Source organism: Peromyscus eremicus, chromosome 1, assembly GCF_949786415.1.
Source record: "Peromyscus eremicus chromosome 1, PerEre_H2_v1, whole genome shotgun sequence".
Classification (NCBI taxonomy): Eukaryota; Metazoa; Chordata; class Mammalia; order Rodentia; family Cricetidae; genus Peromyscus; species Peromyscus eremicus.
In genome coordinates this window covers 118210187-118282275 of record NC_081416.1, presented here as the reverse complement: position 1 = coordinate 118282275, position 72089 = coordinate 118210187, and the positions used below count along the sequence as shown (strand labels likewise).

Sequence of the window (72089 nt, the reverse complement as noted above, 5' to 3'; positions counted from 1 at the left end):
ACTGCCAAGTAAATAAGAATGATTGAGATATCAGACAAAACTAGTAACTTTATGATTAATTTATTGTATTTCTAAAGGATTTGATTCTACTTTAGATTGCACATGGCTACACTTACTTTTTCCAAGTAGGAAATAATTAAGTTATCAAAATAGTCAAAAAAGTTACTTTTTCATCAGTTTCTAGAAGTTAAGAAGAATATCCAACCTTCTAGTGCATTAGCCTTTGGATCTGGTTTAAACTCTTCTGCTTCACTAAGATAAAATAAAAAAGAATAATTTTTAATGTGTATATTTAACAAATGAAGAAGCTACTGGTTAACAATGATCTGCCATTCTCTACATGGAAGCAGACCTGGGACAGGGTGCTGCTAAAATTCAAAATGGAATGAGAATGATTTATGCATTACTTTTCCCCACTTTTAAATTTATTATTAAATATACATAAAATTGACAAGCTTAGAAAGTTGCAATGTATGGTTTTCTGTTGTTAAGCACATATTCATTGCTATGCAAACATCACCATCTTCCACTTTTAGACATGTTTTGTTCTTAAACACTAACACCCATTTGGTGCCCAATGTGAGGCATGACCACAAGGACAGAGAAATCATGCCAGCTATGAACAAACTGAGAAGACATATTTGGTAAGACACCTTGGAAGTCCTCAACGAGAGAGTTAAGTAATAAAAAAAGGAAAATGATTTCCCACGTTAAGGATGGGAAATATAATATGAGGACATTAGGACCCTGTATAATGCTACTCTGGGTGACTTGAAAACAGAAGTGGAAAATGAAAAGATATATTACTTAATTGAGATTGACATAATATCGATTATAATTACTAGCAGTCTGGTAATTCATAATTTATCCTTAATAGTCATACTGGTTTCTTGTGCCAAATATGAGAAGTGGATTGATAGCATACAAGCCTTAGAAAAACTTATAAATGAAAATAAGAAAAATACTCAGACACAGAGGAATTTATACAAGAACCTACTACATCACCACATGATGAAACTGAAGAGCAGCAGCACAAGGATGTTAGAAAATCAAACTTAGCTTATCCAGTTACTATACAAGAACTACCAGTAGATGATAGTCATCCCCAAGGTTATTAAGAAGTTAAAAAGGAGTCCTATAAAAATATTAGATTTGAGGAGATTTAAGGAAGTGATTGTTTCATATAGTAAGCATTCACTCTATGTGAAGCAGAGATTAAATTCATGGTCAACTCAGAAAAGAACTGGAAAGGTTTGGCAATAGCAATATTGGGAGCCAGTTCTCAGCTACAATGGTGAACATGGTAAAAAGAGGAAGCTAGGGCTATAGAACAACAAAATAGAGCTGGGAGTATTAATATTTCCCAAGATCAGTTTTGAGGTGAAGGTCAATATGCTGAGTTACAAAGGCAGCTTTAATTTGATGCTAATGCCTTGGCCTTGGTGTTATGTTATTTAGCAACTTTAAATGCTTGGGACAAGGTTGAAGAATCAGGAAAGAGGCCTGAATCATTTACTAAAATTATAGAAGGCCCCAAAGAAGAATTCATTGATCTTTTGTGAAAATTGGCTTCAGCTGTAAATAGAATAGTATCAGATCCAGAAATCAGACAAACATTAATTGAATCTTTGTTCAGAATGCAAAAGGGTGATTAGACCTTTAAAGGCAAGATCAGCACCAACATTGGATCTGATATTGGATCTCATGTTTATAATGTTACTCTTATAAGAGAAATAATTTCTAAAAGTTTTAAGAAAAGTCCAAATGTCAGATGTTTTAATTGTGGTAAGCAAGGTCATTTGAAAAGGGATTGTAGGCAAGGCAGTCCTAGAAACAATGATTATTCTGTAGATAATCCAAATAGCAGGCCCCAGCCTTCTGGTATATGCAGAAGGTAGACAAAGGCTGATATTATACTAATGAATTCAGATCAACAAAGGAAAGGCAAGGTAACCCTTTGCCATCAAAATGCCCTAAGGGGCCTCCCACAGGCCTTGATATCAAATTTGGTTTAATAATTACCTGTTATCATTGGAGAAACTCATAAACAGAACAATTAAGACTTAATACCTGTTATTAAAAACAACACTGATCTGGATGTAATCAAGGATAGAACAGCTTCAGTAGATAAAACAAAAAATTCAGAAGAAACAAGAAAACAAGTATTTTTGGCACACTGCTACAAATGATAAGAGACCAAACTTAAAAATACAAGTAAATGAGGGCTGGGGATTTAGCTCAGTGGTGAAGTGCTTGCCTAGCAAGCACAAAGCCCTGGGTTCTGTCCTCAGCTCCAAAAAACTAAAAATAAAAAACAAATAAATGATATTGAAATTAAAAGTTTACTAGACACAGGAGTTAGATGTAAATAGTTTCACCAAAATGTTGGCATCCAAATTGGCCTTTTCAGGAGGTAAATATTCAGCTTTAGGGATTGGAACTTTACCTCAAGTGAAACAAAGTGCAAGATGGAGGGAGTGTATAGGGCCAGAAGGACAAATAGGAAAATTAAAGTCATATGTGGCTAACATATGAATTTATAGGGAAGTGATTTGTTGTAGCAGTGGAAAACACAGGTTAACATTCTTCCAATCTCATAAACAAACCATAAAATAAAATATGCTTCCAAGAAAAATGTTAAAAGATATTATCACGAAGATTCACAGACCATTCAGGTTGTACATAAATAGGACACAACAGCTGTTGGTCTTTTAAAAGTACCAACAACCCTACCTTTAAAATGGTTAAATGACAAATCTGTGTGGGTGGAACAATGGCCTGTGACATCAGAAAAATTACAGGCACTAGAACAGCTGGTACAAGAGCAGCTAAGTGCTCAACACATTGAAGAATCAACTAGTTCTTGGAATTCTCCTGTACTCATCATTAAAAAAAAATCTGGAAATGGAAAATGTTAACAGATTTAAGAGCCACAAATAAGGTGATTTCGTCAAAGGGCTCTTTACAGCCTGGAATTTCCTTGTTTTCTTTATTACCTAAGGGAAGGTCTATTTGAAAAACTGCTTTTTTTTGTTTTTTTTTGTTTTTGTTTTTTCGAGACAGGGTTTCTCTGTGTAGCTTTGCGCCTTTCCTGGAACTCACTTGGTAGCCCAGGCTGGCCTCGAACTCACAGAGATCCACCTGCCTCTGCCTCCCGAGTGCTGGGATTAAAGGCGTGTGCCACCACCGCCTGGCTGCTTTTTTTTTTAAACTATACCTTTACAAGAACAGGATAAAAATGTGCCTTCACAGTGCCTACTTATAGTGATGTTCAGCCTGTTAAAAGGTATCAGTGGAATGTTCTTCTATAAGGAATGTTAACAGCCCCTCCTGTGTCAATATTTTTATAACAGCCATTAGAAATAATTCATAAGCAATTTCCTCAATCTAAAATTTGTCAATATACTGATGATATCTTACTGGCTGATTTAGAGATATACCTTAGAAAAAACATTTGATGAAGTAAAGAGAATTTTGCCTTGCTGGGGATTACAAATTACTCCAGAAAAAATACAAAGAGGAGATTCTACCAATTATCCTGGATATAAGATAGGTTTATTGAAAATTTGACCACAGAAATTAGAAATCAGGAGAGATCAATTACAATCTCTTAATGATTTCCAAAAATTGCTGGAAGCACGGGCTAAGGCCCACAATTGGATTAACTACTCATGAGCTAAGTAATTTCTTTCAAACCTTACAAGGTGATAAAGACTTAAATAGTTCAAGAAATTATCAGCTAAGTCTGAGAGAGAATTTGCTCTGGTAGAGAAGAAATTACAGGATGTGCATTGGATTGCTTGGAGCCAAAGCTTGATTGTATTCTGGTTATTTTATCATCTATGCATTCTCCCACAGGAATTCTTATGCAGAAAGAATATAATATCTTAGAATAGATATTTTAGCATACAAACAGACTAAAATATTAAAGACCCATATATAAAATTTTTCTGAATTGATTCTTAAAAGAATTTGTCAATTAACAGAAATAGACCCAGCAGAAATTGTGGTACTTTGTTTGTTTGTTTGTTTGTTTTTGAGACAGGGTTTCTCTGTGTAGCTTTGGAACTCCCTCTGTAGTCCAGGCTGGCCTCGAACTCACAGAGATCTGCCTGGCTCTGCCTCCCAAGTGCTGGGATTAAAGGTGTGTGCCACCACCACCGAGCTTGATATCTTTTACTAATGCTGAAATTGCCTCATTATGGGCAGAAAAAAATGAACATTGGCACAGAGCTTGCAGTAATTTTTTGGGAGAAATTAACAACAAATATCCCCAAGAAAGAGACATCTGTTTATAAAAAGAACTAATTGGATTCACCCTCATATAGTAAAAGGGACGCCAATTTCTAGATCCCCTACATTCTACACTGATGCAAATAAACCAGGAAAGATAGGTTATAAGTCAGGAACAATAAAGTGGCTCAAAGCCCTTATGATTCAGTTAAAAATTCAGAGCTATATGCCATTCTTATGTGTTTTTTTGTTTTGTTTTGTTAGATTTTCCTGCATCTCTTAATATAGTTACTGATTCTCAATATGCAGAAAGAGTTGTTTTACAACTCATTCCAGATTATTCAGAATTAACTTCACTATTTATTCACTATTTATTCAACAACAAGTAATCAGAAATAGAAATCACACATTGTATGTAACACATATCAGATCCCATATGGGTCTACTAGGCCCTCTATCACAAAGTAATAATTAAATTGATCAGTTACTAATAGGAAGTGTGCTAGAAGCTGTAGAGAGCTGCAGGAAGCTGCACCCTTAAGATGGAGCTGGCTTCCGCCCCCCCGCCCTCCCGGTGGCGAGCGCTCTTTGTGCTAAGCAATACCTTATTTGGCTTGGTTTCAGATTTTGGCTTGCTAAGGCATACGTGTACCTATCCAGGAATCCCATGTGGCGCAGTGTGGCTGGTGGACTGAGACCTATATAAGGCTGGGGCGGGCTCTCCCTAGGGTAGAAGAACAAAGAAAACAGATTAAAAGGCCTGAATAAAACAGCTTGAAGAAGAGCTCGGGGTTGTGTCTTCCTTGCTGGTCGAGGCAGGCGCAACAAGAAGCCTCAGAATTTCATAAGAAACACCATGTTAATAGCAAAGATTTGAAGAAAGATTTTGTTTTCTATCACTTGGCAACAAGCCAAGGAAATTATAAAGGGAATGTCTTACTTGTTTTTTTTAGAGCCAAACCCCATTACCTGCAGGAAGTAACCCAAAAGGTACCCAAAGAAATAAACCTTGGCAAATACATGTTTCATTTTGCAGAGTTTGGAAAATTAAAATATGTGCACCATACCACAGATACATATTCAGAGTTTCAATGGATAACTGCTTTAATTTCTGAAAAGGCTGATTCTGTAATTATACATTTATTAGAAGTTATGGCCATCATGGGAATACCTGTATAAATTAAGACTGATAATGCTCCAGCATATGTCTGTAGTAAAATGAAACAGGTTTTTTTTTTTGCATATTACAACATAAAGCATATTACAGATATACCACATAATCCTACAGGACAAGCACATATAGAAAGATCTAATTGTGCTTTAAAAGATATACTTAAACAAAAAGGGGCAATAAAGACACGCTGAAATAGATTACACAGTGCTTTAATAACTTTGAATTTTCCAAATGCTAATGAGAAAGGAATGACTGTGGAGAGACATTGGATAATAATAAAAAAAACAAAACTATGGAATTAAATCAGTCCGTATATTTTAAAGATGTGTAGACCTCAGAATGGAAACAGAGACATGTGTTACATTGGGGAAGAGGTTTTGCCTTTGTCTCCATAGGAGAAGAAAAGTGATGGAAACCATCAAAATTGAAAAAGATTAGATTCGAACAGGGAGACCTCCTCAAATAGGAGAGTTGCTAGTTCATCAGACAGCTTGGTCATTCAATCTAAACTAACTTGTAAAGACTAACAAATACCTATCATTTAGTCAGGCATGAAAAATAAAACCAAATAATGTTTTGAATGATAATTTACCAAAGGCACACTTGCTTGTGGTGATATTTAATTTGGGCTCTAACAAATGAAGCTTACCTGGGTATCGGAGGACAAAGCCAGCCACAATATTAAACATAGAGGTCAGGCAGTGGTAGCACACGCCTTTAATCCTAGCATTCAAGAGGCAGAGATTCAACCGGATCTCTGTGAATTTGAGGCCACACTGGTAACGGAGCCAGGCATGGTGGCACACGCCTTTGATCCCAGCACTAGTTAACTATAGAGGTCTGGAGATCTGTACAGACAGACAGGAAGTGATAGAGCTGGACAGAAAGAGGAAGTGATGTAGCTGGGCGGAGAGAGGAAGTAAGATGGCAAGGCATAGAAAGGTATATAAGGCATGAGTATATAGGAAGTAGCTCTCTTGGGCTGAGGATTTCCTAGTGGTAAGAACTTGTGGATGGCTTGTTCTATTCCTCTGATCTTTGAGCTTTCACCCCAATATCTGGCTCCAGGTTTTCTTTTTTCTTTTTTTCTTTTGGTTTTTCGAGACAGGGTTTCTTTGTGTAGCTTTGTGCCTTTCCTGGAACTCACTCTGTAGCCCAGGCTGGCCTCGAACTCACAGAGATCCGCCTGGCTCTGCCTCCCGAGTGCTGGGATTAAAGGTGTGCACCACCACTGCCCGGCCAGGTTTTCTATTAATAAGACCGCTTAGCAATTCGTGTTACGCTTGCCTTACTGGCATGAAATGAAAAATGGGTTTCTTAAAACACATGTCTTAATTCCATGTTAGAATGTTAGACTGTAGATTGCTACATGGCCCATGCCATCTTGGACATCAGCTTTTGTGTTTTCTTCTTAAATAAAAAGGATATTTTTGTTGTTTGGTATTGAAAACATAGTTAAGAGATTGAAAATGTTTTAAGTAAATTCAAAGGATTGCTATAGTTCAAACTTGTTTTCTAAATCTCCAAGAGTTGGAGTGATTTGGAGCCAAGATAAAATATTTGAGCAGGGCAGTGGTAGCCCATGCCTTTAATCCCAGCATAGACTGGTGAATCTCTATAAATGAGTTGTTTTCTAAATTCTAGAGTCACAATGACCAAGGTCATGGTGACACGTGCCTTTGATCTCACCACGCAGGGAAAAAACTCATAGACAGCTCCTAATTGGTATGTTTGCACACTATAGAAATCACATACCATGTTTCCAGAATATTATAAAATCCCTATGAGGTTACTAGAAAGGCATCTGATTTCCAATGGGCACAGGAACAAAGAGCAGCTTTTGTAACTGTATGCTCTTCTCCATGCTGCAACCCTGACCAATATTGAACCAGTTGATATTCTAATTATGGATATCATATTTATTGGTGAACTGGCAACTGGAGACTCTTCATAAAGCAAAAAGGAGTCCACCAATTTTTTCCTGTTGGCTTCTAATGCAAACACTTTCCACATAAGGAGAATAAATGTTATCTCGTTTGAGAGACAAATCTGGACATTTTTATGAGGTATGGAGAACCTTATACTCAGTCATTGCCAACCACCCTATGGTCATAATGGTGCCGTTACAATGATGGATTGGGTCCATTTAAAGCCAGAGACCTTCACAGGCTTAGCTATTTAAGGAAATGTATTACATTGGAACCGCTACCTATCTGAATTTCTTTACGACCAGGGTATGGTAGCAAAGGGATCTGTGCCTTCCCACACTGAGGAAGTAGTTCAGTTGCCCATAATCCCCATCCTTAAACCTATCACTCCTCCCGCAAAAGAGGCACCTATTGAACTGTGGGGACCAAGAGAAGGATCACATTTGGCTAACACATGGTTTACTGATGGTTTTTAACCACTGATGGAAAGCGACAGCCTATAGACCAGGTATGGAATGGCCAACACTGAGGAAGGAACCACAAAATCAGTGCAGCACTGTTGGCTATAAGAAAAACAACTAGGAAAGCAAAGGAAAATCTCCATCTTCTCCAATTCATGGTGTGTGTGCAATGGTATAGCTATATGGCCATCAAATGGAAAACCACCAACTCTCAGATAAATGATAAAGATATCCAGTCATAGGAGGCATGAATGGAAATGGTATACCATGGAAAAACTTAGCAAAGACATCAAATCTTAAGTTGTTCATACAGGCAAGACAGCCAAAACATCTAAAAATAATGAAATAGTGGACAATTTGGCATCATGTTTAATTAAGACTAGAATATTAAAATTTGCCAGGGAACAATTTAGAATAAATCAGCAAGAATGATAGATTACACATTTGAAAAACTTAAAAATTTACCCCTAAGTAATAGGGGGAAATGGAGAATCAAATTAAAACAGGACAACCCTATGACAATAACTATTATAAGGAAATCATAGCCAGGTGGTGATTCACACCTTTAATCCCAGCACTTGGGAGGGAGAGACAGGCACATAAGAGATACAGTGATTCAGCTTGCAAAAGGAAGGCTGAAATTCAAAGCGAATGTTCTTTGTGATCTAAAAATAAATGCACTTAAATATTGAATTTATATATAAAGAAAAGTGGGAATGTATGCATATTTATTTACACATACTGAGGTATAGTTTCAAAATTTCAAAATTATTTTAATTGAAAGATAATACTTGTTCTGTTGCCAAAATCATTTTGCCCTAGGAAAGATAGAACCTGCAAAAACCAGGTACTCCCAGCATTTGAGTTGGGGTAGGGTTTTGATTTTATCTTTCTAGGAGAATAAAGGCATCCAACTAAGGAATTCAGAGACCACTGGAAAAGTGAAACATCTAAAGAAAAAGAATGTATCATCAAGAGAAAACATCCCCAAAAAAGAGTAAATTTGGTCAAATGGTATCACCTACTTCCAGTTGACTGGCCTGAAATCCCAGCTCAGAGTTCCAGAATAGTGACCTAAAGATCAGCTTTGGACTATAAACTGCTCAGGACATTCCAATTTCTGAGTTCATATCACACTGACACAAACATTTTACAGAACTTTGAACTGAAAAATGCTTAATCCAAAGACTGCCAAATACAACCTAGCTGGACATTGTGAGAAGTTGGACAGATATAGCTTCATTATTGCAAATAGTTCTAATGTGTTAGAGTCAAAAACCTTTCCTGTTTATTTAGACAAAAAGGGAAATTTTGCAGGATATTTGATCACACTGTGAACCCTGAGATTGCATTATTTATTGGAAAAACCTGTTTCAAGTTGTGTGGCTCAGGCCTACCACACATCTTTAATCCAAGAGCTTTCTGCTTGAATATTGTAAACAGGATTAAATAAAGTCAGCCATAGGTCAAGAGGCAGAGCAAGCAACCAGTTGACAGGATGTGAAGATAGGATTAATCCATAGAGCATAAGAGGGAGTCAGGAAGATGGATCGAGAGATGCACAGGAAGTAGAAGGGAGGGACGCTGAGTTGGACATTTTTGTTGGAGATGGTGTAGGACAAAGGTCTTTTCCTGGGATATCAGAGGAGGAGGAAGGTCAGCCAGGTGCTTTTGTGCCTCTCTGAGGTAGTAGGCTTTCATCTGGCCCCTGAGTCTTTATTGGTACAACTGAACATTTGAGATTTAGTTAAAAATAACACAGAGCAGATGATTTTTTTTGTTGTTTTCAGTGCTGTGGGTTGGACCTAGGTCTTAACACGAGTTATGCAACAATCTCACTTTCTACAGATCATTTCTAACTTCCATATAACTCAGCCAGGGATCTGGATCCATCTTATCAACATGAAGTTCTCTATGGATGTCCAACAAATATTTATATATAGCTCAAATACAACATGGAATCTCTTGTTTAACAAATAAGGTTGAATTTCCTTAAGCAGTGTCTATTTTCCATTTTCTCTTCAGCTAGTGGTTCTAGGTTTTTGCTTTTTGTTTTTTTGTATTAAATACTGAATTGAGTTTCATGCTTGGTTAATTATTTAACCTATGCTATATATCTCCAGGCTTATGCAGATGATGACTCTATTATGCTTTGCTGGATCATCAAGGTACATCCCAGAACAGAATGTCTGAGGTTGGCTACTCTTCCAGGCTTCTGGGAATTACGTTTGTCCCCTACCTTATACTGTAACTTGTCCCTGGAAGACAGTCCGTCTGCTAAGCCTTTGGAAGAGGGCATGTCAAGCTCAGCTCTTTTAACATGTGTCTTGTTAAGTTTCATAGTCTGATTTCCAAATGCTCCAGTACTTTCAATATTTTCACCAGAAGTGGGCGGACAGCATTTGCTTAGTGCTAAGAACTTTCTCAGGCTGCTTGTGCTCATTGTTGTCTTTGGAGAAACAACTTTGGTTTCTGAAGGGTTCACAACTTCTTCACCATGACATCCAGATATTTCTCCTAACCACTGATGTCCAGCAACCTCTTCTAAAACAATTTCCTCTTCATCAGAAACCACATCCTCTCTGAAGTTACTTTTGGAATCTTTTTGACTAATATTATGAGCTATTAACCGAACAATCAGATCTTTTTTGTTATGAATATCTTTCAAAAGCTCTACTCTCGTGATATCAGGTCTTCTTATACTTTGGAATGAATTCCTGCCAACAGCCTGGAATTGAACATACAATAAATATTAAAAATAAATATGTCAATATCTTTTCTGATATTACTTTGTGTCGTAGCTATTTTTTTTTTATGATTTCTAACCTCAATCTAGCTAATATCTTCAAATTCCACTTACTGGTATATTTTCACTATTTTAAAAGGAAGAAATAGATAAAAATCATATGCAATACTTGTTTGTATCTAGCATTATTTTTACGTTGAGATAATATTTATCTGTCATAATTTATTCCAAATATCCAGACCAACAGAATAGTTTAAGCTTTATATTTTCTTATTAAATAAACTTATTGTCTTCTATTTTTGTGATTTCTTTTAAAAATTGTTATAGAACCACATAATTAACTTTTTGTCCTTATTAAATGATCCTATTGACATCTAGACATTAGTTTTTAAAGAAAAGGCTCTTTTTCTATCAAACTCTACATATAAAAGCAATGCCACATTGGAATTGTGATCTTCAGCTTATTTTTTTTTACTCCATAATCACATTCTTTGTCTTTTGCAAAAATTACTAAATCTTCATTTCTTTTTCATATTCTACTCAAATCCCAATTACTATTTTTAATATAGAAGAATCCAAGAAAGAGTAATTATCATTCAGTAACCAAATCACTCCATTTCAGCTGCCTCTGCTGTATCACAGAAAGTATAAATAAAGTTATAATTGATCTTCAACTCAACCTTTATTTGCAACTTTCTAAACTACATTTTCAAGTGACAATGTCTTCAAAAGATATCTTCTGTGGAAATAAACTATTAAGAAGCAACTCTTGAAAAATTCAAAGCACTCTATTATATGCAAAATATTAGTAAGATTAGAAAATCCAAATATATGCAATATAGTTTGGGGATTTGTTATTGCAGGTGATTTAAATATGTCTTATTGGGTGAAAAGTATGACACTTCTAAGCATAAGGTTAAAGCCATGAGGTAAAGCCAAGGGCCTAAGGTACCTGGCCTAACCTATAGATTTTTTTCTGTCCTTTTGTTGACAAAAGACATAGTCATAATCAGACTGGCATGTAAGATTTATGTGCTCTGAATTCCACATGGCTGCTGGTTGTTTATTGTTATTTTTGTTGTTATTACTACTACTATTACTATTATCAAATGGACTTTTCTTCCATTAAAAAGAAAATGGTATTTGTGTTTAAAAATTCACTGTGACCTAAATAAAGTTGGTAACCAGGAAAAGAATTAGTTATGGATAGTTCTATAGATAATCAAAATTTATTTTAGCGATATTATTTTATAGGATGTTCATAGTAATTTTACACTCAGGAAATTGCTTACATATAAATGAATACTTCACAAAGTATATGCTAATGTAGCAATGGGAATTCAGAAAAGAGAGGAGATTGTATGATGGCAAGGACCTCATATGTTCTTTAAAAAAGGGTAAATGAGATTAGAGGAGTTATGAGTGCACAATAATTTTAGTATTTCAGTTTGAAAACACCTGCAATTCCCACACCAAGAGGCAGAGGCATGATAGTCAGAGGGAGCCAGAGAGAGCCTGGGATAACTTTTTTGGGGGATACATGAACAAATGTCTGTTCATCTCAGACAGAACTCAAGGATAGACTAAAAAACAAACAACAACAACAAAAAAAAAAAAACCCAATTTTATCCAACTCTAGCTTACTAGTCTTACTGAAACCAGTGAGTTTATTGAGGTTACTTACAGGAACATTTCAATGATCACATCTTCTAGAAACGTAGCAGGAATAATTCTAGGTTTGCTTTCTGATGAGGACTGTGGATGGTCTGGCTTACTAGGCTGACTTTCCATCTCTTTCTCTCTTTTTCTCTCACTCTCTTTTCTTTTCAGCTTCTTCCCTTGCTTTCTCTTTAGCAGTGATGTCTCTGTTAGCTGATGGGGATGAATCCTTTGTTGTAACGGGCTGTGCAGAATCTTGAAGTACAAACAAAGCTTTATCACTAAGGAGGCTTTTGCTGTATATTGGTCTGGAAAAAATCAAATGGCTGTTGAGAAGATATTGTTAAAACATTGTCATAAATATTTTCAATGACATTTTCAACACATTCAGTTTCCGAGTATAGTTCATCTATATCTATTTCGACTACAGACTGTGAACTCTCTTCCTTGACTGGCTGTTGGGCGATTTTTAATTTTTTTTTTTTTTTTGGTGATGTTCTCTGTACTCCCACTCTTGGGCTTGTCATCTATTTTCACCAAACTGACTAGCATCGTCAATTTTCTTTTCATTGTCTGTTACAAAATCTGATTCAAGTACCTCCTTCTCAGAACTGTTACTAACAGTAGCGACTGCAAAATGGGTGTATATTTCAGTCATCTGTCCCTGCTCATTGATGAGAACTAAGTTCTCTTTCCCGGTTTCATTACTTTTACATTGTCACTCAAATGTTGAACCTGAGGATCTTTAGTTTTCACACTGGTAGTTGGAGATGTAACCTTTGAGGCATTCTCATTTTGGGAGTGGCAGATTTCAGTTTATTTTCATGATCTTTCTTTGTTTCTGTGACACCTGTAGTTGATTCTGACATCAGATTGATGATACTGCTTTTCATGAAGGTAGCTATAGAGTTAATTACTGGACGATGGATATCATCTCTTTTCATTGATGTGTCTTCAGACAGAGCAAGCTAGCTCTGCTTTAAGCATCTACTAATCTGCATGGAGGTTTGCTGTAGTAGGAGCTGAACTCTTTGGGTGATATTTTCTGAATCTAGAAACAAAAAGAAAGTTGAGCACCAGTCTCCTGAAAATAGTGGCTGAATCTTGAATGTCAAGATTGCCTTCTGGGCTAAAGAAGAAACCATTTCTATAACAATGTTACCAGTGTCATCTTTCTGAATACCATCAGATCCAAATTTCCCTATGAACTGATCATATACAAAATTAGATATCTCATCAACTGTCTCCTTTCCAATTGGTGGGAAAGAAAATATTTCTTCAGCATGTGGTAACACTTTGATTTCACTTTTCCTAAATTCCCGTATGAGAGAGTTTGCAAAGTTGATAGCTAAGCTTACAGTTTCTGGCTCTGGCATATCCTTTTTCCTAGAATCTTCAGCAAGAGTTGCAAAAGAGTCGGGCGGTGGTGACGCACACCTTTAATCCCAGCACTCGGGAGGCAGAGCCAGGCGGATCTCTGTGAGTTCGAGGCCAGCCTGGTCTACAGAACGAGATCCAGGAAAGGCGCAAAGCTACACAGAGAAACCCTGTCTCGAAAAACAAAAAACAAAAAACCAAAAACAAAAAAAAAAAGAGTTGCAAAAGAACATAATTTGTGAGCAAGGTCAACAATTACATCTTCTAAAAATGCAGCTGAAAACAGAGAAGGCTGCACCTTTTCTTTCCCAGACTCAGCAACAACAGAAGCATGGCCATATTCAGGTAAGTTACTAGAAAGTGAGTCTTCACCATATAAAAAATGGTTGCAAATGATGATCCACGAATGCCTTAATAATGAAACCAGCTAATTTACTGAGAAACAAACCTCCCTTTTTGTGTTCATCTTTCTGTACTTCTGCTTGGAATTTAGAGTTTTTCAAAATATTATTACATACAGAATCAACGAAATTCTCAGTAGTTCCTAATTGCATACTGTCTTCATTCTCCTCTGCAGTGGCAAATCTGATCTCATGTTCAGAAATTTCTTTTATAATTTCATCAGTCAGTTTTGAAGCTGCAGCCATGAACTCATCTGTGGTGGTACTGTGTTCCCCAAAATATTGTGCACCCTCATAAACTTATCTGGGGTCAGAGAACAGAACAGCCACTAGATATAGAAGGTAGAAAATGGTGGCACTCACGCCTTTAATCCTAGCATTCCAGAGGCAGAAATCTGTCTGGATCTGTGTGAGTTCAAGGCCACATTAGAAACAGCCAGGCATGGTGACACACGCCTTTAATCCCAGAAAGTGAGCCTTTAATCCCAGGAAGTGAGGGCAGAATGCAGAAAGGTATATAAGGAGTGAAAACCAGGAACTAGGCTGGTTAAGCATTCAGGCTTTCGAGAAGCAGTTCAGCTGAGATTCATTTGGACAAGGACTCAGAGGCTTCCAGTTTGAGGAAACAAGATCAGCTGAGGAACTGTCGAGGTGAGGTAGCTGTGGCTTGTTCTGCTTCACTGATGTTCCTGCATTCACCCCAATAACTGGCCTCAGGTTTGATTTTATTAATAAGTACCTTTAAGATTCATGCTACACTCATCACCATCATCTGGCCCAAACTCTTTTTCCTTTAGTTTATTTGTAGTATCATCTGAAGGGAAGATAGTTACTAAAAGCTTGTAAATCATATTTTCTATCAGACAACAGGGGAACACTGTAATGTATGATGACATGGCATGGGTATCCTTCAAGGAGACATTGAGCACATTTTTTATGATATTTTTAACTTGAGGGGAAGAATAGAAAGAAGGCATTAATTCACCTGAAACTAATGCCTGTACCTGATAATCATAAATGTCTTCCAGTAGAAAATGATATATTTTTCCTTCAAACAAGTAGTGTCATTTTGTATAGTCCTGTGTAGTTGAATCAGTGATTTATATTCATCTAATATATTTTCATAAACTGAGCTGACTGTTTTTTGAACCATTTTTTTTATGTCTCTGAAAACCATAGACTCTCATCCAAATTTTCTGCAAGTAAATCTCGGATGTAGTGAACTCTAAAACAATTGGTTTTACTAATGTAACGATATCCATTATTTGGGCTATTGCTCTCTCTGGGGTTTCAGCAGCCAAGGACTCCTGTATGAATGTCTGAAGAATTTTGCATAAAAGCTCAGAAATTACTTCCTCCAAAAAGATAGCTGAGTTCATAATGAAAGACAATTCTTTTTGCTCAGGGTTTGTTGTGTTCTGCTTGCCAGGCTGAGCAACTGAAGCTGAAAGAAAACTTTTATCTCCTAATAAGAATGACTCTAGATGATGACTGAAGATCTTCTTTATTATAAAACTTGCAATTTTTGAAACAGGTATGCTACTTATACCTTTTTTATCTTTTGTAAGAGACTGGTATAGATTTGAATGAGAAAGATCAGCATAAATGGAGTCAACCATTAACTGTCTTTTTCTGAAATCATACTTTGTTTTTAATTTCCTTATTTTACAATTCATATTGCATGTTTTGAAATTATTGACATGATTTCATTTATCAGTTTCATGACTGTGTTACGTAAGTCTGATTGAGGAGTACACTAGAATGTGATGGACGTATCTGAGACATAAGCTGAGTGACTTTTTTCCAAATTAATATGTGAGAGTATATATTAATAAATTAATATATGATAGTAGTATATATTGTTGACGCTTGTCTTTGGAATTTTGACTTGCTAATATCATAATGGACTCTATTTACCAAAACATTTTGACTAAGTTTGGAATGTAAACTTAAAGGCAGACTTGCTACAAGAGTTGGTGGAATTTGGAAATAAAAAATTTCAGTCAGAATGATTTTGGTTATCCGACCAGCCAATGCCTTTGTGTCATTTAGAAAATCTTTATCAGGCATGATTCCCATTTCATATCCGAGCTACTACCGGTTCACCATGTCCAAGCGAGGGGCTGAGGATTAAAACAGAGAGAAGACAGCGGGTCATTCGTCTCAGTAGAATGTCCTTTATTGAAGGAGGGAGGAGGCCTTAAATACAGACTTACAGCACAGTGGGAGAACCTGGGAGGGCAAAAGTTTGCTACAGATGTTTTATACTCTAGCATTACACTAATATGCAGGATGCACAAACAAGGAATCTCCTGTGAGCGTTCAGGAGGAATGAAACCAGCAAGGAATTAGCATAGGGAGGACATCTGATCAAGGTCAGCAAGCAAGGCAATAGCTACCCAAGGAATGAGGGTCAAGGCCCAACACATATTCTTCTAAAACTTTGCTGTACACAGTGTCAATAATGTTTTTGAGTACATCTCTCTCTACTAGGGAAAAACACAACCGTTTCTCAGCATTCTCTATAGTTGTAACCTGGGCTTTTGAAAATTCCTCTGTTATCCAATTTTTGAGATTTTCAGCTTTATCAAACAAAACATCTTCTGAATTTCTTGTTGATTCCACTTGGACAATGCCAACCACCCTGTGAAATATTTTGCTCACTACTCCAGAGACCACATCTTCCAAAAAAGTTGAAGAATAAGCACTAGAATAAATTAATGGCTGTCTGTCATCAAAACATTTGTATAGTGATGTAGATATTTGCCTTTTTCCCCTAAATGGCTGAAGATGCTGTTCACAGATATATTTAATAATTAAACCTGCCATTTTATCAATGAAAACATCTTTACTTTTTGTGATATTTTGCTCCACTGATTCTTGAGAACTGGGATTTTCTAAAATATTTGTGAAAACAGAATCAACAAGATGGCAAACATCATCTTCTGAGTAAAGAGACTTGGCTTTATCTTCATCTTTTGAAAATCTAATTTCATCTTGGGAAAATTTTCTCCTAATATCACTGATCAGATTAGAAGCAATTTCATTAAAATTAACTCCTTTATTATCTTTTGGAGCTGTTATATTTGAAACCAATTTAGGAGAAGGAAAAATGTAGTACTCTGATCATATCTTCTAAAAATGTATATGGTAGCAATGTATTATATGGAGATAAACTCTGCTTTGCTGTCATTGTTTTTCTCTGCTGAGTAGTACTCCATTGTGTATATGTACCACATTTTCTTAATCCATTCTTCAGTTGACGGGCATCTAGGTTGTTTCCAGGTTCTGGCTATTACAAATAGTGCTGCTATGAACATAGTTGAGCGTGTATCTTTGTGGTATGAATCAGCATTCCTTGGGTATATGCCCAAGAGTGGTATGGCTGGGTCTTGAGGTAGTTCAATTCCTAATTTTCTGAGAAACTGCCATACTGATTTCCACAGTGGTTGTACAAGCTTGCATTCCCACCAACAGTGGAGGAGTGTTCCCTTTGCTCCACATCCTCTCCAACATTGACTATCATTAGTGGGTTTTTTTTTGGGTTTTTTTTTTTTTTTTTTTTTTGGTTTTTCGAGACAGGGTTTCTCTGTGTAGCTTTGCGCCTTTCCTGGAACTCGCTATGGAGACCAGGCTGGCCTCCAACTCACAGAGATCCGCCTGGCTCTGCCTCCCGAGTGCTGGGATTAAAGGCATGTGCCACCACCGCCTGGCTCATTAGTGTTTTTGATCATAGCCATTCTGACAGGTGTAAGGTGGTATCTCAGAGTCATTTTGATTTGCATTTCTCTAATGATTAAGGATGTTGAGCATTTCTTTAAATGTCTTTCAGTCATTTGTGATTCTTGTTTTGTGAATTCTCTGTTTAGCTCTATAGCCCATTTTTTTAATTGGATTGTTCAGTATTTTGATATCTAGTTTCTTGAGTTCTTTATATACTGTGGAGATTAATCCTCTGTCAGATGTGGGGTTGGTGAAGATCTTTTCCCATTCTGTAGGCTGTCTTTTTGTCTTATTGACTGTGTCTTTTGCCCTGCAAAAGTTTCTCAGTTTCAAGAGGTCCCATTTATTAATTGTTGTGCTCAGTGTCTGGGCTGTTGGTGTTATATTTAGGAAGTGTTCTCCGGTGCCAATGCGTTCAAGAGTACTTTCTACTTTCTCTTCTATTAAGTTTAGTGTAACTGGATTTATGTTGAGGTCTTTGATCCACTTGGACTTGAGTTTTGTGCATGGTGACAGATACGGATCTATTTATAATCTTTTACATATTGACATCCAGTTATGCCAGCACCATTTGTTGAAGATACTTTCTTTTTTCCATTGTACAGTTTTGGCTTCTTTGTCAAAAATCAGGTGTTCATATGTGCATGGATTAATGTCAGTGTCTTCAATTTGATTCCATTGGTCCATATGTAGGTTTTTATACCAGTACCAAGCTGTTTTTGTTACTATAGCTCTATAGTAGAGCTTCAGTCAGGGATGGTGATGCCTCCAGAGGTTGCTTTATCATACAGGATTCTTTTAGTTATCCTGGGTCTTTTGTTTTTCCATATCAAGTTGACTTCTTTCCAAGTCTGTGAAGAATTGTGTTGGGATTTTGATGGGGATTGCATTGAATCTGCAGATTGCTTTTGGTAAGATTGCCATTTTTGCTATGTTAATCCTACCTATCCATGAGCATGGGAGATCCTTCCATTATCTGAGATCTTCAATTTCTTTCTTTAGAGATTTAAAGTTCTTATCAAAAAGGTCCTTCACTTGTTTATTTAGTGTTATCCCAAGGTATTTTATATTATTTGTGGCTATTGTAAAGGGTGATGTTTCTCTGACTTCTTTCTCAGCCCTTTTATCATTTGTGTTTAAGAGGGCTACTGATTTTTTTTTAGTTGATCTTGTATCCTGCCACTTTACTGAAGGAGTTTATCAGCTGTAGGAGTTCCCTGGTAGAATTTTTGGGGTCACTTATGTATACTATCATATCATCTGCAAATAGTGAAAGTTTGACTTCTTCCTTTCCAATTTGTATCCCCTTGATCTCCTTTTGTTGTCTTATTGCTCTAGCTAGAACTTCTAGTACTATATTAAATAAATATGGGGAGAGTGGGCAGCCTTGTCTTGTTCCTGATTTTAGTGGTATTGCTTTGAGTTTCTCTCCGTTTAATTTGATGTTGGCTGTTGGCTTGCTGTAAATTGCCTTTATTATGGTAAACTCTGCTTTGACTTAGTAGAATTATCGATGTTACCAAGAACATCATAAACAATGTCATCAGCCATTGAATTAGAACAGGGAGCAGCTGACAAATCCTCAGAAAACAGTGGGTGAAGAAGGTAGTCTGAAACAGCTGCTATGATTAATTGGGCAATATTTTCCACAAAAGCTTCACCATTTTCAGACTCGTCAATGTCAGGATCTAGCCCATGCTGCTTGAAAGTATTTCTATACACTGAGATGACAAGTTCATCTACAATATCTGCATCACTAAATGGAAAGAATGATTGCTTATCACATAGAACAACAACAACAAAATCTGTTTTGTCTACTAAATGGTTATTCACTGAGTTTACTATTTTTTGGGTCATATTTTCCAGCTCAATGTTAGTATTAGGCTTAGGGCTAAAAATCTTTTATAAAACTCTGATAGCAATTTTCCCTACAAATTTATCAGGGTAAATGTGTAAATGTGATGGCTTCTGGAGTTTGTGAGACTCTACAACTTCATTGAGAACTTGTTTGACCATATATGATACCTCATCCAGTGGAGTTTTGGGGCGAGGTAAAGTCTCTCTCCATAAAAATGGTCAAAGGTGGTTTTCAATAATCTCTTGGATAATAAAACTGGATATTTGATCAATCATAATTGGACTTCGGTTGATTATATTCTTCTGCATTAAATCAAGAAAACCAGACATTTGTAATCTAGCATCTTTTGGAGGTTTTTAATCTGTATGGAGACATTGGTTATCATAGATGGTGAACCAGATTTTATGTTTTGAAATGGCTGACATAACCGTATTTGTTACACAGTTGGACATTTCATCAAAATCTGAAGTCATTAAACATTGTTTTTCTAAAGATGAAGGCTTAATAGGCAGGGGCATAAGTTGAGCTAAAAGTCTTCTGATGACATATTCTAAAAATGAGTGTAGTAACATGGTGCTATAACCTTTTGAAGACATGGGTTCAGAAATAAATTTTCTTAGATTGTTTTGAAGTTTATACAGTATGATTTCAGCATCAAGGGTATGATATGAATTTGATCTGAGCTTTCCCTTGCAGCAAGATGGAAGCTGATAGTCTGCAATCTCTAACAATATGCTATTAGTCATTTGTTCAGCTACTGAAGTATTATCATATACCATATATCATATATCATACATATATCATATATCATACCACCACAGGTTACTTTAAATTCACACTGCAGTAAAACATCATAATTTTTGGAATCAACAGTCTTATAGTAATACATCCTTTATGTGCTGATGGAAAATACAGCCTTTCTTCAGGATACCTTACAACAGTAATTTGAGCATTATTAAAGTCATTTACTACATTGTTGATAAATGATGTATTTAATCTCATTAAGCCAGGTTTCAGTGATGTTTATATTTTTCCTCCACAATGAGGTAGACAGCTTAAGAAATAATTCTGAGATTATGTCCTCCAAAAATGTAGCTGAATAAACACCGCCACGTGCACCTATTTGACATAGCTTAGGAAAGACTACTGTGTTCATTCCTCTTGTTTCTTCTCTTTCAGGAAGTAGCAAAGAGAAAGCTTTTACTGTATGTTGTTTGCCAAATGGTGTTTGCATTATTCAAGGACTTGGTCAAAGAATTATTGTCATAGCTCGTGAATCCTACATGGGCATTAGTTTGTCCTAATTCTATTAATTCTCACCTTTTTGCTTCTGGGGGAAAAGGTTGTATTTCTCTTGTTCTGTAGTTCATGCATTTGTTTTCAAAAGGAGCTTGTTGAAAACCAAGAGATAGCTTCTCCATCAAAGATTTAACCATGAGGGCTGGAGAGATGGCTCAGAGGCTAAGAGCACTGACTGTTCTTCCAGAGGTCCTGAGTTCAATTCCCAGCAACCACGTGGTGGCTCACAACCATCTGTAATGAGATCTGGTGCCCTCTTCTGGCCTGCAGTCATACATGCTGTATACATAATAAATAAATAAATCTTTTTAAAAAAAAAAGATTTAACCACGCTGTGGGACATAACATTAAGTATACAGTCTGATGATAATAAATCTTGATCCATGTCTCCCAGATTTTCCAAAAGGTATGACATGTAATCTCCTTGAAAGTGTTCACAGTCCATTGGTGCCTTACAGTAATCAAAATCTCCACCTTGAACACTGTGAAGTAATTTTGCATGTTGACATTCTGCTACTTCACAAAAAAGAGAAAACTATCCTCAAGAAATGCAGTGTCTGTGCATTTTTCTAGAAGTGTTCTAATAAGTTCCTCACATACAATATTGAGAAGAAAAACTGATTCAGGGGAAAGCCCTAGCTTATTTGCAAGTATTCTATTACTTTGTTGATTATTTGAGGTGAAAAATGTTCTTGCTGATTTACCAGAACTCATATCCCCATCTGAGAATTCATCTGGTAAAAATAAATCTAAAACAATATTAAAGACTTCATTGATGACTTCTTCAGATTCATGAGATTTTAGGTTACCAACCAGACTGTTTAACCTACGTGCCAGGTAATTGAATTTATTTCTTTGAGCAAGGTGACCAATTAGGTGAGGAGATGATTCCCAGTCCCTGGGGCCTATCTGACTTTCCATGGTATTGACTTTGTTGAAAATGGGCACACTATTTCTAAATGTAGAATATGATTTGTTTCTTCCATTATTTTCAGAATGATTTATTCCTAGTACTTCAGACAATACAAAAATCACTCCTTTTAAGAGATCTTGAAAGATATCATCAAAGTCAGAAGAAGTCACGCTTGGATAGAACCTGTACTTAGTTTTTATGGGAGCCTGATGTGTCTTGTCAGCACTTATAATGTTACCATTAGAAAGAATTTCAATAATAACTTCAAAAATACTTAACACGAGTTCTCCAATGGAAATAGACCTGCTCGTATACACTTGAGCATGAACTGATATATTTTTGTTAGAGATTACATCTTGGATTTGCCATGCTCTGTCTTTGCTACCCTCTTTGGTGCCATCAGAAATGTTTGAAATTAAGTAGCAGATGACTGATTCAGAGAGATGTTCACAAAACCAAGCATTACTATATATGCTTTTGAGAGGCTGTTTGAGTCATAATATTTCTTTGGGAGTGAAGAAACATAAGACAACTCCTCAGTCAAAACTAAGAGAAAAATGTAAGACAGAAACAAGCATTTTTATATTGGATTAGAGGAAATTTGGGGAATTCAACATATTGGCAATGTATTTTGCCTTGAGGCTCCTTACTAAAGTAAAAGGTAAAACTTAATGAAAGAAGAAATAGGATTTTCCTTCAATACTTCACAATTGTGAAATCTTAGCCTTAGCCAGTATGTTGAGAAAACAGGTCTTCCATATTCACATCTATAGGTCATAGGTTGATGTCTGCCTTGACTGTATAGTTATGGACAGTAAGAGATGAGATTTTTCAGGTTTGGTGAAACATCCTGCCATAGCTCCAGTGAAATGATTATTTTAAACACTATTAAATCAATATATTCAATGCTATGCTACATTTTACTTGTAAGCTTAAAGATTTGTGTTACTCTATCATCTTGAATAAAATACAAGTGTATCAGTTCCAGGAAGTTAATGATGGACGGCTGCAGCAGCAGAGGCATGCACAAACATTTGCAACTTTTTGATTCACAGTGCATGCTCAACCAAAGTTCCCTACTTTAATTTTTTTCCATTTCCCCCTTATCTACAGGTCTAGAGGGGGGAAACCCACATCTTTTTACTTAATACATAAACAGTTAACTTAATAACACTTTTATGTACCATGGAAGTTTAAAAATAATCAAATCGTTATTCACATTTCTAAAGCTATTTTCAGAAAAAAACCAAAATGTACACTCTTGGACAAGAGATCTTTTAAATAAACCTTTTACTGTTTTCCCAAAATTATTGCAACTTGAAAACTAACTTATCTCTTGCTTACCTGCGGCTTTGGCGGTCTTCAAATGTGTGATCACAGACGCAGTCACGTGTCTTGTGAACAAATGCATTTCATTTGGACCCAGTTCATGATCAACAAAGGCAACTGTGTCAGTTTCTTCCAAAGTCTCCACTGTCATTTTGGAGTTTTTATTTTTCCGTTTGTGAAATAAAGAAAAATCCTCTTGGTGAGCTTCAAGACCTTCACTTTTTTTCCTCATTTGTATAGGTCATTTGTTTACACCACATTCTGAGCAGAATTTTCTCATTCTTTTCTTCTCCATTTACTGCAGACAAAGGATTTTGCCTTGGCATAAAAAATGGTTTCATGGTCTCCAGGCTTTCGTCTGGGTGTGGCTGATGGGGAAGCCATAGCTTGACAATGCTGTGTTAACAATATTATCTGCAGCTAAACATATTTTGAGTGGGGAAGCGTTTGTCTTAATTTCATTCAGCTCAATTGGTTTGATGGTCTCATAATGAAAAACCTTTGAATTTTCACCTTTCCCCATTTCTAATGAATGACATGACTTGTTTTAGTGATTCTTCTGTAGAGTAATTTGCTTTCTTAAATAATTTTTGTAACACACTGCCTTCGGGAAGAGAATTGTTACCTTTTGTGGCTTCCTCAAAAAGTCCAAAGTTTGGTTTCCTTTGACTCTGGTCTTGTGCTTTGTTTCTAGAACACGATGGCACAGCTTTTGAATTGGGCCTTCCCATTGGCTCTGAGCTTGTAATATTGTTTTCGACGCGGGAACTGATGTGTGAGGGTGAATTAGAGATGATTCCATACTTTTCTTTTGTATCATCCTCTGAATTAAATGTCAAGCCAGATACACTCCTCTGTGGAGTATTCTCACACTAGTGTTTCTCATCTTTGATGGAGGCATTTTCACATGAGATGCAAATTCAACCTGGTTAACGATGTAAACATTCTCAGTTCTTTTGAAATAATTTTTGTTTGGAAGCTTTGCGATCAAAGACTCCCTGAAATGAGTACATTGGTCTATCAGTGTACCAATGATCTCACTTACAGCAATGTTCTCTTTCAATATGCTAACTGGATATGGTTCCATTTGGCTTATTTCTTTGTCTAGCTTATTCTTGATTATACTAAGCATGTCACCGACAGTAGTGACAGAATATGCAAGTAATTCTGAATGGAATGAATGAACCTGTAGGAGTGTGTTCTGTATGTTTTCCTTGGGTGTACTAGTTCTTGACTTGGGTTCATCACCAAACTTTCTAAATGGTTGTAACTTTGGCAACATTTTTTTCCTTAATTGTCTCTGTTGCACTTGAAAGAGATTGTCTATGGGCATTTTCACTATTTCAGAAAACTCTATTTAGAGATATGCTTAAACTTCAAGTCCACAAATGACTCTAACATGTTTAAGACTCTTTCTACGATCTCCTGGATGATTTGGTTGCTAGAGCTCATAGACACTTGATCTTTCGTCTTCATGTTACAGGTCTGCACACCACTGAGGATGTGCTTGCTCAGAACACCATGCTTACTTTTTTAGCAGCAACATATTCTTTCCTACTTGTTAGCATTCTGTTGTCTTTGATATTCGTAACTGAAGAAAAACATTTGATTGTAAAAGCTGTTCAGTTATGCCAAAATGTAAATTTGTTTTGTTTTGTTTTTTGTTTTTCAAGACAGGGTTTCTCCGTGTAGCTTTGCGCCATTCCTGGAACTCACTTGGTAGCCCAGGCTGGCCTCGAACTCACAGAGATCCGCCTGGCTCTGCCTCCCGAGTGCTGGGATTAAAGGCGTGCACCACCACCGCCCAGCTTCAAAATGTAAATTTTAAAGGTACCTTGACTTCAAAATTTGGACATAAGGATATGTTACTTTGGAAAAGAGGTTCTGCTTTTGTTTCCACAGAAAGCCAGAGGCTATGGATTTGTTCCAGATTAAGATACATCAAGTTTGACCAGCCAAGACCCCCTGAAAGGTCTCCAATGAAACCATGGCCCAGATGATTCAACATCCGGAACAGTTTCAGGCAACTGGCTCAGATGATACACCCTCATGGACTACTCCATAATCCTAAAATTTTCTTTGTGTCCCCATAAGATACAGTGCCCCCCTTCAGCAGGAAGTAGTAAGAAAAGCTACGCCCAAATTCCCAAATATACCAAGCTGGCATTAGAGATGGAATTGGCTCACTCCCCCTCTAAACCCAGACATATTGCTTAAAAAAAAAAAATGGTTAAGAGATTCTTGTGTCCCAAATCAGAAGAGCCCTCTGGTGTAGGACAGAGAAAAACCAATATTTTTATTTAAAACAGGTTGATTATAAATACAATCTCTTTCTAAAAAAAGGGGGTATAGTTTAGATATGATAGAATAAAAGGGTAGATTAATGAACCTACTTTTAAAGAGTAACAACTTGTTTAAAATGTTTTACATTGCTATAGATTTTAGTTTATTGATACAAATTTAAACTTAATTTTGTTATACTGTATATATAATTTCTATTCTTGTGTGAGGTATTATGTTTATGTAACTCATTTAAAATTGTAATGGATAATTAAAAAATAGATTAATAATTAGTCATCTATGATAATCATATTTGTAGCCATGTTAGTTAAGTCTTCTAGGTATACATAGATATATTTCAGATAGATAGGTAGATTTCAAACACTTCAAAGACCTACAGAATATGGCATTTAAAATGTTTTAAAAATTTAGACTTTCTGGACAGTGAGAGATGTCTGCTCCTGACAGCACCAATTTACTTCAGAGAAGAGTATGGGCATCAAAGACACTCCATATGGAGTTTATCTTCACCTTGACAAAAATAGCCATTTGGACAAGAAACTGTTCTTGCCTGGACTTCTTGATCAACTTGACATACAGGACCCATAGAAAGGTAACCACTGAACTTTGCTTGACAAAATGGTCCTTCAGGTTCCTGATTTACAGAGAAAACTGCCAGACATTCTACAGGACACAAAAAAAGTGAATGAGAGACTCTAGGCCTGCGGACTGAAGACTGATGCCCCAACTTCACAAGAGAACTTTGAATGACTGTCCAGACTGTCAACTGTCTCTGTCTACCCTATAAGACTCCCGAAAGTTGCTTGCATCCTTCTCCCATTTCTCAGGTAGTATTATATCCTTCTGAGGTCTTTGATGTGGCTAAAGACTAGATACTTACAATTTTCCTTAGTTATGATAAAAGATAAGTCAGATATAAAACCTTAAACTCACAAATATAAGATAGATATCTTCTTTTATATTGTAACTATAATTCTTACTCAATAATTATTTTGTTATATGTAATATTACTATGTTGAAGTTAAAACCTTCCTTTTTGAAAAAGAAAAAAAAGGGGAAGTGCTGTGGATATTGCTCTATATAAATAAAGCACTGATTGGCCAGTGACCAGGCAGGAGCATTCCCTTACTGTCTTGAATAGGCATCTGAGACAAGAAGCACAGCTGCAGTTTTTCAAATAGCATTTCGACAATTTCCTGTCCAAACATTGATTTGTGCTTTCGTATCCTCAGCTCTGGTAGACCACCTTTAAAGCAATCATAGAATCTGTTTCCACAGTCTTCAAGTGGTGGTAAATTTAAAAGTGAAAGCAAGTACTCCAAATCCTTCGCTTTAATTGAAATTTCAGTCAAAATGCTTTCAGCTACGGTTAAAAGTGTAGACTTTTCATTTTCTCTATCACTTGTTTCTGCTTGCCATTTATCAAACTTTTTTAAAAATATACCTTCTTTAGGAAAAATCTGTTCTAGCTGTGAGGAAACATTCTCTAAGTAAAAACATGCCTGCTGCTCAGTTGGGGAACCTGCACCCAGATTCTACTTTGATAAGCAAAGATCACCAGGATTTGAGACATTAATTGGAGAAGCCAAACTGTGGTTGTTTGTAGCATACAATTCTTTTTTTTGTTTTGTTTTGTTTTTTGTTTTTTGTTTTTTGTTTTTCGAGACTGGGTTTCTCTGTGTAGCTTTGCGCCTTTCCTGGAACTTACTTGGTAGTCCAGGCTGGCCTCGAACTCACAGAGATCTGCCTGCCTCTGCCTCCCGAGTGCTGGGATTAAAGGCGTGCGCCACCACCACCCGGCCAGCATACAATTCTTGCAACACCGCATTAACAATTTTACTTGTTTCCAGGATTTGACCAGATGGTAAAGCTTTTGTATTTAACATGGCTCTATTTTGTGCCACTCTTTCAAGTTCTTTCATAATTATTTCTAAATTATTATCAGTTATTATGTTCTTGGCGTAAATTCTCAATTCTGAAGCTGGTAGTTTTGTTTTCAGTATGGTTTTGGCATCCTCTTTTGGTGGAGTTTGTGGCAGCCCAATGGCAGTTTTGCATCAGTTCTCCCTTGGAATCTTCTCTCCAGTACCTAACTTGGTCTTGCTTTTGGACTTAGTACCACTAATGCCTAGATGTGGTTTTGCTTTAAATTTAGAGAGAGAGGTAAGTTTTGACCTTGCTTTTAAACTTGTTTTACATCCTGGCCTAGGGCTGTTCTTAGGGCTAAGTTTAGAGTTATGTAGTCTAAGAAGGTACATGTCATCATAACTACCTTCAGGGGGAAATCTCTCTTCGAGATGAAGGGAAACAAAATTTGACAATTTATCAAGAACCATTTGAACTAAATATCTTCCAATCTGCAATGGTGAATAAGGAAAAAAGCATTTTCTAACACAAGAGCATTTAAACTGTCAGGATTATGATGCATTTGTGGTACCCCAAGTCTAGAGGGATTACTTCTTTTTCTTGCTGGCTTACTTTCTTTTTTTCTTGCTGGCATGGTGGTTTTACTGATGAGGTATTGTTGTTGTCATGCATTTCTACCTCTCTCCTGCTTTTATTTTTTTTGTACAATGATGTCACAACCACAGAGTGCATTTCTCCCAAAATATTTTCAAGTATATCATTTAATATGTTGTTAATATGAAACTGAATTTCTTCTGTGCTATAGCTGATTTTTTAAAGATTTATTTATTATGTATACAGTGTTCTGCCTGCAGGCCAGAAGAGGGCGCCAGATCTCATTACAGATGGTTGTAAGTCACCATGTGGTTGCTGAGAATTGAGCTCATGACCTCTGGAAGAAAGCCAGTGCTCTTAACCACTGAGCCATCTCTCCAGCCCTATAGCTGATGTTTTACTTTTAGACTTAGACACAGTGTAGGGAATTTCATTACATGGAAGCAAGTGGCCTATGATTCCATCACGTTTTCACTGAGCTTCTTCAAAACCTCCTCTACTGCACTGAATATTTTGTTTTTTTCTCTTGGTTTTGATCCTCCTTTTCTCATAAATATTTCTTCTAAAACAACCCTCTGGCTTTCCTTTTCCAGTGTTGTTTGCTTTTCTTCTAAAGGGTCATTTGTAAACCGTGATAATGTGGTAGTTTTATCCCTCTCTTTGTATCCCAGCAAAACTTCATGTGGTTAACTGTGAACAGCTAGGATTCTCTGGGGAGGATAAAAAAAAAAAATTCCTTTTCAGATCCTTTATTGTGCAAAATATTTAAGATACTATTAACAATTTCACTCACAATGATATTTTTTGAAATAAAATAGTTTGAATATATGTGTATACTTTGTATTTCTAAGTCTAAATCATCTTTAATAAGCTTCAAAATAGCACTGGCAATGAAATCAGCATAGTCCTTAAGGCTAGTTTGTGATAAATGGACTGTGGTTCCAAGATTTTCTCTGCAACTGGCAAAAACGGGTTTTGCAAGCTCTTGGCTAGGATCTGTTTTGGTTGTCGATAATTTTAGGACATTCACATCAGATTCAACTTGGCCTGATTCGTGAAAAATGCTATCATCTAGTTTACCATTTTCAAATTCTGGGCTAATAAATACATTTTCTTTATTAGACTGAAAGGTGGGAGTCATTAATGAATTTATTCTTTCTGTGGCAAAAGACTGTAACTGATTGAAAATAGTTTCAGTAATGAAGTTGGCGTTTTCCTTGCACGAGTCAGGCACAGGTTCCCTGGTGTCTTCATTTCTCTTCACAGGCATCTGATAAACAGCAGCATAAGCTAAATTCTTATTTTTTGAATGTGAAAAATGCCCTGGTTGTTCTTCAGTTCTTTGTGTTATAAAAAGAAGCTGTTGGCACTGAGATTTTGGAAACATATCATAGAAGGCCAATCTTGAAGAAGCAGGAGCTTTGGCCTTTATGGCAAGCATGACCAAAGAAGTAAGGTTATGAAGCACAATGTCCACTCTATCTTTGGACACCAACATGACATCTGTTTTAGGAACTGACACTTTTGGGATAATATTTGTACCCATAACAACTGGTTGGAAATTTGCTTCTGAGCGTTTGCTAGGTATACTATATTGCAGAGTGGGTGTGGCAAATGAGAGATTATTCTGATATATAATATTTTCATAAATATCATAAGGTCCCTTCAAATGGTATCTTGAATTTGAAACTCAAGTATTTTTCGATATTCTGTCTATTTAGTCTTATTGACTAGCCTTCCAATAATACTGTCTTGCTGTTCTGAATAATTGTCTTTCTCACACTTGCTTTTGCTTGACACAATATCGAGCACTGTGCTAACAATCTGACTTGCAATATTCTCAGAAACCACAATGTTATTTGTCAGGAGCAAACTCTCTTGTTCTTTATCTAACTCATGCTTGATGCCTTGTACAATTTTCCTAGCCACTTCTTTTGCATAAATATTTAATTCGGACAAAGACAGTTGGCACCACGAGTCCGTCTTTGCTGGGTTGCTATAATCCACTGAACAACAGGGAAATTGCTCATCAGAATATGAATCTTTGCCTGACAATGCTTTGCTTAATGTTGCCCCTTCCTGCTGTACTGGCGAAGTCACTGGAACTCTGAAGCCGACTTGGGGATGAGAGAGAGATTCTGTTTTGGAAGCAGCAAAAGATTCTAAATTTTCTAATATTGCCTGCACAGTATCTTCAACGACATTTATTTTTGTCTGTCTGTCAACATTCCAGCTCAACTGAATGTCACATGGATTTCCATTTAAGACACTGACAGGTCCGTTTCCTGCATAGGTATGCTCATGAAAAGAAACATTGGTTGAAAAGATAATTGTTTCACATCTATTTCCACTTTCATGTTTTTCTGTCGTGGCAGCTGAATACAGCTTGTGAAATACGGTCCTAATACATCATTCACTACCTTAGTTACATCTGTGTTAGACACTAAAGGGCCCATCAAAGGATCCATAAATTGAGCAGACATTTGAATGTTGACACAGGGACATTATAAGGCATACTACTAAAATGAGAGTGTGAGAGAGAAACAACATTTAATTGATTGATTAAAGCACTTTGAAAATTTTCATTCAAAGTATTTCTTATAATGGGAACAACTGGAGATTTGTGTGGTTCTTTGAGGTTTATTTCAATTTTGTTCAAGGTTCTTTCCAGAACTCACTGGTCAGTAGAAAAGGTTCTAGTTTCTTCTCTGGGTGATGTTCTATCTCCAATGAAGTCTTTATTTTCTGTGTCATCATCTAGAAATGATCCTGATTCAGCTCCTCCAGGAAGAAAATTTCCATAAATTGGTCAATATTGATAATTTTTAATGTCTCTGTGCTCCGATTCAGGTTCAATAAACATATCTGAAGATACTACATCTAAAATTAAAATCAACTATGTTTGTAAGCATTTGTGTCTACTGTGGTGAGGTTTTGTATTTTTCTTACAATCTGATGGGTTAATATTTAATTCTGTTTGAATGGCTTTCAAAATAGCACTTGACGTTTTCTTTGAGTGAGTGTATAAAGTAGACTGCAACGATTTATCATGTGAATCTGTAGGAGAATTTTTGCTTTCACATTCGCAATCCATTTTATTCTATTTTATTTTCATCATTAAGAACACCAATATTTTCTACATTTCCACTGGCAAATCGTTCCAATTTAGCAAAAACCATGTTAAGAATGTCTGAAGCAACAGTTTATTTGGGCACATTCCTTTTGAGTCCTCTGGTTTGGGAGACACTGGGAGATCATTTTTTGCTTTATTTTTGGTAGTCTTTTTATTACCCATCACCATTTTGGAAGTTATATTAGAGATGATGTCGGTGCATTTGGCCATTTCCTCCATAGTTGAAGCAAATGATAGGTTGTCAATGGCAAGTGACTCTGAGCCAGGTTTCAGTCCAGAATTTACAATGCTGGTATCTATGTTAGTATCACATAGTTTTGCAAGGACGTATTCCAGAATTGCTTCGGAAATGAGTTGAACATTAGATAGTGTTGGAGGATCCTTATGTAACTTCTCTGTGTTCTGCTGACTACAAGATGGCTGAAAATCAGGGTGGGAACCTGTGAGTTTGCTTAACATGCAGTGTTTCTCCAATGTGATCTAACATCTGCAGCTTGGAACTATCTCAAATCCTTTCCATTAATGACACCCTGGTGAATACAAGGTGTAGCCAAATATTGTCAAAAAGAATTTTTATCCTGTTTGCTTGACAAAATGTTTTGTTCATTAGCATTTTCAGACCCGCATAACATTATAGAAACTGCCTTATCTGTAGAGGTTGAAGTATTTGTTTGATCTTCATTTGTACTTGATATCATTTCACAAATGGACTACACGTCACTAATGGACTCTCCATAATGTCATTGACACTGGTGACATGGGAGTCTACTGCTTCATTGGAATCAGCAAACCACCCTTTGCTTGTACGACACTTGGTATGATCTGTCTCCCTAGGATTTGGGGTTATCTTGGTGAATTCTAGTTCATTCTGTATAGCATCTAAAACAATGTTGACTATTTTCATTGTGTAAGTACTAAGTTGAGAATGTAATGATTTCCCAACCAGTGAAGATTTTTTGCCTGTCTGTAATTTTGGACAAACAAATACCTTCAGATTTTTAAAAATTGTATTAATGATCTTATCAGTAATATCATTTACACACTTAGGTTCACATTCTCGAGATCTTAACAGGGAAGTCTTTTCAAGCTCTATGTTGAGTGAAGATAAATATTTCATCTTCTTTTCACTGTCAAACCATACTTTGAATGGCATTTTACTTGATATTTCTTTGGTTGTTTGGGGAGTATCAGAATGATCTAGACAAGTTTGATCAACTGATGAAATAGTGTTTTCAATGGTATTAGGAATGCACTTCGAGGCCTTGTGAAGTATATTTATCACAGAATCAGTTATTTCATGTGCAAATGCACACATTTCTGACCCAGAAAACATCTCTTCCATCCATTCTTGATCTGATAATCCTTGAGTTTTTCTGAGACGAAAGCAGAGGTTTCTTCACCGATTTTGCTTCCTGGGTGAGGAGATGAAGCAGAAGACATATCCTTGAGCATCTCTGTTAAAATGTGTTGAACTATGCTTTCTGAAGCCTTTTGGATTTGATGCTTTTGATCTCGGCTGAAAATTGAAGCATCGTTAGTCAAGCAATGTGTTGTTTTCATAATGCCTTCACCACTAAGAGATACCTCCAACTTTAATCTGCAGTCACGAGATCCAACTTTGCTTTGAGAAGTAGGTTTTGTTGGTAGTTTATTGCTCCTTTTGGATTCAGAACAAGTGTTTCTCCTTGTAGGCCAATGGTTAGGAATCTGCTCTTGCAGTTTTATTTTTTCATCACTGAGGGATGAATCAAGCACACTTTTCACAAGGTTATCTATTTCCTCCTCCTTGTCTTTAGAACCATGCCTGGTTCATTAACAGGGGGAAATGGTCTTGTAGTTCTAAGACCGTTAAATGAGCCAGTGCTGGTGAGTCTATACTTCGGCATCAGGAAGAGTTCTTATTCGAGGTTGTCTCTGTTTTTTAACATCTGCTTTTGCTGGCCCCTGGTGAAGTTAAGACATCATCCAGTAACTTAAGAAGTACTACTGTTTATTCATATGCAATTAGTCTCTCATTATTAAGTTCAGTTTGTACATAGCCTAGTATAGTGCTTATTGCTTCTTCTACATAACCAACTAGAGAGGACTGTGAAAAAATATTTGATATTAAGTTTTGTATTTCTTCTTTCACAATTAGATTAGCAGCATCAGATTCAGGACTAGATTTCTTTTGGTCAGTTTTTTGATGGAATTTATTAAAAAATGGTTCTGTCTTAATTTGTTGGAAGAAATGTTTAGTTGTGTCTTCAAGAGGAAGTTCACTTTTCTTATAAGATGCAAGAGTCATCAACTTCTCTAAAATGGCATGTACCATATCACCTGCAATATCACACATTGGCTCCAAGGTAGAAGTCAGTGTATCTTCTGAAGGTTTTGTTTCTTTTTTTTTTTTTTTTTTTTTAAGATTTATTTATTATGTATACAGAAGAGGGCGCCAGATCTCAGTACAGATGGTTGTGAGCCACCATGTGGGTGCATGGGAATTGAACTCAGGACCTCTGGAAGAACAGTCAGTGCTCTTAACCTCTGAGCCATCTCTCCAGCCCCAGAAGGTTTTGTTTCTAAGGATGAGAAATATTCAGCACTACCTGAGAAACTTGTTTTAATATCAACTGTCAAATCTTCTTGTGAAAACATCTGCACACATTTTTTCTCAACGGCGGACTCCAGCTTCTCCAGCGTATTTTCCACACTCTCTGAAGCTACTGAGCATATGTCAACATTTGAAAGCAAGTCTTCTCTCTCTGTATCACATTGGTCAACAAAAACTTCAGCAGTCACAGAAGAAAGAAAAGGTATGGCCTGGGTTAAGTCAGACATTATTTCTTGAAAAATACTTTCTAAAATAAATTGTGTTTCTCCTTTCAAGTGAAATTTAAAGTTTACAAAAACATTCTTTAAATTTTTCATGGCCTTTGCTTTTTTGTCATATAGCAACAGAATCTCTAAACTATCTACTTCTGTGGTAGCATCTTTAGATTTTTTTAGTGCTTGTTTCTAATGCTGTTAAAAGGTGACTGTCAGATTTACTACTTCCTATCTTAGGAAATGGATATTCCAAGCTGGTTTTGTTGTAACTGACTTGTGAAGATATAGATTGTCCTCTCACTTGATATGTTGTGCCAATAACTGTTCTTTCCACATGTGCAGAAGGAGGTTTCAAAGGTGTGGGTGGTTTCTTCACTGGCCTGTCACCGGCAAATACACATGGATCTGCTTGAAATGCTGTAGGTATGTAGCTTCTGTATGTGAAGCCCTCACTGCATGTACCTCAGAAACTTGAACTATCCGAAGAAAGGTCTGAGTCATCAGACACTGGATAAGTATTACTCTGCACTCTTCATATTTTGTGATGGCTGGATATAATATACTGGTTACTGTAGCTACAACCCATGTCATTATATTTTGAATTATGCTATTTAGTTCTTCAGAAGTTACCTAGAAAGAAGATAATCAGATAAAAATTAAGTCATATAAGTATTTATCCCATATTTGGGAGATATGGGAGTAGCATTCAATTTTTTATATAAAACAATTATATAATAATTATATATTATAAGTAGAATACCAGCATGACTTACAAGAAAATGAAAAAAGGAATCTATTCAGAATTTCAGACTGTTTTAAGCTGGTTTATTTCATACTAGAGAAAAAATATTTTGAGCATAAAATTTCATCTTATTTACATGCCTTAAGAAACTATATAAGTTGGCCGGGCGGTGGTGGCGCACGCCTTTAATCCCAGCACTCGGGAGGCAGAGCCAGGCGGATCTCTGTGAGTTCGAGGCCAGCCTGGGCTACCAAGTGAGTTCCAGGAAAGGCGCAAAGCTACACAGAGAAACCCTGTCTCGAAAAACCAAAAAAAAAAAAAAAGAAAAAAAAAAAAAAAGAAACTATATAAGTTATTTCCCAACATTCATAACTTAGGTAAATAAGTTTAAAATTAAAGTTATCAAATTGTTATTTAGTCATATCTCATAAAAGTTTTGGAAAAAAAAACCAGTGTGGTATTCATAACTCTGATATATATTTTGAAAACTGATAAATTATTTCAAATTATTTCTCCAAACAGATATAGTAAATGTATTTTGGAGTCTTCAGAAACATTTGTCTAGCTTCTATATGGGGATGAAAAGTAAATCATCTTCATGTCTACTCCATGCTATAACAGTAGGCACACAGTCTGTTTTTATGGAATACAAAAATTAGTGTATTTTAGATTGGCTTTGTAGCTAATATGACTTACCATGCACTTGAAAAGTTTTTTTTATTTGACTTAGAGATGAATAAAAGCAAAAATCTATAGCTGTGTATATATGTATACATATGTTTTCTGCTTGGTAGAAGAAGACATTGCTACAGTGCTAACAATTATGAAATTGATGTCTTTATTCCTTGGTACTTCAATATTATGGAAATATTATTAGTATACTATTTCCTAAGGAATATATGATGTATATAGCAATGTTTAAGAGTGCTACTTCAGGGGCTGAACAGATGGTTCTGAAGTTAAGAGCACTTGTTGCTCTTGTAGAAGACCTGGGTTAAAAGTTAAATAAATCATTAAAAAAAAAAAAACTTTTAAGCTGGGCAGTGGTGGTGCATTGATTAAGAAGCGCCGGGCAGCCGGGCGGTGGTGGCGCACGCCTTTAATCCCAGCACTCGGGAGGCAGAGCCAGACGGATCTCTGTGAGTTCGAGGCCAGCCTGGGCTACCAAGTGAGTTCCAGGAAAGGCGCAAAACTACACAGAGAAACCCTGCCTCGAAAAACCGGAAAAAAAAAAAAAAAAAAAGAAGCGCCGGGCGGTAGTGGTGCACGCCTTTAATCCCAGCACTCAGGAGGCAGAGGCAGGCGTATCTCTGTGAGTACGAGGCCAGCCTGGGCTACAGAGTGAGTTCCAGAAGAGGCGCAAAGCTACACAGAGAAACCCTGTCTCGGAAAAAAAAAAAAAGCAACCTGCAACTCCCTTTGTTATTGCTCGTGATATAGGCACCTTTCTTTAGCCTTCTCGGAATATCTTTGCGCTTATAATATGTTCTTAAATGTGGATCATGGAGACTTTTTTACTGGGTTTCCAAAAGTCTACAGTAAGGATCACTCAGGTTAAAACCATAGGAAGGTCGAAAAAGCTGCATACACAGAGATTAAAATATTACAAATATAAATTAATGTATTTTCACTTTTAATTAACCTGCTGACATGACTGAAAAATCAAACACGCAGTTTAAATTTGAGCTGGGAATAAGCAAGCAACAGGAGGATTTACTCAGGTAAGTTTCCCTTCTTCCCTCACCCATGTGAAGTAATTTAAACCGTCGGCCCCACTCAGTCAGCTCTTTCCTTGACGCGTCGTCACCTTATGAACACGAGAGAAGGGAAAGAGAAACAGAGAAGGGAAAGAATGGGAACAGTGTATGATTTGCTTTAAGAAATAAAGCCAATGCTTGGACTCTGTCTTTTCTTTCCCTCCTTAGATCAAGACTCTATACACAAAAGGAAAAAGGATAATAATTATTCTGTTTCAATCATCTGAAAGTGAAGAAAATAATGGAAAAATCTTTTGCCAAAATTAAATGGAAATAACGCATGAAAACAGTGTAGATGTTAATGCTAAATACTAAGGATAAAGAATCATAGTGTCCTGTGTTAACAGCAAACACAACTTCATACAATAAATGTTAACATATAAACATAATTTCACCAGATAAATATTATCATATAAATAGCAAAATAAACATAACCATATAAGGCCGGGCGGTGGTGGCGCACGCCTTTAATCCCAGCACTCGGGAGGCAGAGCCAGGCGGATCTCTGTGAGTTCGAGGCCAGCCTGGGCTACCAAGTGAGTTCCAGGAAAGGCGCAAAGCTACACAGAGAAACCCTGTCTCGAAAAACAAAACAAAACAAAACAAAACAAAACAAAAAAAAACCATAACCATATAAAAGAATGGAAAGACAGCCAACTAATGTTCATGATTCCCTATTTTTTTTTTACTATGAAGGAAACACCTAAGTTATTTAATCTCATTTATTAACTAAAACATTATCAGAGTAAGTAAGGTTCTGGTGTGAGTTCTCAGTTACTTTTTCAAAGGGAGAATAATGATAATAGCTTGCACAAACTCTTCTGAAGATGAAAAGGTAAGTGAAAGAAGAATGTGTAAAAATGTGCTAATGTTGTCTTTGCATTCTTTCAGCTTTAGTGCTTACTGATACAATGCCAAGTCGGAAAACAGGTGATGATGTTGGAGTATGTGGGGGGAGCTGGAAAAGCAGAGGTCATGTGCCCTTTGTTTGTAGGCTTCTAATTCAATTCACACTACCACATGATAGTGTGCACCAATCCAGAGGGTCCTGAAGGTACCAGTTTGTGATCTTTGTTCATTTTACAAGTTCAGTTCAGTTCTTGAATCCTGGAGAATCAGGTGGAGTAGGGGGTCTAAAAAGAAGTAGAAGTAGAAGGCAGAAGGCAAAAAGGAAAGCGTAAGGGGGCAAGAGAGCAGAGCAGCTCTTCCTTGGCGTAAAACACTGAACATTTTGTGAAGTCACTGAGGTCTCAGTGCCACCAGTTCAATACCTTCCAAAAGGTCTAATCAGGGGCTGGAGAGATGGCTCAGAGGTTAAGAGTACTGACTGCTCTTCCAGAGGTCCTGAGTTCAATTCCCAGCAACCACATGGTGGCTCACAACCATCTGTAATGAGATCTGGTGCCCTCTTCTGGATTGAATGACTACCAAAGCTTCCTAGAGAGCACCAGTCCCCCTGTAGTTTAAAGTCTAATTCAGTGGGAATTGGACCAGATAAGAGTTACACATCATCACGGGAAATATACGCCAATGAAGGAATTGGTTGTCTCTCTTAAATATTTGACTGTCAACTCTTTTTAGATGTTAAATTTTAACAGTGACAAATACATTTCTCAATATTAATTAAAATAACCACTTAACAAAAATATAGTAAGTCTTCTTCAGAATTATTTAGTCAAGAAGTGGAAGAGGTTAGGAATGGGACAAAAATCTAAGTGTTTTAAGGGAAGTAGACAGTACCATAGAATTTAATACAAATGATGAGTGTAATCATTCAACCTAAAGAAATGTGATTCTAAGCAAAAATATATTTGTGATCCTCTAGAATGACTCAGATTAACAAATTAGGAAGAAAGAAGAGTAAGTTTGGAGACAAACTGGACAAAAATACTGAGTGATGGTCGTTTGTTTACATGGGCATAAAAAAGGAAAGGCGCAAAGCTACATAGAGAAACCCTGTCTCGAAAAACAAAAAACAAAACAAAACAAATCCTAGCACTAATTAATAGCAAACAGTAATAGTCTTTAAATCAAATGTTTCTAAGAAAAAACAATACATAGGCATATAAAGGGCTTATAATTAAATGTTAATATGTTGCTATGTAATATAAGTTAAAATAGGGCTGAGGATCTAAATCCTTTTGATCATGATTCTATAAAGCCATGTTGGATGAAATTGCTTTATTCACAATCTAAACAATGCCTGTGGTACGATGTCTGCCTGTTAGTACACGTTCTCCTCATATACTCTGTATTGTCTAACAGCAAGGAGAGTACAGCGCTGTAATGTAAGACAATTTATGTAATTATAAAAAGTTGCCTTACCTTTTCACCGATATTCGTCGTAAAATATACAGTATCAGTTCCTGGGATCACCGGGAGCTTGACTCCAAGAGGAAGATCTAGTAGCTGAGCAGCTCCCATCCCTGGATTTCGGGCTTTGGGTGCCCCCTGTGAAATAGAATCAGATAACTTGTCTTTTCTTTCAGTAATAGTCTTTTGCTTTGGTCCATCTCCTCCCGCAACAAGGATAGAAATCCAAGAATCAAAGGGTAAGGTCTGGCCGGGCGGTGGTGGCGCACGCCTTTAATCCCAGCACTCAGGAGGCAGAGCCGGGCGGATCTCTGTGAGTTCGAGGCCAGCCTGGGCTACCAAGTGAGTTCCAGGAGAGGCACAAAGCTACACAGAGAAACCCTGTCTCGAAAAACCAAAAAAAAAAAAAAAAAAAAAAAAAAAAAAGGGTAAGGTCTGAAGGGCTCACCCTCACAGTGTGCCAGCCTCTCTTTAGCCAGCCTAGGACACCCTGCTATAGCCAGACAGGAGCTGGTGATTCCCGTTCCCAGACCCGAGGCCCACACTGGCTACTCCCAGGCCTGAGACCGAGGACATCCACACCGGCCTGAGGCCACTCCACTTACATCTCCGCATTGCTGACTGCCCTCAGCCACACTGCCGATGCCGGAGGCTGCTTGGTTGGCAGCCAGTCTGGCGGTCTTGGTGCAGGGCTCCATGACAGCCTGAGCCTCAAGTCCTCCCTTGACGCTTCCTGGCTTCCTTCACCGCGGTCCCTCAGTTCCGAATGACCGGTGCCAGCCCCCTGCGGCCCCACGAGCTTACGTTCCACATGGAACCGTGGAGGCCACTCAGGAGATCGAGTGCCTCAAATTGGGAAATTCGGCCCCAGGGAAGCGGACTGTGACGACCTCGATCGAAAGTCTGGTTCTCTTGGAAACCGTCACCCCACAGGCAATCCAAACAAACCAACGAAAAATGTAAAAGTGTGAGAGAACAGAGCCAAGAGGCAGCTAGTTTCTTCTTCACCATAAAACTACAAGGGCTTCCACACACACCGAGTGTCAGAGGCCTGGCTTTGTATCCATCTTCTGCAATGGAAACGTCGTAACCCAGCTCTCACAGCTTTCCACATCTCGCCCACATCCGACAATGGTCCTGCTCCGTTCTCCCCTCCTCCCCTCCAGTCTTCCCTTTTCTTCAGTGTCTCTCCTGCTCTTTCTGAGTCCTCTACTTTATCCTGTTTTCTCCTGTTCTCGACCATCCAACCCAGTTTTGTCAAGTCCTCAGCTCCTTTGAGCCGGTCACGACTGGACAGGGTAGAACACAGCTGTATGAAATATGATGCTTGTCTTTGAGCAGTTGTATGGACAGAGGAGGTTGTAGGCGGTCACCTGACTGGTCAGGAACTAGGACTTGGTTTCAAAGGTTCCTTGACCCACTGGCACTCTTTCTGGACCATTTAAGACGATTAACTCTGTATACTAAACACCTCCTTAAATTTATAACTATCTTGCCAATAGCTTACTTTCTATTTTCAAATATTAAGGATGTGATCGTCTCAAAAGTGACATCCCTCCAAATGTGGGAATAGAAATTACTATTGGATAACATTTAATTGAATACTTTTATAAAAAAAAAAAAAAGGATGCAGAGAGAGTGAGTGAAATGGGATTACTTTCAAAATTACAAATTACAAGAGCTAATGGGGGTGACAATGCCCTAGCTAGACATTTTCTGTCAACAAGTGAAAGTTCTCCGGCCAGGAATGGGTTACATTTTGTGGAATTGTTGGACAAAATGGTCCCATGGAAATCCCAAAACATCACAGGCTGTTGTCAAGGTGACTGGTTGCTTTCTACAAACCGGTTGTAAGGCCCTACTGCTGCTGACAACATTTATGTCATTGAACATGAAGAAGCAGATCTGGTGTCTAACTAGAAGCTTCATCCTACTGACCGGATTCTATGGCGCTGGAAGGCACTCTGCACACCATTAGAGGGGAAAGATAATTACAAATGGCACTCAGTTACACACTCTGCTGCTGTAACAGCAACCTATCTGCAAGATTACTGCAAATATACTGGTGGAATGGCGGCACGAAAGTTACAGGAGTCATTAGCCACTTTGTTATTGGTTGTAGGGCCTGCTCTACGTGATGGAACCCATACCTGACACTGTGAAAGTATCCAAAAACCTGAGACTAGACAGGTCATGGGCCTTAGTGGACAGCCTACTACTATTATTCTGCTAAAAGAACATAGCAGTAAAATGATCCCTAATGATACATTGCTAACCCACAGATCAGTGTCTTACTCAACACTCATCAGAGAAGCTTCTTCTTGCAGTAGATGATAATACAGAAACCTACAAGCAGACACTGTACAGAGAATGGAAGACTTTGGATCACTCAGTGCTCAGTGAGATATGTGCATCAAACTTCTCCCCTAAAGGCTTAGGGATCTGTCTGGAGGAGCTGAAAAGATTGTAAGGGCCACGGGCGGTGGTGGCGCACGCCTTTAATCCCAGCACTCGGGAGGCAGAGCCAGGCGGATCTCTGTGAGTTCGAGGCCAGCCTGGTCTACAAAGCGACAAAGCGAGTTCCAGGAAAGGCGCAAAGCTACACAGAGAAACCCTGTCTCAAAAAACCAAAAAAAAAAAAAAAAAAAAAAAAAAAAGATTGTAAGGGCCAGCAAGGTTGAGTAACTCCAGGAGACAGTGTCTTCCAGACTCAACAACTGATAAACACATGAACTCACAGAGACTGGGCAAGCACAAGGCCTGTACGAGTTGAAGCCAGATAGAGTCTCAGCTCTGAGAGGGGAATATCAGCCACACCCCAGCGAGGCCTGAGGCCCAGGAGGAGTTGACCAACTCAAAATGAACTCCATAGTTTCGTTCTTTTTAAGATTTTTGTTTGTTTTATTTTGGCTTTTTTTTTTTTTGTCTTACTGGTTTGTGGAATGTTTTGATTTTTGTTTTTGTGTACTTTGTATTAGTTTTAGAGATAGAGAACATAAAGTTGGGTGGATAGGAAGATGGGGGAGGACCTGCAAGGAGCTTGGAGAGAGGAATACACGATCAAGTTAAATTATATGAAAAAAATAAAAACAAAAAATTATAATAGTGTTTAAAGTTGTAACCCAAATCAAATTTTCATAGAGCATACTATCATGCTAACTAATAATTCACATTTGTCTTATTAGACTGAAATGAGTCTTGAGTTCACAGGGATTTGCTGTTCTTGTCTTTTCAAAACCACGTCATATTATGTGCAACTACCACAGAAATAAGGGGGTGCTTTTCAATATTTTCAAAGAATAAACATTCATTTTAATGCATTTAAATAAAGTGGCTCTAATTGTAGTTTCTGTAATTTCCTTACATTTTAATCTTCATAATACTGAATTAAAGGAAATTTGTTTTTTGTTAACATAGAATAATTGTCACTGATTCATGTAGTTGGTATTGTAACCGTTCTAATGTATATGTGCAGAACAAGTGCCAATTAAAATACTACTGCATCCTTATCGTCTCCTGCCAGCTGGCTGTTTATGTTAACACTGCAGGAGATCACATTGCTATTTAAGGTAGCTGCTTATCACTTAGGGCTTGATTTTATGTTGCTGCTAATATTTTCACCTAATTAGTGGACCGTCAGAGAAAAGCTTTATCTTTAGTGTGGCTTCACAAATAATGAAGTTGAGAATAAAGTGCATCTTTGGAGACATTCTGTAAGAAATAAAATAACAAACTCCTCTCTAGCATCTTTTCCTTGCTGAGGCTTCTCTATGCAAAAGTGCCTTGTCAGCTATCAGCTGCTCACGCTGTTCTGTTCCTACTTGTTTACATCTGTCACACTCTTTCCAATCTCTTTCTTAAAACTTCTTCTCAATTGTGCTGTTTTAGATATAGTCCCTCGGTTTGGGCTAGATTTATGTCAGCTTGGCACAGGCTAGAATTATTTGAGAAGAGGGAACCTTCAAATTAGAAAATGACCCACTATTTTGGCCTATGGGCAAGCCTGTGGTACATTTTTTAACATTTGCAATTAATATGGGAGGAAACACATCACTGTGGATGGTGCCACTCTCTCACAAGTGGTCCTGGGTGTATAAAAAATTAGGCTGAGCAAGCCCTGGAAAGCAAGCCAGTAAACAGCGCTCCCCACGGCCTTTGTGTCAGCTTCTGCCTCCAGGTTCCTGTCCTGTTGGCCTTCCTGTCTTGGCTTTCCTCAGTGAACTGTGGCTCAGGATATGTAAACCAAATACCCCCTTTCCTCCTTAAACTGCTTTAGGTCATGGTGTTTTATCACAGTTATGGAAACCCTAACTAAGACATCCTACAGGCAGAAAATTGCTGGGATTTGCTTCATGACACACTTTGAAAGAATCTTTATAAATGTTATAAATTCACTCATTTTCACTTAACATAAATATGGTATGCATCCTTAAGTTGCTCCACTCTGTATTTACTATATCTTTGGTTCTTTATCTCTTTTTCTCTCACTCTCCTCATAAAGTATTTTAGTTAATGCTGCCTCCATTTTTGAAAGTTTTATACAAAAATATCACAATAAAGTTTTAAGGTATTGACTCATGAAGATATGTGCTGTGAAACAGTATTTTTGTACACTGTGTAGATGTGTCTTTTCCAAGCCACCTTATGATTGGTTTAATAAAGAGCTGAATGGCCAATAGCTGGGCAAGAAGAGGTTAGGCAGGACTTCTGGGCAGAGAGAAAAGAGAAGATGTATCTAGGTGAGGGGGAGTTGCCAGCCAGATGCAGAGGAAGCAGGACATGTAGGAGCAGAGATAAAAGCCACAAACCACTTGGCAACACGGCAACACATAGATTAATAGAAATGGGTTAATTTAAGTTATAAGAGCTGGTTAGAAACAAGCCTAAGCTGGGCAGTGGTGGCACACACCTTTAATTCCAGCACTTAGGAGGCAGAGGCAGGCGGATCTCTGTGAGTTCAAGGCCAGCCTTGAACTCAGAGCGAGATACAGAACAGACACCAAAACTACACAGAGAGCTGTGTATGCATTATTACTTAAAATAATTTAAATTACTACTATGTTTTTAAGACAATAAGTAATACAACAAAATTGTATGTAATTGTTTCATATATTATTGAAACACTAAGTAATTTAATTTTACGAAACAGTTATATTTTGTAGACTAATTAGATAAGCATTGAAAACCTACATTTTGTGAATGGCCTTTAACATCAGTGGATTAGTAACAGAGAGCGCATTATAATGATAAAGAATGGCAGAGTGTTTCAGTGGGAAGACTGCTGAAGCAGGAATTATGAAGCTCAAGCTGTCATTTCACAGCCCTGATTCAAATTTATCATCTTCCTTGGAAAACCATTTTCTTTTGTGAGTTTTTTTCTCTATAAATTATTTCCAGCAGGCTTCACTTTCCCTTTCTTTATCCAATTCACATTAATATTTGCATCAATTACCTGTAGTATCTATCAATACAATAGCTTTGCCTACCTACACATGAAAGCATTGATTTTCCCTTTTTGTAGATGTTCTCTATCTTTTGCTTCATTTCTGTATTTTCTTTCTACCTCTGTTTATTTCTCAGGTATATCATCTGTGGTGTATGCTCTTCCAGCTCAAGATCTTTCCGGCTACCATGCCATATTTTCCCTGGGGCATAGCCACACTTATGAATTTATGTTTCACAGGGGGATCAAGCTAGAAAAAAATGTTTGGAAGACCTGACTGCAGCCTTGGGACACTCAGACTAGCAAGATTACACATAGTTTTGTTGTTGTTGTTGTTGGTGGTGGTGGTGGTGGTTGGTTGGTTGGTTTTTTAGAGACAGGGTTTCTTTGTAGCTTTGGTGCCTGTCCTGGATCTTGCTCTGTAGACCAGACTGGCCTCGAACTCACAGAGATCTGCCTGGCTCTGCCTCCCGAGTGCTGGGATTAAAGGTGTGCGCCACCACCACCCAGGTACACACAGTTTTGTTTGCTTATTTTCTTAGTCAGTGTTCTATTGCTGTGAAGAGACACCTTGACCATGGCAACTCTCATAAAAGAACGTTTTCATTTGGAGTTTTCTCAGTTTCAAAGATTAGCCCATTATTGTCATGATGGGGAGCATGGCTGCATGCAGGCAGACATGGTACTGGAGAGGTAACTGAGAGTTCTACATCCTGATCTGTACCCAGCAGGAAGAGAGGGAGATACAGGTATGTCTCAGGCTTTTGAGCTAAGAGCTTAGCCTACCCCCAGTGACACACTTCCTCCAATAAGGCCACACCTCCTAATCCTTCTCAAGTAGTGCCACTCCCTGATGACTAAGCATCCAAATATATGAGCCTATGGGGGCCATTCTTATTTAAACCACCACATTCCACTACCTGGCTCCCATAGGTCTGAACCTTATCATAATGTAAAAATGCATCCCATCTAACACCAAAAGTCTCCATAATCTATTACAGTCTCAACACTGTTTAAAACTCCAAAGTTCAAAATCTCTTCTGAGATTCATAGCAATCTCGTAACTGTAACCCCCTACAAAATCAAAATGAAAAACAGATCATATACTTCTAACATACAATGGCACAGGATATATATTGCCATTCCAAAAGGAAGGAAAGGTTGAATAGTAAGGAAATACTGGATCAAAGTAAGACTGAAAACCAGCAGGCCAAATTCCAAATTCTGTATCTCTGTGTCTGATATCAGAGTTCTTCCGATCTCTAACACCTTTCAGCTTTTTTGACTGTAACATACTTCTTTCACTTGGGGTGCCTCCACACCAGGTCTGCAGCTTTCCTTAGCATGTATTCCATGACTCTATCACATCTAAAATCTTGGGGTATCCAATGAAATCCAGAATTCACCTTTACAGCTTCATGCGGTGGCTTCTCTCGGAATCCATGCAGGGACACCGCTGATGTATGTTTGGCCTTAGTGGCTTTCTGTAACCAAGGGGAGAGATTCTACAACCCTTGCCTTGTATCCTCGACTCTAAAGCCAGAACCATGTGGCTGACGCTGCCAAATTTTGCTGCTTCCTGGTGCTGGGACATGCCCCCCTCCTTCAATCACAACACATCATCTTTCTGTTATAGGTGGCTGCATTCATCATTAAGCTTTTCTTTATTTCCTTTTCAGAAGTTGGAAGCTTAATGTCCTGAGGTCACCATTCTCTTTATTCTATTTAGTAACAGGCTTTTTTTCTTTAAATATTCTATCTCCTTGCATATTGGACTTAGCTTCATTGCACATCCTGGTGCTCCATGTTTGGCTTGCTCCTTTTCATTTTAGATCTGCCTAAGAGTGACTACTAATAACCACACAACAGCATCAATACTAGGCTGTCTTGAAATCTCCCTTGTCAATCCCATTAACCCAAAACTCTTCACTGTAACCTTAGGCAGATTTTTTGGACAAGGGAAGGAAGCAGGCACATTCTTAGCCAAAATATCATAAGAACAGTCTCTAGGATAGTTACTAATATTCTTCTCCTCTAATAATTCTTGAGCCAGGCTGTTCTGATCTACATTGTTCTGAGCACCACTATTTTCCAAGTTCATACTAATATTGCCCATTAAGCCCCACTTAAGTTTTCAATTAGCAATAATCGTGCCTCGGATAAACCTCATTGGCTACGATCCTGCCACTGCCCAAAGCTAAGCCCCACTTAAAAAGTTCAACTGTTTTCTTAATCCAAAGTCTCAAAATCCAAATTCCACCAACAAGCAGCATGGTCAGGCCTGTCACAGCAGTACCCTCAGTTCTGGCCCAAATTTCTGTCTTCGTGTTCTACTGCTGTGTGAGAGGCAGGTTTGGGGAGGACAGAAGGGGAGAATAATGAAAGAGACATCTTGATAGGGGGGGCGAGACCTGGTGCCAGGGAAACCCCCAGGAATCCACAAGGATGACCCCAGCTAAGACTCCTAGCAACAGTGGAGAGGGTGCCTGAACTGGCCATCTACTGTAATCAGATTGGTGACTACCCTAATTGTGATCAGAGAGCCTTTATCCAGTAACTGATGGAAGCAGATACAGAGATCCATAGCCAAGCACTGGGCAGAGCTCCAGGAGTCCTGCTTAAAAAGGGGAGGAGAGATTGTAAGAGCCAGAAGGGTCAAGGTCGTGAAGGGAGAACCCACAGAGACAGCTGATATGGGCTTGTGGGAGCTCATGGACTCTGGACCAACAGTTAGGGTGTCTATATGAGACCGACCTAGGCCCTCTTCATGTGTGTGACAGTTGTATAGCTTGGTCTGTTTGTAAGGCTCCAGCAGTGAGATCAGGACCTGTCCCTGGCACTTAGCTGACTTTTGGGAACCTGTTCCCCATGCTCGATGACCTTGCCCAGCCTTGATACAGGGGAGGAGCCTAAACTTGGTGTGCCATGCTTTGTTCAAGCCCATGGGAGGCCAGCCCCTTTCTGAATGGAGCTGGAGAAAGAGTGGATGGAGAAGGGGATAGATGGGAGTTGGGGAAAGGGCATGGGAGGAGAGGAGGGAGGGGAAACTGTGGTCGGTGTGTAAAATAAATGAAAAGAATTAACAAAATAAAATAAATGAAAAGTAAAAGAAAATGGCGAAAGTTGCTCTTAGAAAGCATTTTATGGGGGCTTGCTTTCAACTTCAGAGGTTAATTTTATTATGATCATGGTGGGGAGAATTGTGGCATGCAGGCAGGTGCTGGAGCAGTAGCTCAGAGCTGTATCCTGATCTGTAAGTAGAGAAAAAGAGAGACACTGAGCCTGGGCTTTGGAAACCTCAAAGCCCCCCTCCAGTGACACACCTCATCCAACAAGGCCACACCTCTTAATCCCTTAGAAATGGTGCTACTCACTGATGCCTAATCATTCAAGTGTATGAGCCTGGGGGGGGGGGGCATTCTTATTCAAACCACCCCTTACTAAATCACGTACAGACATGTTTTAACAACAGATCAAACATGCTTCTATACTCTGTATAGTCCTCACACTTACACACAGACAAATGCTCCATTGTGTCCCTTTATTATTTTTACTTTTGCTTTTCCCCCAAGTGCCTATAGTCCAATTCAAATTATCTTCAGAAGATAAATAATCTTGTACATTCTAAGATAACCCATTGGTTCAACAGTTATTTCTTATTTATTATAGGAAAGTACAAAGGGGTGAATTTTCTTCCCCCAAATTCTGGTTTCAACTAAATCTCTTAATCTCATACTAGCAGTTAAATTCGATGATACTCACAGACACACATAGAGTTTATGCATTATTCAGTCACTTGAACTACAGTGATTAATATAAATGAAAATGTCATTAAAATATCTAAATACACATAATGAATATAAATAATAATCTTAGTGGATTTACCATGTGAACAATTTACAATCACACCTATATTTAATACAATTATATTTTTTGGCTCAATAAACTGCTTTGAACAAATGACTGTAGGATCTGGGTGTGGCGGTGTATACCTGTAATCCTAGCACATGAGAAGCTGAGGCAGGGGGATCAAAAGTTCAGGGTTGCTGGCCTTGGTGGGGCACGTCTTTAATCTCGGGACTCAGGAGGCAGAAGCACGTGGGTTTGTGCTTTAGGATGTCTTTCTGCACACTGTGAACATGTGGGGCTCCCACTGGAGAATAAATAAAGCTGCGTTGGCCTACAGCAGGGCAGGATAAGGTTAGGCGGTACATTCAAACTGAAGACGAGACGAAGAAGGGTGGAGTCAGGAGACTGGAGGCCCCTGCTGAAGGAACAAGATGTCAGCAGACCGGTAACACCATGGCCATGTGGCAACATATAGATTCATAGAGATGGGTTAACTTAAGATGAAAGAGCTAGCTAGCAAGAAGCTTGAGCCACAGACCATACAGTTTGTAATTAATATTAAGCCTCTGAGTGATTATTTTATAAGTGGCTGTGGGACAGCAGGTGGAAGAGATTTGTCCAGACTGCTGGGCAAGATAGGACTGGAGAAATTTCCAGCTACAGGTTTGTGTGAGTTTAAAGCCAGCCTAGTTTACATATCAAGTTCCAGGACAGCCAGAGCTACATAGTGAGACCCTGGCTCAAAAAAAAAAAAAAGGAGAGAAAGAGAGAGAGAAGCCTTTTATTGATGGTTTTTAGGGGTCCACCACCCAGCTCCCAAATAAATCACACACAGAGGCTTATTATTAATTATAAATGCCCGGCCTTAGCTTGGCTTGTTGCTAGCCAGCTTTTCTTAATTTTCAACTATCCTGTCTACCTCTGGGCTTCTTCCTTTTCTTGCTTCTGTAATCTGACTGTCACTCTTATTCCATGGCTGGCTGGGTGGCTGGGTGGCTGGGTGGCTAGGTGGCTGGGTGGCTGGGTGGTTGGGTGGTTGGGTGGTTGGGTGGTTGGGTGCCTGGGTGGCTGTCCCCTGGTGTCCTCCTCCTTCTCTTGCTCCTCCTCCTTTCTCTCAAAGATTTCTCCTTCTATTTATTCTCTCTGCCTGCCAGGCCCGCCTGTCCTTTTTCCCCGCCTCAATATTGGCTGTTCAGCTCTTTATTAGACCATCAGGTGTTTTAGACAGGCACAGTAACACAGCTTCACAGAGTTAAACAAATGTAACATAAAAGAATTAACACATCTTTGCATCATTAAACAAATGTTCCACAGCACAAACAAATGTAACACATCTTAAAATAATATTCAAGAACAAAAGCTCACTTGGGAGGCAGAGGCAGGCAGATCTCTGCGAGTTCAAGGCCAACTTAGTTTACAAAGAGAGTTCCAAGACAGCCAGAGCTACACACAGAGAAACCTTGTCTCGAAGAAGAAGAAGAAGAAGAAGAAGAAGAAGAAGAAGAAGAAGAAGAAGAAGAAGAAGAAGAAGAAGAAGAAGAAAGTTCAAGGTTTGCCTGGGCTATATAGAGAGACCCTGTCTCAAAACAGTATCCAAGTTTAACTCATTGAGTTGGCATTGTACAGAAACAGCCATGTCAGTCTAGAATCATTAAACTTAACTGTTTTTCCCATTTTTACAAGGGTAACATTGATAAATACACAAGGTCTTAGTTACGTGGGTTTGATTACAGAATTGTATTAGAGGCCATTCATGCTACATGTTGGCAAACAGTCTGCCTGTGTTCTCCCCATGTCCTGAAATTTTGGATGAGCCTGAATTAAAAAAATAATTAAAATTGAATTAAAAACTAATGGACTAAGTTGCTTGAGAGAGGAACGTGCAAGACAGCACAGCGTCTGGGTTGTGGCATGGTTACCACCGGCTGCTCTTAGATCTCTGGAGAGAGGGCAGAAAGACACGGTGTAAACGAGCGTGGGTTTAAAGCTGCAGATAAGCTGAGCATGCAGAAAGCAGCTCTAATTACTAGAGAGACTACTGTAGCTAAAGAAGAAACTTGAGGCTTATCAGTTAAGAGCTTGCTGCTCTTGCAGAGGCCCTGGGTCCCAGCACCCACATAGCGGCTCACAACTGTCTGTAACCTCAACCTCAGAGGATCCAGTGCTCTGTACGGGACCTTTACAGGTACTGCCAGCATGCAGAACACACACATACACACACACACACACAAAATAAATAAATCTTAAGAAAAACATAAGGAAAGACCTTGAGTTCTGAACTAGTAAGGCCTCCAGAGGACAAGAGTCCACCCACTGAAGGCCCCAACTTATGAAAATGTAAATTCATCTAAAAGGAGAGGACCTGAGCAGAGACCACCACTGGTCGGGTTCTCAGCACCCACATGGTGGCCCACAACTGCCTTCAACTGCCAGCTCCAGGGAATCTGAGATTTCTACTAGCTTCTGTCAGATCCTACACAAATGCATACCCCACACACACACACTGCACATAAACTCATGCATGAATGCCCATATATACATAATTTTTTTTAACTTTATGGTTTTTGGAGACTGGTCTCTCTATGTAGCCCTGGGTCCTCTGCAAGAGCACTAAGCACTCTTCCCTTCTGAGATATCTCTCCAACCCCAACTTTTTGAATATAATCCACAGCATGGACCTTACTCACACAAGACAAGAAATTAAAATAGAACTAATCCTGTAACACATACCACTCTTCACCCATCAGACTGGTAGAAACAAGCCCTATTCTGTTGGTAAGGCTGGGGAGCAGCCAGCACCCCCAAGCATAAGTGGGGCAAAGACACAGATTTATGGAGGACCGGGGAACTCTTGCATCTTCACTGAACGTCCTTGATGACTGTGACGATAAATCTAGACGGTCAACTTGATGAGATTTAGGGTCACAGTGAGACTAACCCCTGAGCGTGTCTGTGAGGGACTTTCCAGACTGGGTTGAGGTGGGAAGACCCATCCAAATGTAGGTGACGCCATGCCATGTGCTGGGGTTTGGGAATGAATAAAAAGATAAGCAAACCGAGCACCAGCTGTCCTTTCTCTCTGCTTCCTGACAACAGGTGCAATGTAACCAGTTGCCTCAAGCTCCTGCCGCCCTCACCCTCCTCCTACAATGGCCTCTGACTCAGAGATCCCTTGCCTCTGCCTCCCAAGTGCTGGAATTAAACGTGTGCACCACGGTGTCTGGCCAAACCCTGCTGTGGAATACTATTTTATTTTTTATTTTTGGGTTCTTCAAGACAGGAGTTCTCTGTGTAGCTTTGGAGCCTGTCCTGGAACTCACTCTGTAAACTAGGCTGGCCTCGAACTCACAGAGATCCATCTGCCTGCCTCTGCTTCCTGAATGCTGGGATTAAAGGCGTGCACCATCATCATCATCATCATCACCACCACCACCACCACCACCACCACCACCACCACCACCACCACCAGGAGTGGAATGCTATTTTAAATAGGCAAAGATGTGTTCCATTTGTTTGTGCTGTGGAATCTTACTTTAACTGTGTAAAGATGTGTTGCATTTGTTTATGCTGTCTATCTGGAGATGTGTTCCATTTGTTTGTGCTGCCTTTGTTTAACTATGTAAAGATGTGTTGCGTCTGTTTCACCTTGCCTGCCTAAGGCACCTGACTGGTCTAATAAAGAACCGAACAGCCAACAGCTAGGCAGAGGAGGGATTGGCAAGGCTGGCCAGCGGAGAATAAATAGGAGGAGAGATCTAGGCTCAAGGAAAAGAGGAAGAAGCAGCCAGGAGCCCCCAGTCAGCAGGCACAGAGTAAGACATACAAGAAGAAAGAAAAGGTAAAAAGACTCAAGGCAAAAGGCTAGATAAAGAAAAAAAAGTTAGCCAGGCGGTGGTGGCACACACCTTTAATCCCAGCACTTGAGAGGCAGAAGCAGGTGGATCTCAATGAGAGCCAGGATTGTTACACAGAGAAACCCTGTCTCAAACAAACAAAAAAAAGAACAGGTTAATTAAAAAACAAACAAACAAACAAAAAACTAGCCAGAAATATGCCAAGGTTGGCTGAGCATTCAAAACTAGTAAGTCTCTGTGTCATGATTTGGGAGCTGGTTGGTGGCCAAAAAGAAAAGGCCTGGTCTAGAACCTTTCCTCTTTTGTTTTTGTTTTTCGAGACAAGAGTTTCTCTGTGTAGCTCTGGCTGTCCTGGAACTGATTTGTCGGCCAGGCTGGTCTCGAACTCATAGAGATCCACCTGCCTCTGCTTCCTGAGTATTGGAATTAAACATGTGCATCACCACTGCCTGGAGGCCACACCCTTCTTTAAGCGGCTTTCATTAGCTGTTTTTCTCAGCAATGAGAAAAATAAATAATACACCAATTAAGTCAATTTGAGAAGAGTTTTTTTTTTTTTTTACCTACTACCAAAAATAGCCAAATGATGCTCCTGCCTCCCACCCCTACCCCATGTCCAGGAGCAAAGCTATTCTGTTCAGAGGCCAGAATATGGAGTCCAAGTGTGTCATTCAGTGCCTAGCCAAAGACAAGCAAGTTCAAGTCCAAAAACTGAGCTCATCGCTGACAGAATTCCTTCTTGCTAACGAATGGACCTGAGCCATTTCAAAAGCAGTGGGTGGGCAGCTACCTAGGGTTAAATCCACTCCTTGGGACCACAGGAGGGGTTTGCCTCCCTCACATTCAAAGTCCCAGGGGACCCAGATGTAGAAGTCAATTCCCAGGAGCAGGAACCCGAGTGGCAACATGGCTGCCTTGGGCTATCTCCGCCTATAACTTTAGCTTTTGGTCCATTTGGTTTTCTTTAGTGGAGTTGCTTGAGGTTTTTTGTTTTATTTATGTTGTTGTGGTTTTTGACACTGGGGAGTTAACCCAGTCTCACACTTGCTAAGCATGTGCTGCAGCAATGAGCTACACTCCAAGTCCTTTGGTTAACTTTCTTAGTCACTGAAAACTGAGTTTTTCCCTTGTGAGTATTTCTGATTCCTGTGGTAATGGCATACACAGTGTAAATGAGCAAAAGGCATCTTCTTGTCTTATGAAAAACTACTAGTGAGCCCTGGTCAGGCTCATTGGAGTCCTCAACTCCGGGCAGGCAACATTCCTCACGAACGACGCCCCCACCAGATGGGATTTTTAAAAACATCGACTCCTGCCCTCAAGCCACACTGCTTCGGGGACCTAATTTCAGAAGTCATCCCCTGTCTGAGCCAGGAGGACGAGGAGAGGCTTCCTGGACAGTCACAGTTACAGCAGACAGCTGCGGCTTGTAGCTACCTGAGGATCTACACACATGCGAAGTCATACAGACCCTGCCCAGGGATCCTCTCTGCAAAGAGTAAGCACCGCCAGCTTCTGCGGTTCAGGGCCCTCAGGTCTTTGGTGATCCAGAGGACCGGATCTGCTTCCTCCAAACAAGGAGACAAGGGAGATGAGGATGTAAGCGATGGGGCTCTGCTGTGGTGTACCTCGAGGGTTTCCTGGACGCCCTGGTGCAGCCTTAGCTTCCTGGGGGCAGGAATAGGTGAACATCGGAGCCCAGTAGAGCTGGTATGGTTCGCATCTGATCCCGAGTAGCGACCGTATGTCAGGAGAAAGAAGGTTGGGAAGTAAGCCTGGCCTGGTGGCACACATCTGTAATCACTGAACTCAGGGAGTGGCAGAGGAATGCTAGGAGCATCAAGAGTTCAAGGCCAGCCTGGACTACATAGGGGGACCATCAAATAAATAAACCAACAAGAAGGTAGAAGAAGGTAGAGAGGATCATTCCTGCATTAAAAGCAGGGGGAAAAGCCTGGTGGTGGTGGTGGTGGCGCACGCCTTTGATCCCAGCACTCGGGAGGCAGAGCCAGACAGATCTCTGAGTTCCAGGCCAGCCTGGTCTACAGAGTGAGATCCAGGACAGCCGAGGTTGTCTGTGTGTGTCTTGAAAAAAAAAAAACAAAAACAAAAAAACAGAAAAATAAAAGCCTTGCTGGTCTCTCTAGGAATTTCACAGTAAAAACTTAGAAGGTGTTCTAAATTTTCCAAAGCCAAATTTCCCTTCCCTCCCCTTCCCCTCCTCTCCCCTCTTCTTCCTTTTTTCTTCAATCCCCTACCCCCGCTTTGTTCTTTTTGAGACAGGGACTCTATGTAGCCCTGACTATCCTGAACTTCTTTTGTAGCCCAGGCTGGTCTCGAACCCACAGAGATCCACCAGCCTCTGCCTCCTCGGTGCTGGGATTAAAGGCGTGCGCCAGCACTGCCCGCTTAGCTAGAGTCACAGCAGTGACGAAATGGGTGCTGGGAATTGAACTCGGGTCCTCAGGAAGAGCAGTATATGCTCCTAACCACTGAGCCGTCTCTCCAGTTCTTTCATGACTTACCAGCTAATCAGAAAGATGTGATATCTGAAAACCTTCAGACTGCCAGCCCTATGGGCAGGTGTTCCACTCTCCTGATCCCAATGGCCTTATTGCTCAAACACAGGGCAGGGCCGGCGGGTAGGCTCAACGTAAAAGCACTTGCCACCAAGTCTGATGATCTGAGTTCAACCCCTAGGACCCACCCACATGGTGGAAGGGGAGTTGTAACTGTTAAAGATGTTCTCTGGCCTCCACATGGCATACACGTGTACACACACACACACACACACACACACACACACACACAACAAAAGACGAAAAGATCCCTCTGTAGTCAAACGAAAGGCAAAGAGTTTCTCCCCACACATTCCTCAGCTTTGAAAGCCCAGCTTCACACCTATGTGGTGTTTGTTTACAGTGGGGTAAACTGTGTCAGTGCTGTTAATTTATTTACAAGCATTTTTGTCTGTTAGGTAATGCCTGTATTTGTGCTGGTAGTTATTGGGGTGGGTGGGGTGGGGGAAAGAGGATTCCAAAACCCAGAAGCAGACCCTAATTTCTATCTCTCATTTACTTATTTATTTACTTATTTATTTATTTAGGGTTTTTTTTTTGTTTGTTTTGTTTTGTTTTGGTTTGGTTTGGTTTGGTTTTTTCGAGACAGGGTTTTTCTGTGTGGCCTTGGTTGTCCTGGAACTCGAGCTATAGACCAGGTTGGTCTTGAACTCACAGAGATCCACTTGCCTCCGCCACCCAAGTGCTGGTATTAAAGGCGTGTACCACCACCTCGTGGCTTCAGACCTGGTCTCTTAGACACAACAAACATGAATGGCACACCTGCACACCATCACATCACCATAGCAGTGTCCGCCGCCGCCGCCGCTATCCTCTGAGTGGGAGCGAGGTTGATGGCGGGAAACGCTGTAGGGGAGGAATCTAGAAGAATGAATGCCAGGTCCAGAGACTGGGCGTTTGCTTTTTATTTATTTTATTATTTATTTGTTTGTTTGTTTTGTATTTTGAGACAGGGTTTCTTTGTGTAGCCCTGGCTGTCCTGGAACTCGCTCTGTAGCCCAGGCTGGCCTTGAACTCGCAGAGATCCGCCTGCCTCTGCCTCCTGAGTGCTGGGGTCAAAGGCGTGCACCACCACCACCACCACCACCACCACCACCACCAGGCTTTTTTTCCTGCTTTTAATGCAGTGTTGGGAATAGAGCCCAGAGCTTCATATACTCTACAACTAAGTTATACCCCCAGTCATCATTCTGTATGGTCTAAATGGTTTTGTTTTTGTTACTTTGTTTACATTATTTACTGAGGGCGGAGCTCTTGGGGGGGCGGGTCAGAGGATAACTCCAGGAGCAGCTTCTCTCCCTCTGTGTGGTTCCCAGGGATCAAGGTCAAATCATCCCGCTGGCTTGACCTGTACTCACTGAGCCATCCTGCTGGCCATTTATTTGTTTGTTTGTTTTCTTAGTACTGGGCTTCTCAGTGTAACAGCAATAGCTGTCCTGGAACTCACTTTGTAGACCAAGCTGGCCTCGAACTCAGAGATCTACCTGCTTCTGTCTCCTAAGTGCAGGGATTAAAGGTACGAATCACCACCAGGCCTACTTACTTTTTAAACAAAGAACAATGGTACAAAAATCTGTTTCTGTAAAGGCAAAGGTGCTGAGCAGCTCTTGACCACAGGGGGGCGTGTTCTCCCTAGTCCTGGGCTAAGAACCAGCTATTGGTGGGGGGGGGGGGGGGTGTCTGTGCTGCGTCCAGCCTTCTGACTTGCAGAAATAAAAGAGATACCCGGAGACCACCAAGGGCGGAGACCAAGGGCCAGGGGGCCAGTGGACCCCAAATCACTTCCCCTATTCCAGAGACTCCAGCAGCTGACTGTGTGTCTGGCTGTGGTAGAGAGGCTGTGGGGTGGAGGTCATGTTTAAATTACTCCAGGCAGGAGTGCTGTGCTGGTAACTTTGCCCAGAAGCCAGCAGGGCGGGCGGTGTCTGGGGCATGACCTGGTGAAGGCTGCCATGCGGGTTAAAGTGCTGGGTGGAGCTGGCTGGCGAAGGCCAGGAGAGTGTGGGTGTGACCGCCACAACAGATGGGGCTCCGCAGGGCGGGGCCGGCTGCAGCTCAGCCCTGCCAGAGTCGGGGTTGTGCTGTGTGATTTAGGCAAAGCCTACATTTTCTTTCTTTTTTTTTAGCGAGACTGTCTGTGGTCTGGCAACAGTCTCACTCTCTTGGCCTTACCCTTTAAGAGTAGCTCTTCTGCCCACTTCAATGACCAGCTTTTAACCAAGTCACACGAGTTTCTTCCTTCTTTTATCTATTCATACACAGAAGAAACATGTATTGAGTGCCAGCTGTGGCCGGGCACTGTGGAGCTGGGAGATGTTGCTTCCATCCTAGACACTATAGTCTTCTGGCTCTGTCCCCGTCCCCACCTCCCCAGGACAGGGATCAAGACCAACGGTGTCGCACACATTCAGAGCGGGCACTCTACCGCCAAACTACATCTCTAGTCCTGTTTCTACTTTTTTTAAATTTTTTTTTTTTAATTTTGAGAGAACATCTCCCTGTGTTGTCAAGACTGGCCTTGAACATGTGATCCTTATGCCTCTGCCTCCCAAATGCTGGGCTTACGGCTCTGTCTCCTTATCTTTATTTAGGCTTTCCTCTTGGTGGAAAATTCCTCTTGTCCCTCTCTGCCTAGCCAGAGTTGACCGTCCTTCAGTGCCTTCCTCAAGCCCCACCAGTCCTAGGGATTGAAAGGGAGACCTTTTCCTTCCCATCCACTATGGTCATGTGACTAACTCCACACCTGACCTGAGCAGGACCCCAGTGGCTACCTGACTGGATGAAGGAGGTGTCTGCCTCTGACTTCACAGCTCAGACTGCCCAAAACTTTCCCTTGGCAAACCATGCAGTCCTGCCCATGACCTCTCTCCTACTAAGCTGTCCTGTTTATTACCTCTTGAGCCTGTGTGGTTAAACAGGGCTCTCGAGTTGTCAACGACAGCAAGGAATTGCCTCATTCAGCTACGAAACGGACAGGCAGGCAGGAGGCAAGACAGAGACTTGGAAGGATGCATCACCTGCTTCTGCAAACAGCCCTTCTTGCCCCAGAGGATGGCTGTCTATTGCTCTGGATTCGAATCCTTCCAGCCCAGCAACGCAGTAAGAATTTCCCCCCTTCAGTTCCAAGTTTAAAATCCTGGTAGAAACCAGGCGGTGGTGGCACATGCCTTTAATCCCAGCACTCAGTAGGCAGAGCCAGGCAGATCTCTGTGAGTTTGAGGCCAGCCTGGTCTACTGAGCGAGATCCAGGAAAGGCGCAAAGCTACACAGAAAAACCCTGTCTCGGAAAAACCAAAAAAAAAAAAAAAAAAAAATCCTGGTAGAAGCTCTGGCTCATGTAGGTCATTTGTTTTTCTTGTCCAGTCACTGTGGCCAAAGGCAGTGATGCCAGATGATTGGCAGCATCTGTGCCCACCCCCCACAACCAGAGAAAAGAGGTGGATCTTCAGACCGCGTTGGAGGGCATGGACAAGCCTTTCAAGAAGAGCTGGGGCCACACTCTGATGTGGACGTCTTTGTCAGTGATGGTGTTTGTGTTCCTGAGTTTATTCCTTTTTAGGGGTGTGGCAGAGACAGGGTTTCATGTGTCTCAGGCTGGACCCATACTCAATAGTCAAGGATGATCTTGAACTTCTGATCCTCCTGCCTCTACCTTCTAAGTGTTTCAGGAATGTGCCACCACACCCGATGTATGTGGTGCTGGGGATCGAATACAGGACCCTGTGTATACTAGGCAATCCCTCCACAAACTGAACAGCATCATCACCTCTATCCCCATTACTGGATATGCCCATGGTCCCCTTACTAGTAATAGTGATCAATTTGGGCAAATTTTACAGGATCTTCTACAGAGTTTCCATGAACCAACAAGTCCCCTGTCACTTTGCACTACTGCCACAGAATTGCATGTCTCGTCCTAGGGTATGAAGTTAGAGAGAATCGAAGCAGCTGATGACTTGAGCTATACCTCTGCTTTCCTTTCTGAGAAAATCCTTTATGCTCCTTAGTATAACACTGGCTTTGTCTTGAATAAGCAATTACTAAGACTGGCTTTTTGTTTTGTTTTGTTTTTTTAAGACAGGGTTTCTCTGTGTAGTTTTGGTGCCTGTTCTGGACCAGGCTGGCCTCAAACTCACAGAGATCTGCCTGGCTCTGCCTCCCGAGTGCTGGGATTAAAGGCATGCACCACCACCGCCCCACAAGACTGGCCTTTTTTTTTTTTTTAGGTTTGTTTTATTTATTATGTATATAGTGTTCTGCCTGCACGTATGCCTGCATACCAGAAGAGGGCATCAGATCTCATTATAGACAGTTGTGAGCCACCATGTGGTTGCTGGGAATTGAACTCAGGACCTCTAGAAGAGCAGTCATTGCTCTTAACCTCTGAGCCATCTCTCCAGCCCCAAGACTGGGTTTTCTATTTGTGTTTTTATTTTGATAGAAAGCAGGGAGGGCAATTGTGTAATCTGCAAATTTACAAAAAAAAAAAAAAAATTGTTTGTAAAGCTGTAAATGTGGCCTTCTTGGATGGCCTCAGCATCGTAGTGTCAGGCTTTTAAGAGCCTTGACAGGTAATTGCTATAGTTCCACATTTGATGAGGAAACTGAGACCCAGGTTTGGTTGGAATTGTGCCCAAAGTCACAGTGCCGCTGTGGGAAGTGGGAAGGAAGACAAGAAGACAGGGGTGTGCTAAGACTATCCTGATGTCAAACCAATTCATGGGCAGGTTTCTTTTGGCACTGGGAGTACAGGCCAGGGCCTTACATGTTAAGCAGGGCCTCAGGCACTGAGCTGCAGGCCCAACCTGTTCATACGATTTGCATGGTAGCTTCCTGAGGTCAGACTGTTGAAGGCTTTTGTTACTGTTTTTAAAATTGTTTATTTTATATGTATGAGTGTTGTGTGTGTGTGTGTGTGTGTGTGTGTGTGTGTGTGTGTGTGCGTGCGCGCGCGCCTGGTGCCCTTGGAAGCCAGAAGAGAGTACAGATGCCCTACAAATGGAGTTACAGAAGGCTTCAGGCCACTTCGTGCTCAGCTGGGAATCAAACCCAGATTCTTTGGAGGAAAAGCCAGTACTCTTAACCGCTGAACCATTTCTACCCACTATTTGTTTTTGACACAAGGTCAGAAGTAGCCCAGGCTAGTCTTGACCTTCCTAAGTGAGGAAGACCTTGGACCTTGTGCTCTTCACCCCTCCTTGTGAGCAGAGACTGATTCCAGGCACGAGTGGACAACACACTTGGTTTCTAGGGTGCTAGAGATTGAACCTGGGGCTTCCTGACACGCTGGTTAAGCACTCTACCAACTGAGCCACGTGCCTCACCCCGAGAACCAGATGAAGTTTAAATGCTTTGCCCAGGGTCATGGGGCTGAGATTTATGGGTTCCAGAATCTATTACATTTCCATTTCCTTGTGCTGCATGACCTTGGGTTGCTCATCTAAGCTGTTTGTAGCTCCATTTCTTCATCTGTAAAATGGGGGGTGATTATGGCTTAGGACAGTGACCAGCTTGATCCCATCAGTGGACCGCTAGGGTTGGTATTGTTGAAACTGTATCACGAGACCTCCCACAGGGTCATCAGTTGGCCACTCCTTGTAAGAGAACCAGATCCCGTGGGAGCCCCTGGCTGGCCCAGGTGCTCCAAAGCCTCAGTCCAGGTGCCTGGGAAAGTTTGCAGTGGAATCAAGGGAACAAAGGCTCCAGGTGCTCAGGTGGCTGATGCCTGGCTGGCTGGAGGCCAGTTTCCTGCTCGATCCGGTTGCTCTTGGCTGCCCAGGTTCAGGGAACTGAGCCCTCTTCCATGCCCTCGCCTCTGCCAATGGAGGGCTGAGCGGTGAGCTTGGTAATACAGGACAAGACCCAGCTTGGACTCTGCACTTCCTTGCTGGAGCCCAGTATTGAGATCAGTTTTCACTGACTGAAGCAGGAAGTTCTGGGGCACTAGAAGGGACCCTTGCAGGTTCTTCCTGCTCAGGGGCCTTGTAAACCCTCTGGGGATTGGCCTTAGAGACTAGGGCATTGAGGCTGGGATCAGAGAGGGGGCTTGAATGCCAGCTGGAGAATAGAGCCGCGGGGTGCCCCAGGGCAAGCCAGCCAGGCTCTTTGTGGCTTGGTTTTCCTACTGTGTAGTTTTTTTTTTTGGGGGGGGGCTGGGGGGATGAGGGGGTAGGGGTGGGGACTGTTCTTGGTTAATGCCTGTGCCAGGCTTACAAATTCCCCTGTGTCCTGAACAAAGCCTCTAGGAAAGGGAGCTTCAGTTCTATTGGAGGGTGATCTTTGTGGAACACAAACCAGATCAGGTTTGAAAGGTCCTTCAAGCCTGCCACCAACCCCAGCCGGCTCCCTGCCCCCCACCCCCGCCCCAGCCTCACCCCAAGAGGCTCCCAGCCATCAGCCTGCACCATGGCTCATGTAGTTAGAGTTGGTGGCCCTGGGACTTTTTACTCACTGTCCCCTTCGCTGGGAACACTTTGTGCCCCAGGTCTTCCTGTGACTGTCCTTCTCGAGCGAGTGCTCAAATGTGATCTCAGGTGGTTTTTTTGGTTTGGTTTGGTTTGGTTCTTTTGTTTGTTTGTTTTTGTTTTTGGAGACAGGGTTTCTCTGTGTAGCCTTGGCTGTCCTGGAACTCACTCTGTAGAACAGGCTGGCCTCGAACTCACGGAGATCCACCTGCCTCTGCCTCCCGATTGCTGGGATTAAAGGCGGGCCCCACCACTGCCTGGCTCAGGTGTTACTTCTTTTATTTGTTTGTTTGTTTTTGACACACAATTTCTCTGTGTAGCCCTGGCTGTCCTGTGCACTACCACCGCCTGGCCAGATGTTATCTCTTAATAAACCTTTTTAGGGTGCTGGAGAGATGGCTCAGCAGTTAAGAGCACTAGCTGTTCTTTTAGAGGACCCAGGTTCAATTCCCAGTATCCACATGGCAGCTCACACCTGTCTGTAACTCCAGTTCCAGGAGACCTGACACCCTCACACAGACATACATGCAGGCCAAACACCAGTGCACATAAAATTAAAAAAAAAAAAAAAATTTAGCTGGGTGATAGTGGCCTGGCACTTTGCTTTTTGGGAGGCAGGTAGCAGGATCTCTGTGAATTCGATGCCAACCCTGGTCTACAAAGCAAGTTCCAAGGCTACCCAGAGAAACCCTGTTTTGAAAAACCAGAAATAAACAAATTTTTAAAAAGGTACTAAATAAGAACCCTCCTTAGGTGGCCTCCCCGAGACTCCCCCCTTGGTCCTTCTGTACTACATTCCACCCCTGTCTTCTGCACCCCAAACTCAGAGGACATCATTTTTCAAGGTCCTGTTTTCTTTTATTATTTTCTTGGATTTTGGTGTTATTGTTTCTATGTATTTTTTTCTCTCAAGGGAACAGGATTTTGCTGACTTGTCCAGTGCAGTTTAGACTGGCCTTGAACTCTTGGCAATTCTCCTGCTCCAGCCTGTTGGGATTACAGGCATGAACCAGCAAAGCCACCTAGCTGATGTTCCTTCTCACTCTCCATGTTGCCCTTGGAGGTACCCAGGGCTTTGGCTCATGCTCAATGATTGCTGTACTGCTGAGCTACATCCACAGCCCAGCCAGCCTTCCAGGCCACTGCCTGCCCTCCCCCGGGAACCCCAGCTCCTCAAAGACGGTGGCTGAGTCTCTTTCATTATCTCCGGTACCCCAGCAGTGCCTGGCAGCACAGATACCCCGAACCTGCAGGTCTATGTGCTCTCTACCTGGAATCCCATTTCCCTGCTCACTCCTTCATCTCCTCTGCTTTGGGCAGTGGTCTGGAGCTGTGACATGGCAGCTTTGTGGGTGTGGACCTGGGTACATTTCCAAATCACTTTCACACGTGATACCTCACAGTAGCTCTGTTAGACAGGTAGGGCAGGATCGTAAACCCCATTTCACACACAAGAAAATGGAGATGTTCAGAGGCTTAGAGAACTTGCCCAAGACCACTGGCCTCAGGTCACCAAGGGTCAGGAGTAGGGAGCCATTCCCAGGACACCAAGCCAGATATACCAAGAACCGAAGAGGGACAATCCTCACAGTAAAGCCATTTTCCATTAAGTCAAGCTATAGAAGTGACACGTTTAGAATTACTTTAAGAGGGCCGGCTGGTCGGTGGTGGCACACTCCTTTAATCCCAGCACTCAAACTCAGCAGGCAGAGCTCTGTGAGTCTGAGGCCAACCTGGTCTACAAAGTGAGTTCCAGCACAGCCAGGGCTACAGAGAGAGACCCCATCTTGAAAAACCTAAATCAATAAATAAACAATACATATTTTCTAAGCTAAAACAATTTTTTAAAAAATATATCAAAGAAAAAAAGGCAACCTCAAGGGTCTGAGGAGAGACTGCCTCCAAGACTTCTGTGGACACCAAAACCCACACACTCAAGTCCCTTCTGTAAAGAACGGAATATTTGTAAAGTACCTCCTCCTCTCACATACTTGAAGTGATCTCTAGATGACTTACAGCACCCGATTCAGTGTAAATACTGGTGGGGTGGTGCACACTTGTGATCTCAGACCTCAGAAGGCCAAAGCAGGAAGAACACCAGTTCAAGGTCAGCGTAGGCCACATAAGGGGACACTGTCTCAAAACCATAAATTCAAGGTCAGCATAGGCCACATAAGGGGACACTGTCTCAAAACCAAAGTAAAAACAAAACCAATACAAATGCTATTGTCACCAGGGGATGAGGGAACGAACAAAATTCCTTTTACTGGTCTTTTTTTTTGGGGGGGCACCACCCAGCTCCCAAATAAATCACACACAGAGGCTTATTCTTACTTATAAATGTCCAACCTTAGCTTGTCTTGTTCCTTGTCAGCTTTTCTTAAATTATCCCGTCTACCTTTTGCCTCTGGGCTTCTTCCTTTTCTTACTCCTGTGATGTCACTGTCACTCTTACTCCATGGCTGGGTGACTCGGTGGCTCGGTGTCTGGATCCTGGTGTTCTCCTCCTCCTCCTCCTCCTCCTCCTCCTCCTCCTCCTCCTCCTCCTCCTCCTTCTCTTGCTACTTCTTTTTTTCCCTCCCAGATTTCTCCTTCTATATATCCTCTCTGCCTGCCAGCCCCGCCTGTCCTTTCTCCTGCCTCGCTATTGGCCGTTCAGCTCTTTATTAGACCATCAGGTGTTTTAGACAGGCAAAGTAACACAGCTTCACAGAGTTAAACAAATGCAACATAAACAAAAGCAACACACCTGGAAATAATATTCCCCAACAGATTTCTCTGTGTAGCCTTGGTTGTCCAGAACTCCCTCTGTAGGCCAGGCTGGCCTCAACCTCAGAGATCCAGCTGCCCCTGCCTGAGTGCTGAGATTAAGGGCACGTGCCACCCCTGCCCGGCTTCTTTTGCTAGTTCTTTTGCTAGGCAAACTGGAGAAAAAGCTCAGTGAGCAGCTAGAAGGGGATGAGGTAGGAGAAAAGAAAAATGGCAGAGTTACAGCTGTGTATGAGAATTCACACCTTCAGTTCCAACACTTGGGAGCCTGAAACAGGATTGCCGTGAGTTTTAGACGGACCTGGGGCTACACTGTGAGACTCACTCCACAATGGACTGCAGAGTAAGACCCCTTCTCCAAAGAAACAAACAAAAAATAAAGTTCTTTGTATCTGAGTTAGAGACTAAGAAAGCAGATGGAATTTTCTCCTGACTGCAGGTCAGGTCTTCAGCTTTGACTGGGCATGGGAAGTTCCTGCTGACTTCATCGAAGATGTTACCACAGACTGAGCTGTTTATAAAGAGGGTTATGGACCATCAGCCATGCCATGCATATCGGAAGATGTCACACTATGTCCCAAGCAAGTCTCCAGACATGGGGAACACCCACTTCTTCATCAGAAAGGATCTTATTGGCCACAGAACATGCCATTTTTACCGCATGAAGCTAGAAGGGATGATGTGTTAAATCCCAAAAGGGGCCTGGCAGCTGTTGTCTGCAAATAGCTCTTTTATTCCTTTCTTCCCTGCCCAGCATCCTTTATCAATATGTAAATGGTTGTTATATTGTATTGCGTACAGGTTCAGCACAGATGCGTCCACAATTGGTCTATCCTTTTTATTGTTGAGACAGGGTCTACTGTGTATCCCTGTCTGGTCTGGAACTCACCATATATAGACCAAGTTAGCTTCAAACTCATAGAGATCTGCTTGCCTCTGCCTCTCAAGTGCTGGGATTAAAGAAAGGCATGTACCACCTACCTGACTCTAATCATTTTTTATCCGTACTGGAATAAATGTATGGATACAGAAACAATAGATACAGAAGGGTTGACTGTACATTACCTATAAGTAACATCCAGGGAAACTCTCCAATTCTTGCCTTCTTCCTGGGTTAGATAATCCCAGTTACTTCTTTATTTTCTGCCGTGGAATCATAGCTGGTCCTCTGTGTAGTTGAGCACATAGCACATGCTACATATTAATTACTCAGTACCATCCTTGCTGCTCTCCTAGTGCTTCACACCGGTTCTTAAAAATTCTTTTTATAGGGATTGGAGAGATGGCTCAGTGGTTAAAGCACTGGCCGCTCTTCCTAGAGGATCCGGGTTCAGTTCCCAGCACCCACATGGTGGCTCACAACCACCTGTAACTCCAGTTCCAGGGGACCTGACAATGTCACAGCCATATACACGGGCAAAAACCAAACCAAACCAAAAAAGCCCTCACACCTTTAATCCCAGGATTTGAGAGGCAGAGGCAGGCAGATCTCTGTGAGTTTGAGGGCAGCCTGGTCTACAAAGCGAGTTCCAGAACAGCCAGGGCTGTTACATAAAGAAACCCTGTCTTGAAAAACGAAAAAACAAAAAACTTGGTATTGTTTGAGGATTTCATACATGTATACTGCCTTATCAAATCCATTCTCCAGATTTCCTCCCCTCCGATTCTTCCTGTCCCTCCTCCAGTTTTCTCTCCCAATTTTATGTGCCTTGGGGCTTTTTGTTTGTTTGGTTGTTGTTGTTGTTTTGGGGTGTTTTTTTGTTTGTTTTGTTTTGTTTTGTTTTGTTTTTTCAGGATAGGGTTTCTCTGAGTAGCCCTGGCTGTCCTGGAACTAGTTCTGTAACCAGGCTGACCTCAAACTCAGAGAGATCCACCTGCCTCTGCCTCCTGAATGCTACACCATCACCACCAGCCCACTGAATCCTTTTAATGCTGCCTATGTGTGCATGGGTGTGGGATCTTGCACAGCTCTTAAGTATGTAGCCAAGACCACTGTGAGTTCAACACACTGTTACTTAGCAAATAGCAGTGTTAGCAAATAACACCATTTTGATACAAATATCCACCATGCCTGGCTCTTATAATCTTTCTGGTCCCTCTTCTGCAGTCATCCTGAAGCCTTGTGATGTAGATGTCCCATTGAGAGTTGAGCACTCCATGGTCCAGTCTCTTATTCTCCACGTTAACCAGTTGTGAACTTTTATATTAATCACCATCTACCGATGGTGAATTTCACACCCAGTTTTGACTTTTATTTAGCTCTCCATGAGGCTGAGAGAGGTGCAGGGACTTGCCCACACAGGAAAATGACAAAAACAGCTCTAGAAACTCAGCCAGTCTGACTCCAAGCAGGGTGTTCTTCCCATCATGCTCAGCTGCATGTGAATCCATCCAGCTGCAGGGAAGATGGAACTCTCCATGGCTAAATTGTTAAAAGCATAACGCCATCTTTAGATACCTTTATTAAGCTCGTTAAAGGCTAATTAAGTCCTTGCCTTTGCCTTCTGCTAGAGGGAGGAGACAAGAAGCTCCTGTTGAACCCACATAATGGACTACAGGGCAGTTCCTCCAAAGGAAACCAGAAACCACCACCCGTAGTAATGACTTTGTAAATATGTGTGCACTGTGTGGAGGCATGGAGAGTCCGTAAGGATGTGCTCCAAAATGTCAATTCTAGCATCTTTGGGAATGTTCTTATGGGTGACTTTCACTCTTTTTGTTTATTTTTTGAGACAGAGTTTCACTCGATAGCCTAGGCTGCCCTGGAACCCTTGGCAATCCTGCCAGAGTCTGGGTGCTGAGATTATAGGCATGAGTCACCGTTCCTGATTCTCTTCTATTTATCTTTTTTTTTTTTTTTTTTTTTTTTTTTGGAGACAGCATCTCACTTTATAGCATAGGCTGGACTTGAGCTGTATTTCAATCCTCCTGCCTCAGCCACCCAAGTGCTGGTGTTATAGATATGTACCACCAAGTCTATCGCCCCTTCTCTGCCTCCCTGCTTCTGTAGATTGATTATTATTATTTTTTTTTTACATATATGTTTGTGTCAGTGTGAATTTAATGTCATGGTTGCAGGTGCCCACAGAGGCCAGGAAAGGGCTCCAGATCCCCTGAAACTGGAATTATTGGAGGTTTGTGAGCTACCATGTGGATCTTGGGAAACTGAACTCAGGTGTCTTCAGAAAGAACAGCAAGTGTTCTTAACTGCTGAGCCATCTCCCTGCCCCAAGAACTCTCTTCCTTACACTTCTTGATAATTTCTGGCTTGTTCTACTTTACTTCTTTATTGAATTTCGTAATGCTGGGGTTTGGGCCCCGCCTCATGCATGCTAGGCAAGTGTTCTACCACTGGACCACAACTCCAGGGCCGAACTTTTAGTTTAGAGTGAGAAAGCTCTCTTTATAATCAGAAGAAAATGATTAAGGCATTTCACTTTGAAAGGGAATCAAAAAGAGTCCTTGAAGATCCAGAAGGAGAGCCTCAGACAGGAGCGATTGATGTCAGTCAAATTGCTGTAGGCAGGATGGGGTGGGGTCTGTGGCCAGTGATGCACCTGCTACGTGGGAAAGTCAAATGTTAGGTAATAAAGAGCAGGTAGACGGCCCCCAGTGAGTGTGTCTCCTTAAACAGCCTTCAGCTGTCTTATGATCTGGCTGGTTGGGCTGATGAGATGGGTCTATGAGGAAAGGCAAGCCGAGCTGGATCCCCAGGACTTCCAAGGTGGTAGGAGAGAACTGACAAAGGTTCTTCTCTGACCTCCTCCAGACACAGACAGACACATGGACACACAGACAGACACACAAGCACACACACACACAGACATACAGAGACACACATAGACACACATACACACATAGACACACATACACACAGACATACAGAGACACACACACACACACAGACACACACACAGACACATGCACACAGACATACACACAGACACACACACACACACATAGACTCACAGACACAGACACACAGACACACATACAGACACATACACACACAGACACACAGACACACAGACATACACACACAGACACACACAGACACAGATACACACACACAAACACACGCATGCATGCACGCACACACACATTAAATAAGTAAAGATCTGACCGAGGAATGCCCCAAGCCCTTCCCAAGAAGTGTGCGGTGACTGTAGAAAACAAACTGAGATGTGAAATGACTCGGTGTGCATAATCGTGATGAGTCAGAAGTCACTCAGAGCTGTGGAGTTTCCAGGCCGTTAACTTATCTCCTGAACTTGTGAGTCAGGATCAGTCAGCAAGGGGGTGTGTCCGCCTCCCATACCTGCTCTCCCCAGCTGCTGTACCACCAGCCTGCCGGAAAACACAGAAGACCCACCCACAGGTCACCTCACCCATGTATCCTGGGAAGGCATGCTTGGCTTATTCATCCATCCAAAGGAGGCTTTGACCTCTTACGTGGTGATGTTGGACAGGAAACGTCAGTTATGGACCACAAAAGGGAAAAGAGATACCTGAACTGCCTTTCCTGTGAGTGTTGCACCTGTAGCTGAGAGCATGTGCTTTCTGAATAAGAAGAAGCAACTACGTGTCTCTCAACTGTGGTCCTTTAGGCTACATTGTCACAGCCGGAGATGGGGACACACGTCTTTAATCCTGCAATCAGGAGGCAGACGCAGGAAGATTGCTGTGAGTTCAAGCCCAGCCTGTTCTACATAGAGACTTTCAGGCTAGCCAAGGCTACAAAGTTAACCCCATCTCAAAACAAAACCATGGTGTTATGTTTAAAGAGTAGACTGCTGTGCAGCCATTATGAGCATGAAGGGGCTGGGGTTTAGCTCAGTGACAGACATTTGCCTAGAAAGGCTATGGATTCGATCCTCAGCCCCGGGGGAAAACAAAAAGAATGTATGTGTAACTTATGGAAAGTGACATAGAAAATTATCACTTTCAAGAGCAAGAGGGGGCTGAGGCTGCAGCTCAGTTGGTAGACTTTGTCTGCCATGTACAAGACCCTGGGTTTAAGCCCTAGAACCAAATAAAACAGACTTGGTGCCACATATCTGCAATTCTAGTACTTAAAAGGTGGAGGCTGGAAGATCAGAAAGTTCTTGCCATCTGGGGAGTTCTAGGCTAGTCTGGGATACAAGAAACCCTGACTACGGCAGGGGAAGGGGTGGAGGTGGTGGTGGTGGAGGTGGTGGAGGTGGAGGTGGTGGTGGTGGTGGAGGTGGTGGAGGTGGAGGTGGAGGTGGTGGTGGTAGAGGTGATGGAAGAGGAGGAGGAGGGGGAAAATAACATTTTGGGTTTTTTTTTTTTGAGTCAGCTTATCCTGTCCTGTAGCCCATAATACAGTGAGAATGACTTCAAGTTCCTGATCCTCCTGTCTCCACCTCCAGAGAACTGGAATTTGAGGAGTCCGCCGTAAGGGTGGCTCCCTTGTTACTCCTTTTGTTGCTTATTTACTAATTAATTAACCTATTAGACAGTCTCACTCCATGGCCCCAAGTAGCCTGGAATGCACTATGTGACATAGACTGGCCTTCAACTGACAGGGATCCTCCTGCCTCAACATTCCTGCAGAATGAGATAACAGATATGAGCCACCATGCTGGACTGTTATTACTTTTATTCTGAAAAATTATAGCTAGACATTTTTCTCACTGTCTAAAGATAAGGGGCTGGAGAGATGGCTCAGCAGTTAAGAGCACTAGCTGCTCTTCCCGAGGACCAGGGCTCAATCCCCAGCCACTCCAGCCCAAGGTGATCCAATGCTCTCTTCTGGCCTCCGTGGTCATGGCACACATGTGTTGCACAGACATACATTCAGAAGAAACACCCATCACACACGAACAGATACATTTTTTAATGATACATAACAGTTTAGCATAAAATACAAAACTTCCCCAGCATCACTTGCATCAGTCGAGATAGGCTATGCTCTATGAACACTTGTAAGTATCTCTGTGGGGGCTGGCAAGATGGTAGATCAGGTAATGGTGATTGCTGCTGAGCCTAATGACCTGAGTTCAATCCCCAGGACCCACACAATAGAAGGAGAGAACCAACTCCTGAAAGTTACTGTCTGGCACTTGTGCATGCACACACCTGTAGGTGGAAGTGTCTCTCCTGCCCACCTGTTCCCAAATTCCTGACAGCTGCTTCCTAAATAATTGACTCTGATGTGGTGGTACTGTGTTCCCCAAATATTGTGTACCTTAATAAACTTATCTGGGGTCAGAGAACAGAAAAGCCATAAGATACTTAGGCTAGAAAATGTTAGCACATGCCTTTAATCCTAGCATTCCAGAGACAGAAATCCCTCTGGATCTCTGTGAGTTCAAGGCGGCATTGGAAACAGCCAGGCATGGTGACTCATGCCTTTAATCCCAGAAAGCAGCTTTTAATCCCAGGGAGTGGTGGTAGAAAGCAGAAAGGTTTATAAGGCGTGAGGACCAGAAACTAGAGGCATTTTAGGCTGGTTAAGCTTTCAGGCTTTTGAGCAACACAGTTCAGCTGAGATTCATTCTGGATGAGGACTCAGAGGCTTCCAGTCTGAGGAAACAGGACCAGCTGAGGAACTGGCAAGGTGAGATAGCTGTGGCTTGTTCTGTCTCTCTGATCTTCCAGCATTCACCCCAATAACTGGCCTCGGGTTTGATTTTATTAGTAAGAACTTTTAAGACTCATGCTACATCTGGCGCCCAACGTTAGTGGTACGAATTCTTGAAAAGACCCGAGCTACACTAGGCCGGTTGTGGTGGCGCACGCCAGTAGGATTTACTGAAGGAGACAGAGGCAGGAGGATCCCGAGTTTGAGGCCGGCCTAGGAGACTAAGGAGAAGTTTCTGCCTGGGACTGAGCCACAAACAGTGGTGGGACCATGGAAGCAGAGGCTGCTGCTCCACGTTGCCGGCTCCTTCTCATCGTGTTGGTGACTGCGGTGATGCTGCTGCCTGGGACAAAGGGTTTACTGCTGCTGGTTCAGAGAAGAGTTGCCAGGACCATTGTGTTACAAGAAAGCATTGGCAAAGGTCAGTTTGGAAAAGTTTGGCAAGACAAATGGTGGGGAGAAATTGCTGTGAAGATTTTCTGTTCTAGGGAAGAATGTTCATGGTTCCGAGAGACAGACATTTATCAGACTGTGATTGCTCCAAACCACAGAGGAGGAAAAAAAAAAAAAAAAAGTCTGCAGGGAACCATGACCACGCCTAACAGTGACTTTGAAATCTTCAAAAAGACGACAGGACTCCACAATGATGATTCCACATGGACTATGGTAAAGCCATTAAACCGATTAACACCATGGAAAAATCGACTTTGGACTACAAACTGGTCAGGACAATTTCGAGATGACTAGCTGAGATGATCCAGCCTGACAGACTACTCGAGCAAGGACTTATGACAAGCCCTGAACTTTCCTTTTATGCAGAGACTGGACAAATGATACAGGACTTGACAATTAACCCAAAAATTTTCTTTTCAAGATTCCCTAAAGATATCTTCACCCCTAGAAAGAAAAAAGAAAAAGAGAATATAGGTATGAGATCATCGAATCTACTCTGAGAAAAAAGATAAAGAAATAATAGGATAAATAGGTAGATCACTGAATCCACACTGAAGAAAAAGGGGAAGATATAAAATGACAAAAGGTAGACTACTGAATCTATTATGAAAAGAAAAAAAAGAGAATATGGATATGGTAAGATAAAAAGGGAGATTATGGAATCTACTTTTAAAAAGGAACTACTTGTTTTAAATAAGATAAGTAATGAAAAAATTTTGGTCTGAGTTTATCAGATGTTACTGGACTGGACATTGTTAATATATATAATGGAGTTTTTATCTGAATCTGTCAAATGTTAATGGACTAGACATGGTTAATGTAATTTTTGACTGTATATATTGTATATACTTATTAGATAGTTTTTCTTGTATTAGTTACAAGCTTTTTTAAATTTTAGACAAAGAGAGGAAATGTGGTGGTACTGTGTTCCCCAAATATTGTGTACCTTAATAAACTTATCTGGGGTCAGAGAACAGAAAAGCCACAAGATACTTAGGCTAGAAAATGTTAGCACATGCCTTTAATCCTAGCATTCCAGAGACAGAAATCCCTCTGGATCTCTGTGAGTTCAAGGCCGCATTGGAAACAGCCAGGCATGGTGACTCACGCCTTTAATCCCAGAAAGCAGCTTTAATCCCAGGGAGTGGTGGTAGAAAGCAGAAAGGTTTATAAGGCATGAGGACTAGAAACTAGAGGCATTTGGCTGGTTAAGCATTTGGCTGGTTAAGCTTTCAGGCTTTTGAGCAACACAGTTCAGCTGAGATTCTTTCTGGATAAGGACTCAGAGGCTTCCAGTCTGAGGAAACAGAACCAGCTGAGGAACTGGCAAGGTGAGATCGCTGTGGCTTGTTCTGTCTCTCTGATCTACCAGCATTGACCCCAATAACTGGCCTCGGGTTTGATTTTATTAATAAGAACTTGTAAGACTCATGCTACACTCTGAGGCTTAATATTA

The 72089-nt window shown here is 40.8% G+C and overlaps 1 protein-coding gene and 2 pseudogenes across 1 annotated transcript; all 3 read right to left on the bottom strand.

Annotated features, from left to right (window-relative positions):
• Window positions 1–12782: 12782 nt before the first annotated feature.
• Window positions 12783–34569, bottom strand: LOC131916380 (fibrous sheath-interacting protein 2-like; annotated as a pseudogene).
• A 2560-nt stretch (window positions 34570–37129) lies between these two features.
• Window positions 37130–39446, bottom strand: LOC131918464 (fibrous sheath-interacting protein 2-like). Its single transcript, XM_059272577.1, has 3 exons — window positions 39221–39446; window positions 38628–38753; window positions 37130–37435 (listed from the first exon to the last, which is right to left on the bottom strand). The coding sequence occupies exons 1-3, from the start codon at window positions 39311–39313 to the stop codon at window positions 37418–37420; spliced, it is 237 nt and encodes a 78-aa protein (XP_059128560.1). The 5' UTR covers window positions 39314–39446; the 3' UTR covers window positions 37130–37417.
• A 6694-nt stretch (window positions 39447–46140) lies between these two features.
• Window positions 46141–46257, bottom strand: LOC131903254 (U4 spliceosomal RNA; annotated as a pseudogene).
• Between the last annotated feature and the right edge of the window lie 25832 nt (window positions 46258–72089).

Bases quoted from the DNA above. Each gene is read 5' to 3' on its own strand.
- LOC131918464 (XM_059272577.1), bottom strand. From the start codon at position 39,313: ATGGAGCCCTGCACCAAGACCGCCAGACTGGCTGCCAACCAAGCAGCC. The intron at 38,754-39,220 runs GTAAGTGGAGTG...TCTATTTCACAG, and splicing joins GCAGTCAGCAATGCGGAGAT to GGGGCACCCAAAGCCCGAAA.